The sequence below is a fragment of the Leguminivora glycinivorella genome, chromosome 9, assembly GCF_023078275.1.
Source record: "Leguminivora glycinivorella isolate SPB_JAAS2020 chromosome 9, LegGlyc_1.1, whole genome shotgun sequence".
Lineage (NCBI taxonomy): Eukaryota > Metazoa > Arthropoda > Insecta > Lepidoptera > Tortricidae > Leguminivora > Leguminivora glycinivorella.
In genome coordinates, this window is record NC_062979.1 from 15,421,187 (window position 1) to 15,493,275 (window position 72,089).

At 38.9% G+C, this 72,089-nt stretch overlaps 3 protein-coding genes across 3 annotated transcripts; all 3 read right to left on the bottom strand.

Moving 5' to 3' along the window:
• Window positions 1–6,798: 6,798 nt before the first annotated feature.
• On the bottom strand, window positions 6,799–14,468 carry LOC125229703 (procathepsin L-like). Its single transcript, XM_048134607.1, has 6 exons — window positions 14,406–14,468; window positions 12,680–12,882; window positions 11,887–12,028; window positions 8,097–8,305; window positions 7,576–7,771; window positions 6,799–7,063 (listed from the first exon to the last, which is right to left on the bottom strand). Exons 2-6 carry the CDS (start codon window positions 12,832–12,834, stop codon window positions 6,902–6,904), a joined length of 864 nt encoding a protein of 287 aa, XP_047990564.1. The 5' UTR covers window positions 12,835–12,882; window positions 14,406–14,468; the 3' UTR covers window positions 6,799–6,901.
• Window positions 14,469–19,758: 5,290 nt separating this feature from the next.
• On the bottom strand, window positions 19,759–48,486 carry LOC125229702 (procathepsin L-like). The gene is made up of 6 exons (XM_048134606.1): window positions 48,324–48,486; window positions 29,479–29,681; window positions 28,338–28,485; window positions 22,536–22,741; window positions 21,620–21,812; window positions 19,759–20,281 (listed from the first exon to the last, which is right to left on the bottom strand). The coding sequence occupies exons 1-6, from the start codon at window positions 48,411–48,413 to the stop codon at window positions 20,120–20,122; spliced, it is 1,002 nt and encodes a 333-aa protein (XP_047990563.1). The 5' UTR covers window positions 48,414–48,486; the 3' UTR covers window positions 19,759–20,119.
• Window positions 48,487–49,944: 1,458 nt separating this feature from the next.
• LOC125229701 (procathepsin L-like) lies at window positions 49,945–60,029 on the bottom strand. The gene is made up of 7 exons (XM_048134605.1): window positions 59,907–60,029; window positions 59,487–59,586; window positions 58,924–59,126; window positions 52,848–52,986; window positions 51,937–52,142; window positions 51,153–51,345; window positions 49,945–50,496 (listed from the first exon to the last, which is right to left on the bottom strand). The coding sequence occupies exons 2-7, from the start codon at window positions 59,580–59,582 to the stop codon at window positions 50,332–50,334; spliced, it is 1,002 nt and encodes a 333-aa protein (XP_047990562.1). The 5' UTR covers window positions 59,583–59,586; window positions 59,907–60,029; the 3' UTR covers window positions 49,945–50,331.
• Window positions 60,030–72,089: the final 12,060 nt, after the last annotated feature.

The following is a 72,089-nucleotide window of genomic DNA, read 5'->3' on the forward strand; positions in this document are numbered from 1 at the left end:
TCATGCTAAGTGATTTTTTATTGAATAGTACATTAGTCACTGTGACAGTGTGTAAACTTATCATCATCTAGCTCATATATACATCTGGGGCCCGTTTCTCGAAAGGTACAAGCCTTGTATCTGGGGCCCGTTTCTCGAAAGGTACAAGCCTTGTATTACAAGTGCGCGAACTGTCAAATCGTATGGGTTGTCATGGAAACACACTTGTAATACAAGGCTTGTACCTTTCGAGAAACGGGCCACTGGTCCCACGTTGGGCGCCACTTTTGTGTTAAGATATCGTGACTGATCTATATGGTTTTGTAAGACCAGGTCACGTAGTTACTAAAACTAACCATTCATAATACGGTTAGCCTCGTAGCTAATGATCCGCTGTGGATCTTGGCATCCGATTTTCTGTTTAGTCGACAGCGCTGAGTTCGCTAAGATACTTTGGACTTAGTCTCTCTAATAATATATTATAATGACACACTTTTCCCAAGTCAATACAGTAAATATACCCTGTGCAAAATTCGCAACATGCATTTTTTGTAAAAAAAAAGACACAAATTTAAAACAAAGCTTGCCCTGTTTTAATTTGAGCATTGTCTGTAAGGTCCCAGGGGCACAATAGAAGCATACGTCCCGCTTGAACATGATACGAATATATGATAGCCGCGGGCGCGAGTTCGGTACACTTAGTGATGTGTGGTAATATTTCCCTGATATAGGGCATGTTTATCGAGTAACAGAACAGTGAGCATTTACTCCATGGTCCTAGAGGTACAATAGAAGCATGCATCGCTTGAACACAAGACCAGCGTGCCCGAGTGGTTATTAACTTTGTAAATAATTGCATTTTCCAGGATATACTTATCAACATTCTCTGACGGCAGATCTACCCTAGTGTCGCCTTCCATATGAAGCTGACGGTTCAGCGGGCATAGCACACTAGTCTGATAAACCCTAACGCGTCGGTTCGTCCCAATCGCACATAAAATAGTGCGAAAATGACGGACTGACGTGATACGATTTATCACGCGATCATGTTTGCCCGCCTTATCTCAAATTTACTTGTATGATGAGTACAATGAGGTAGTTGTTGTATACATGTTGTATACTTAATAAACAGCTCAAGTTGTCTGCAAAAGACGTATACCTAATAGAAGAATATCTGTGAAATACACATAGTATCATAAGAGCCGAGGGTACAGTGGACACATTTGTTCTGTCTTGTCGAATATTAGTTTAGCCTGTGGGTAATTAAATAAGTACCAACATTAAAGCCATGTAAAACCAAGAACATATTTCTTAAGATCGGAATAAGGAAATTGCCATAAATGATCATCACTTTTAAAACAAATACCAAACAAATAATAATTTCAAACTTATAGAAAACCTTGGAGACATACCTAAACGTATAGAAACTATTATGGGGACAGCACAGCACTAGTGAAACTTCGTATATTTGGCGGACAAAGGCATATCAGGCTAGAATGGTCATAGTTAGTTAGGCTATTGTCCTACCAAGTTACTGCATGTTGTTTTGTCTGGACAGTGTGCTTCATTACACAAGCATGAATGTTGTTCTTATCTCTCATCCGGCCACAGTTTCAGTGAAACCAGCGTTGAGTGTAACTTCTGGACAATGATTTTTATCGGGAATTCTTACCTTCTACTTATTTAAACAGCACAGGCCCCGTAGCCGAATGGCATTTCTCCGACGCCAAACGAAAGCGATACGCCGCTGGCTCTGTCGCGCCAATACGCAAGCGCGATAGAGATATATATCTACTAGCGCTTCGTTTCGTGAGCGTTTCGTGAGCGATTGTGCCATTCGGCTAGCCACCCTGGTATGACTCTCCGATTTCTCAGTTTGACATGCATTAATTATACCGTGCTTAATCTTATAAAAGTAGACGGACTACCTACAACCGGTAAGATCATGAGACTGTCTTTTTAGGGTTCCGTAGTCAACTAGGAACCCTTATAGTTTCGCCATGTCTGTCTGTCCGTCCGTCCGTCCGTCCGTCCGTCCGTCCGTCCGTCCGTCCGTCCGTCCGTCCGTCCGTCCGTCCGCGGATAATCTCAGTAACCGTAAGCACTAGAAAGCTGAAATTTGGTACCAATATTTATATCAATCACGCCAACAAAGTGCAAAAATAAAAAATGGAAAAAAACGTTTTATTAGGGTACCCCCCCTACATGTAAAGTGGGGGCTAATATTTTTTTTCATTCCAACCCCAACGTGTGATATATTGTTGGATAGGTATTTAAAAATGAATAAGGGTTTATTCAAATCGTTTTTTGATAATATTAATATTTTCGGAAATAATCGCTCCTAAAGGAAAAAAAAGTGCGTCCCCCCCCTCTAACTTTTGAATCATATGTTTAAAAAATATGAAAAAAATCACAAAAGTAGAACTTTATAAAGACTTTCTAGGAAAATTGTTTTGAACTTTATAGGTTCAGTAGTTTTTGAGAAAAATACAAAAAACTACGGAACCCAACACTGAGCGTGGCCCGACACGCTCTTGGCCGGTTTTTTCGGTTAGGAAAACATTCTGAGGAAGTGTCCTCACAGGGACTAGTTCCAATTCTTTAAAACTGATTTGGAAGGTGAGAAAGGTATTTTCTTTCGTAAGAAGCTGCATGGAGCCGTAACAACGCAAGTAAGATGACAACTATTCATCTATTGTAGATTGCATAGTAAGTACCTACGCTGTTTATTTTGTGGATTTAAAATATCAGGTTAAGACAAATTGTTTTGATCTATGTCTTTAAAATCAGCTGTTAAAATCGTCCCACGATAAGTCTGCATATTTTTAAGTACTTAAACGTCATAATTTCATCGAAGTTTGACGTTTAAAATAACATCTGCTCTGGCGAGGCTGTGAAAATCGTTGCAAACTTATCGTGGATTAAGCTATATTAGTAAAATTAATGATGATTTATATTAAAACGTAAGGTTTATATGATTAGAGTTACAACTGCATGGTGTAGAGTAAACTCGCCTCATTCGGTGACACGCCTAAGGACTGTATCGTTAAGTATAAGGACAAAACAAACCTCGTCTAAATGTTGACATGTGCATAATTTTGTATTATTATGTTCCGAGAGTATGATCTGAAGGTATTGGTAAGCACTATTTAATATAAGAAGGTCTGATATTTTTTTTATTTTAGGGACTTTATGGTACTTTCATTAAGGTCTAGCAAATAAATTTCGGACAACCCCTATCTGGCTTAATTTGAGAATATATTATTTCAATGACTCTTTGTACGATTTCAACAAACAAAGGTTAATATGCTGCTAAAATATATTCTTTAAGAGTCCTCTTCGTGGTTTTTCAATTGGGTACTTGCAGAATGAATGCGGTGAATTTATATAATTTAAAAAAACGCATTTTTGAGCAACGTTCCGGATTGCCGTAAATTTTTGATGAGAGCAGGATAAGAGAAACAGATAAATAAATTAGCCATAGGCCAAAGTCTAATTGATATTCGTGGTGTTTGAACAGTGCCTAAACCAGATCGATATAAACAGTGTATGATAGTCAAATTCGACATCAAAGTCGGAGTTAGAGTAAGCACCATGCCACATTCTCTAAATGACCGCCATACACCGATCCTGAACTTTATATTTTTAAAATAACAGTGGCTAGACTATGTCCAGATATTCTGCTTTGTGGATCATGTGTCGTTGAGGTTCGCACCGTACAATTTTTTTTCACAATCGTATCGTCTTTTACGCACTTTGTGAATTTTCTAGTAGCATTTGTCCGGAATCGTAATTGGTACTCGGGAGGATTAAGTCAATACTGTCTAAACCGGTTGTCTATTGTTTGCCCGACAGTCATTTAACATAATATTCATATGCCCGAATTTAACTTGCCTGAATTTCATTTGCCCGAATGAATGATGACAATATTTTCTAATCGAGTCAAACAAAATCCCACTAGCTGAGAGCTTCAAAACAATGTATGGCGAAAGTATGTCTCTCTAATGTCTTCAAAAAGTCCGCGATGGCACATGTCTATATTGGGTTGTCTATTGTTTGCCCGACAGTCATTTAACATAATATTCATATGCCCGAATTTAACTTGCCTGAATTTCATTTGCCCGAATGATTTGTTTACCATAAAAATTGTATGACATACTGGTTGTTTATCCGAACATTACCTTCCATAATCATACAATGCCATACTATTTGTTAGCCATATTATTAAGTGCAATAATATGGTTTAATATAATATTCAAACGCCATAAGCAATTATTGCCATATTAATTATTGCCCATATTATTACCTAACCTACTTTCTGATAGCAGTTTCATTTTCCAGGGGGTCACAGTTCTAACCTAACCTAACCTACTTTTCAAGCAGTTTCATTTTCCAGGGGGTCACAGTTCTAACCTAACCTAACCTACTTTCTGATAGCAGTTTTATTTTTCAGGTGGTCACAGTTCTAACCTAACCTAACCTACTCTCTGATAGCAGATTCATTCTTATCCCATTCTTTTTAGTACTTCTAGTAGTGTCGTCTCTGTGATAATTACGCATTTCGATGATTCTGCCAAATCACATTATGGAAATTGACTTTTCGGGTCGCTAATTTGGATGACAAATGATGGTATGGAATGTGGTAATTACTGATTTCGATGATTCTGACAAATGACATTATGGAAACTGACTTCATGGGAAACAAAGTTTCTGGCACTTGATTAATATAGTAAACAATGATTATGGCATAAGATGTTATGAGAAACAATATTATGATTGTTGAATAGGGTGGCAAATAAAATTATGGCAAATGAAATTCTGGCAAATGGGGGTATCCCGTCTAAACCATATGCTTTACGTCGAGTTTCTAGGACAAAATGTGTACCTTATTATGTGCCTTATTAAGCCCATGTCTTGTTATAAGAAAAAAAAAATAATAGCAAATAAATACGGCTACTCAAAGTTGTCTTCATACTTAACGATACAGTCTTTAATTCGGTGATAGCTTTGAAGCACTATTCCGAAAGACTATTTTCGGTTGTTTCACTGAATTATGCGTGTCACCGAATAAGGCGAGTTTACCCTATATACAAACTACAAAACATTTTTAGACACTTAGCTCAAGTACCTATTTTGCTGACTTGACTTTCCATACCGCTTCATCTTAATGCTTTATTATGGATATTTGAGTTATTATATTCATTCATCCATTAATTATAATGCTGTGGATTTGGGACACTAAGTCCAATATAGAAGAAATATAGAAACAGAAACATCACTCACTCAACTGAAAATTCAAACCGACCGCGATCGCGCGACTCTCGGGAATATCCGACCAGATTGCAACCGTTCCAAATGTGATTATTACGCTTATTTGCTGTGATTGTTTACGTATTTCGAACTTTGTTTACAACAGTGAATACGAAATGAAATTAAGAGAGAGAATACAAATATTGTGTTGCATAACTTAACACCGGAAATTGTTATTCGTATCTGAGAATTGTAGTCCTGTAAAATTGGTCGTAAATTGAAAATATTTTGTTTTTATTGACGGGTTGAACTAAACTTTTATATTTACTAGATTTAACTGTTTCGGACTAATAATAAAACATATTATTAAACACACAGCGTTTATTATTTATTTTTCTTTTAACACAAGTAGCCTTACCACAATTTGACTTTTTTTTTTTTTCATTTATTTAGGAAACAAACAGTCACATACAAAAGTGTTTAAGTTCTTAGATTACAGAAAGACCAAGACATTATAAAAATAAGACTTTGTAAGACCTTTTCACGCCTTTTTATATTGAGCCATTGCCTTAACCTCGTTCCACGTTACAGTCTGACTAAAAAGAGAAGAAATTAAACAGTGGCAACATCGTAATGTCGTCGCGTTTTCTCACACATATTGATTTGAAAGGGATGACACTAAAATGTTGCTACTTTGTAATTTCTACTCGTTTTGGTCAGACTGTAGTCCAAAGTCGCGCAGTCAGAAAATAAGTAGAGGCTTACCAAGATAAGTTGGCGCTTGTGCACGGGTTAAGTAAACGTCATAATTTCATCAAGGTTTGACGTTTAAAATAACATTTGTACCGTCGTGGCTGTCAAAAATTGTCAAAATGGCTGCTAACTCACCTTGGTAAGACCTCAGTACAAGACGAATAATTTAACTCCTTATGTCAGTGGATGGTAATGATTCATTCTCGTTCATTCTCATCCTCCGCTTATGTGTTCGTGACGCATGCATATATTTACATATCTACCGCGTGTGGATTGGATTCCATACGGGCGAATAATGTATCCAGTTATAGTATCTGATCAAACGAATCATATAGGATTATTATTTTGTTAAAAAGTGTTATTAATTAAGAGTATTTTTTTTTAATCTGACCAAGCGCCAATGTACGCCGTCAAACTTAATTTTACATGACATAAACGTCATATCGTAATGACAATTAGGTAGGTACGCTAATTGATGTGGACGTAATACATTGCGTGCTGAATTATTATGTATGAAAAAAAAATCTCGTCTATTCAAAAAGAAAACATATAGTTAAGCTCCTTGGGTCCGATACTAATCGTCATTAAGATATTCGCCCGTATGGAATACACACGCTGTATACATAACAGCGTACGTTTGTTAAAATAGTTATTAATAGTTTTATGCTATGGTAAGACTTTAAGATTTTTTTAATTATTATTAATAAATACTTAGAAATATTACTTAGCATTTAATTAATATAATTTACATATCAGTGTATTCTAGGGTTGCGCGGGGTATCGGCCCTAGGATGCCGCGTTTCCCCGCTGTACGGCTAGGCTCAGGCGTTGTGCAAGGAAATTAGCTGAGCACAGGTCACCAGACACCCAGCCAAGTTTAGTGGAAGCCTCCTTCGCAAAACTCGAAGTAGTCTAAGTGTTAAACCGTGGGATAAGAAGCAGTGGTGGCGATGCCGCAGTGGTTGTACCGGTTCCGCGCCATCTTGACGTAGCCATTGATGCCCCACGTCTTGCCCCACGAGTTCTTGGCTAGCCAGTAGTCTCCTCCGTAGGGATCAGTGCCGTAGCCCACCACAAGCACCTGAAAACGATATTTATTTTAGTACTGACGGATCAGCATTAGTAGTAGGTACCGATAGAAGCAATGTTCCGTAAGTATTTGCTCGTTGACAGTTATTGCCCAAAACTATTCGATACAGATAAATTGTGTTGCTTCCATGCAAAAATACCTCACCTTGTCACTTGCCACAAGCGCTCTTTGACCGTTGATTCCTATATACCTACAAGCTTCAAAATGTCATCTTTAAGTAAGTATAGTAGGTATCTATTAACCCCTCGTATGCTTAGATACGGATCCCTGCGTGGGAATTTTAATCTATCCTATTGTTTTAAATGTCCAGGCCACTATTTCAATGATCAAAATTGACAGGCCGCATACGAGGGGTTAAGCGTCAAAGTCGGATCTTGACCAGATGCCACTGACATAATTTATTTGAAAATAGAAACACGTTTCTCATCATATAATAGAAATAATGTATCGACATAAATATCAGATTTGTACCAATTTTCACACGCTGGCCCAAAAATACTTACCGCATGGTTAAGACTATTAGTCGTACAAGCTGGCTCGTAATACACTCCGTCAGCGTATTGCTGAAAAGTACTGGGCGCATTGATAGCGACGGCTACTGGGCCTATAGAGGCGACTGCATCCATCAACTTCCCTTCGTCTCCTTGCGGTATGGACACGTAGCCCGTGCAGGTCGCGGCCGCGCTTCCGGAGTAGTACCTGATGACAAATAGATGAAAAGAACACATATTATCATATAAATATTAATTATGACGATCTTTTGAATTACTTAAAGTTGCGAACCAACGAAATTTTCAGTAAGTAGTTTAAGTCTATATGTACTTAATTGTCTATGCCAAGTTTTGAGTTTGAAGTGACTGAACGTGAAAGTGATAGAACGCCGTCATACTTATGACGATGCATTTTTCATTGACTCACAGTAAAGTCTATCATACAGTAAATGCTTGTACCTGCGCTTTATTACCAACTTTATAGTGCTCCCATATTCGCTCCCACAGTGTGGGAGCACCATTAAATATCTGACCTGCACTGATATTGACCCGCCTGGTACGGGTATGAAGCTTCAGCATCGATCCCTCCATTGTCCTTGATGTATTGGAAGGCGCTGTTCATCCAACCGCCATTGCAGCCGTTATTGCCATAGTTACTGGTGCAACAGTCGATCAAGTTCTGCTCTGATAAGGACACCAGTCGTTGGGTCTTGATGGCCATTTGACTTTCGAGAGCGCCGATCTGTAAAGAAAACAAGTGTGTCTGCTTAATTTCCTAGTTAGCAAAAACAATATGTGTTTGTGTTTGTAATGTAGTTAACTGCTGATTATTTTGGTCTTACAACATTACTTTCATAGTATATGGTCAAAATAATGAGTTACTTTAGCTCGTTTTTAGTCAAAGTTTGTACTAAATATAAAACGTTCAAATGTTTTAAGAACTCTGATTCGAAACTTGTTTCCATCTAATATTTTTGCGAAATATCTCGTTCAAATGTGTTACAGTAGGTATAAACATATACAATGCTTTCTGCTGGCATTCAAATCAAGCAGCAGTTTTTTTCAAATCCTGGCTAGTTTCCTTTTTGTAGTGTGTGTACCACACCTTACCCACACATGTGCATAGCTTAGTATATATTGGCATGTACTTGTTATTTAAGACACATTAAACGTATACTCCATACGAAGTAGTTATCATTTACGCTCCACATCACATGGCGATCCTGCCAGTGCGGCCTCGAGCTGCACTGGCGGCGCGCTGCGCCAGCCAGTATTACTGACCGTGAACTTTCGTAAATAAATATTTGGAACTCTAAGTGAATGAAAAGGACTATTATATATTTATAGTGACAGTGAAAAGTTTCAAGAGAATAAATAGAACTTACGGATTGGTGTTACGGGACTAATATATCAAATATATGAGTATCATATAGTGAAAGTGAAAAGATTACAGAGACTAAATCGAAAGTTACGGATTGGTGCTTATTGCAAATAAAAAAGAATATGTGCAGTGTGGACTAAGTTACATTTCTAATATCTACTAAATAGACTCATGTATCAGGAGATTTTGAAAATAAATCTTTTTTTTTTTCGAATAAACGAAATTGGCAAGTTGTAAGTTGGACGTTGCAGCTGGGAGATTGTTCGCGTCACGGACCCCGGGCGTGGCCTTGCCGACGTTGGACGCGACGACGAGGAGACTGGACACGAAGTCCTGGTCCCGCCACACAACGGTCATGGAATGGTCGTAATCTAAACTAGGTAGTTATATGGTTTTAGTTAATAAGTATAAGCAGTTGATTGAAAGTTTCTTCTTATGTTTAAAATAAATATGAAGCGCGTTATATGTATTATTTTCATTAGATAACTATTTTAAATTTCGGTTTTTGAGTAGGTAATAAAAATTAAGTTTCAAAATTGTGTCTGTTTACGTAATATTAGCAATTGCTATTATTTACGGAAATTAAGTTTAATAATATTGCGATGTAGGAATACAATGCATATGCAAATTAAATATTATGTGGAATCTAATTAAATGCTGCTTGATGACGAAATAGTAATATGGTTAAAAGTACGGCACGTTTTAATATTACATCATTCGATCTCTACTTTGCATTCAGTAATTCAAATTGGTAAACTTAACAAATGATTTCGTGCACTTGGATACAACATTCGTCATAGCGTACAGGTGGGCCGCGTCATCCGCGACACGTGTTCACATATAAGGGATCGGTATGTAGCTTCTGTTATTACGTCTCGAATTTCAGTTTCAACATAATGCATTATTAATGTATTGTGCAATAATTTAGATTACTTCAAATTTATCGTATTTAACTTGGCAATTGCATATAATTATAATCTTACCAACTTTTGACCATATTAAACTGAACATTAGTATTTAGAACTAGATTGTTAAGAAATAATAATGTACTTGAATGTTTCAGATTTTTTTTCTCAGAATTGACTATAATATGTTTTACGGATTTAACAATGTGTGGAAAATGTGTAACAATGTGTGAGATCTAATAAGAGATAAAAAGTTGGATTATTTTTAAATTGGTGTAAAATGGATATGGAATTTGTTGGTATATGAAATGTTTTTGTTATTTAGGTATAGGAGTGTTCAAGTTTTGTTTTATTTTGCGACGGAGTTATGGCTAGAGGTTTTATTAATGTAAAGGGTGGAATAGAAAAGAATGGTTTGTTTTTTTAAATTAGGTATGTGTGCGAGATTTTGGAAGTCGAGTAAATTGAAGCAGGTAAGTTTTTCAAAGAGCGACTGGTCTGATCAACCAAGGGTTGTTGAAATTCTTATTTGTTGAAGTTTTATGGTGTTGGTTTAATTGTGGTTGGTATTTGAAAGTTTTTTAATGAATGTAACTGAATAGAAATAATTATATGCCTATTGTCTCTTCGGCTGCCCAAGAGGGGCCTTGAGCGATAGGTATAGCAAGGGTATGCCAGGATACAAGGCAGGCTAGGGAATCCTTGGAGATCTGATCATGATTCGGTCGAGTACCAATCGTGAAGACTCCTTGGACACATGGAAGGTTATTATGAAAGGACGTGTTAAAAGAACTGCCTGTGTGAGTAAATATATTGTATGTGTGCGCGCTTAAAAATAAATATCCTTGTATCCTGAGCAAATAAATAAATAAATATATAGTAAGGTCGGCCGGCCAGGTAAGTAAATGCGTTGTGTACCCTTGCCATAAAAAAGAGAAGCACGCTTTAGATGCACAACTATATACAATGTTATTATTATAATAAACAAAATGAAGACGTCTATTAATTAAAAATAATACTTGCAAGTCAGTAAATTATGAAATAAGAAATATGATTGTTCCCAGGTACCCAGGGTTGGAATTATATACTCTTAACGTACGTTGAATTTGGATTTAAAATGTATCGACGGATACTTATTTGTCTGTGGAAATGAAATATATACCTACTTAGTGATGGTTTTAAGGTTTTTTTTAAGTCTATGATGTTATTCGTAGTCTTTTCTGCTTAGTTTTATATAAATAGGTATATTGTTTAATACACGTTTCGTCATCAACGCCGTCATAAAAGTAATAACTGTATAACCTATAAGTTGTATAACCTTTATAAAAATACATGGGTACCCACCCATGGTAATAACTATTGTATGGTGCCTAGCGTATAATGGAAATTTGTGTTTATTTTAGACAAATTTTGTATAACTTGTAATTTTCATTTATTGAAAAATGTATGAGTAACTCTTTAAATTGAATTTATTATTCAGCAAATATTCTTTCTTTCAACTTCAAAGTGTTTTTACTGTACCTACCTAATACTTGTATAAAAAAAAAAAAGATTTAATTTTGTATAATACATACGCTAAGAGCTTTTGCTTACATTAGATAGTCTTCCTTACTTTTTACTTTGTGTAATTCTTTTTTTTTAATTTAGAAAAAAAAATATTCCTCATAGTATAGAACAATTTTTTTTTTCTCTGAGGGGGAAGGTGTAGTGTGTGTACCACACCTTACCCACACATGTGCATAGCTTAGTATATATTGGCATGTACTTGTTATTTAAGACACATTAAACGTATACTCCATACGAAGTAGTTATCATTTACGCTCCACATCATCATACTGTGTTTGGCAGAGGAGAGGAAAGGACTCCTCCTTTCCCTCCGGCCCTTAGCCCTCCGGCTAAAGGTAAGTTCAGGAACTTACAGCACTGAAGACCCAGGAGACTCCACACTGCTTCTGGTCCTTAACATCGGTAACCTGAATTGACTGAGATTTGCAGAGGACAGGAAAGGAGAAGACCAAGGTAAGTTCAGTAACTTACGGCACTGAATGCCCAGCAAGCTCCACACTGCTTCTGATCCTTCACATCAGTGACCACGCCTCGCTGCCGCCAGTCCATGGTTGATGGATAGTCCGCCAACATAGGGGTCACGAAGGGCTTAGTGTGATTTTCAGCTCTGGGACTGGGGGCACCAAACAGTTGGATATTATTTTAATGGATAAACAATTTATGAAGGGCAAGTAAGTTATCTTTTCCTTCCATGGGTGACCGATGGGCTAGCAGCTTATCAATGTAGTGGGTATCACATTTCGCTTTATTTCAACCCCTATGCTAAGAATGGCACTGAAAATTGAGTAATTTCATGTGCTCTGCCACTCTTTTGGAAATAAAGGTGTGTTTATGTTTGCATGTAATTTTATTGAAATTTTACGTTAAAATGAGCGTGACGGATGCCTGTAAAACCACTCGGCCGGATCACGAAATTTCGACCCTTGATTTAATGATCCGATGGCCGAGTGGTTTTACAGGAATCCGTCCGGTTAACGGAGTACGCTGGTCGGAACACTTGGAGGCTTTGGTCACTTTTTCTTTGTGTATGACATTTATTTAATGTTTATAGTATACTACTTAAAAAATACAAATTAAAATATTTTCAATGAAAATAATTTGATTTGATCTAAGATTGACAAGTGTACCTTGCTCACTTGGGCAAGACTGGAATAGATAATTGTAGAAGAATAAAATCAACTAACTTACTCCACCTAGCCTTAACCTTGAACCCTACTTGAAATCGTAACATTTTCAAAGTAACTTATATATCTAAATAACTTACCCTGCTCGGTAATGGAAGCCTTTCATTTTTCTGTTAAATTCATGATCCATCATATCAGAATACTTGTTCACTTTCAGTTTAAAGGAGCATTTCCCCTTTTCGAACATTTCGTTGTGCTTGGCTATCTTGTATTTGTTCACGGCGTAGATGCCCATGTGGTGGCGGTCGTCTGCCGTGGACCTGTAGTGCTTGTTGTACTGCAACTACAATCGGAAAAACACAGATTATGACTGACTGACTGACCGCTGGTTTAAAATAAAATAAAATAAAAATACATTTATTACCATGACACAAAAAAGAGTAGAGCAATGGAAAAAAAAAAAGTAATATGTTAATTCACTTAAGCTAATAAGTACATTTTTTTTCGTGCTTGGTAAAAGGATTCAGGTCTCAACATGTGCTAGGTTATAAATACCCAGCGTTGATTTTCAGACTGATCCTTATTCCTTTTGCCAGGGTTCTAGAGATTCCAAATTTGGCACACCGTAGGTATCCTTTTAAGGTGTAGAGGAGCATTAAGATAGAATTTTTCAAAATTCACACCCTAAGGTGGTGAAATGTGGGTCCAAAAATCAACGTTTGAATAAGATTTCGCGGGTCCGGGTTCGAACCCCGGTAAGGGCATTTATTTGTGTGATGAGCACAGATATTTGTTCCTGAGTCATGGATGTTTTCTATGTATGTATAAGACAAGTATTTGTATATTATATATCGTTGTCTGAGTACCTGCAACACGAGCCTTCTTAGCTTACCGTGGGTCTCAGTCAATATGTGTAAGAATGTCCTGTAATATTTATTTATTTAATTTATTTTTTAATTTTAATACGCAGGCGAAGCCGCGGGAAAAAGGTAGTCACATTATAAAATTATGGGTTTTACGAACCGCTTCTAAGTAGCAAACACCTTATTTTCCTTGTGAGTTTGAAGAAAACAGACAAATTTGAAGAAAGTACTAGTACATTAAATTAATCCAATATATCAATCACATTTATCATTACAAAGATATTACTTGCATGCACGCTTGATTGATATATATTCATCAATTGAAGAAACGTGAGCACAAGCTATAATTTTTGACTAAGAAATTCTCAGTTAAATAAATAATAATGTCATAATAATGTACCTTGAAATCTTTCTGCGCGAAAGCGCTGGTGGCCTAGCGGTGAGAGCGTGCGACTTTAAAATTTAAATCCGGAGGTCGCGGGTTCGAACCTCGGCTCGTACCAATAAGTATTTCGGAACTTACGTGCGAAATATCATTTCATATTTGCCACTTGCTTTTCGGTGAAGGAAAACATCGTGAGGAAACCGGACTAATTCCAATAAGCCTACACTGAGAGAAATTTGCATTGTGAATTTAACAAGTTCGACTTCTTGCGGTTTATCCGTTTGAATCAGCCAAACGTATGTTTAAAACAATATGTGTCAGGTTGTTTTTATAAAATCGACTTGTTGATTCAAATATATTGCCGATTCAAATGACAAGTAGCTTGTTGTTTGAACCAAAGAGCACGTAGGCGCTATTTTAAACAAAAACCTTGTTGAACGAACATGAAAACTGGTTTTATTTTTTTCAGTGTAGTTACTCTTTGGGTTGGAAGGTCAGATGGCAGTCGCTTTCGTAAAACTAGTGCCTACGCCAAATCTTGGGATTAGTTGTCACAGCGGACCCCAGGCTTCCATGAGCCGCGGCAAATGCCGGGATAACGCAAGGAGGATGATGTACCTTGAAATCTTTCCACTCCTCATGGATCACTTGTTCGAAGGTAAAGTCGTGGTTGCGACGGTGACGAGCCGCAGCCGTCAGCACGCAGAGAAGTAGGATCAATGACTTCATCTTGATATCTTTGAGAAATCAAAATCTTAGTCAATTACAGTGCCAAATGATTATCCTGACAGAAATGACTTACAGTGAATCTTACCTTCAATGATTTAGATTTAGATTTAGATTTAGATTTAGATTTCTTTATTTCATGATAAAAATTACTCTATAAATTTGTTACATGCCAAAGTTATGTTTATTTTCTAATCATGATCGTCGAAAATTACATTATAAATTGAAAATAATCATCTTAGTTCTTATCTTATTTACATTTACAATACAAGTAATTATGAAATACTTTTCATACAATTTGCATACCATCGTCCTGCCCGTCCACTTTGTTTTTTTTTTTATTTGTATGTTTAGAGTTTAGGTAGTGTAATAATTTATAAAATTATATATTAATTTATTATTAGTATCTACTAAGGAAAATATACTTATTTGTCTAAAGTAGGCACCAATCATAATTATTCATAATGTACATAATTATTTATTTATTTATTTAAACTTTATTGCACAAATAAAACAAAAATGTACAAATGGCGGACTTAATGCCTAATGGCATTCTCTACCAGTCAACCATCGCACATAGGGGTATTTGACTATAAAATCTGGCCAAAATTATTTATATACATTTTTATAAGAAGTTCCATTGTGTGAATCCAAATATACTATTTTAATTTATTTTTATTTTTTCTTATTTGTATCGAGTAATGGCCAGCTTTTTTAGTGAAATACCCCTGTGTGCATCGGGCCAAACAGAGACATGTAAAAATGGAGCAAGGAGAAGGAAAAATGACCATGGTAGAATTATCGAAAACAACTGATTAACTTCATAAAATACTTATATAATACATAAATATAAATATATACAAACAAAAATAAATGTAATTATGTAAATGTTGTGTATGTAATGTAATGTAATTATGTACGTCATCATAATATTAGTAAGATAATCCATACTAATATTATAAATGGGAAAATGTGTGTCTCTGTTTGTTTGTCCGTCTTTCACGGCAAAACAGAGCTACGGATTGACGTGATTTTTTAAGTGAAGATAGTTGAAGAGACGGAGAGTGACATATGCTACTTTTTGTCTCTTTTTAACCCCCCACTACCCTAAAATGAGTGGTGGAAGTTTGTACAGAGCATTCCGCAATTTTCGAATTAAACGCGTGCGAAGCCGTGGGCAAAAGCTAGTCACTTATATTTGATAGTATCTATATGTCTACGCATAAGTTAAGCCAAATGTAAATTTTTGTATATGTGTTGCACACTCAGTTTAAATAAATAAGTTTAGAAACATTCTATTTTTAACCCCCGACGCAAACACGACGGGGTGTCTGTCTGTCTGTCTGTTTGTCTGTCTGTCTGTGTGTGTGTGTCTGTCTGTGGTATCGTAGCTGCCGAACGGATGAACCGATTTCGATTTAGTTTTTTTTTGTTTGAAAGCTGAGTTAGTCGGGAGTGTTCTTAGCCATGTTTCATGAAAATCGGTTCAATATGTCGCGGTAGGGGGTTTTTTCAAAATTTTAATTTTGTGGTTAGGTTATATCAAGATATTTTATATCTACTTACTTGAATTTTAACAGTCAATATTGTTACTCAGCTTCGCTAAACAGTTTCTACTAAGAAACAAAATAAGAGACTGCCAAGTACGGAAGTCTCTTTATTTTTGTCAAACTGGCAGTTTTAGAGGCTTTTATATTGGCTTAACCCTTAAAGAACTGAAATAAAAACAAAGATGGTATAACATGTGAAAGGATGGGGATATCCATATCGGAGTTTTGTTTATTTGAGATGTGTTATCGACTTTAGGGTAAATGTGCCAAGTATTTATCTTTTTTTTTATAAGATATTCTTACACAGATTGACTGAGTCCCACGGTAAGCTCAAGATGGCTTGTGTTGCAGGTACTCAGACAACGATATATAATATACCCATACTTATATGTATACATAGAAAAAATCCATGACCCAGGAATAAATATCTGTGCTCATCACACAAATAAATGCCCTTACCGGAATTCGAACCTGGGACCGCGGCGTAGCAGGCAGGGTCACTTCGCGGTAAGCCAGGTCGGCTAGGCTAGACAGGCCGGTGGTTATTTGGCTTAGAAATAAGTGCGCTTCGCAAAAGTTGTTTAAGAGTAATAATAACGCCTCACGAATTTTGCCTATGATTAACGCAACAGGAATCTGCGTGGAATTAGTAATTAGGTAAGGTAATGGCGCCTATTAACGTGGTACTTAGGCAGATTTCAAAAGATACCAAAAAATTAAGGGTATCAAAGCTCATTAACGACCACAAATATTTTTTTTATGGAAGAGTATTTATTGAACTATTAGTTTTGAAGAGTTTTAGGATCATTTTAGTTTATTATATGTCATAAAATGATTATTGAAGCCAACATACCTAAATTTTCTATTACCGTGGTAATGAACAGGTTGCAGTTCTATTAACGCGAATTGAGATTTCATTACCGAGGGTATGAATGACAGTGTTTTTCTGCCATCGGTAAATAGAAACCCATCTCAAAATTCGGAGCTTAATACCGACGGTTGAATATACAAATTATGACAAATACATATACCTATACTATCCTCCTTTATGAATACCCACAGAAGACTCAGTTTCTCCTAAGAAATCTGTACTTACGGTACACTAAATGTCATATTTTGATACAAGACTAATATGTCGCTCGGTAATAGATACTTCTATAGGAACCCATTACCGACCCAAACAAATATTGCATGGATCGGTAATAGATTCTTATATATTCTATTACCGAGGGTTATCTGATCGTACCATCGTTAATAGGCATAAATTGGAGTATTATAAAATCTAATTCCGACCCATAAAAACAAAGTCATACAGATGTATTTTCATTACAAATCAAAATAAAATATTGCAACCTTATATTAAAACCAAGTTTACATAACTGGTAAGTAAGCATCAGACTTTATGTCAATGTTTAAAAAAATTGACAAATTAACGGTTTTCATAGAAACTACGAAATCAGTCATGAAGTTTTTGCTAAAAATTAAGGTTTTGTTGAATAATTTTCATACCGCGTAAATAGTTCTTTGATAGCGTGAATAGATCAAGATTGAAACAACTGTAAGACATTATATAACTGATCACATATACTTAAAATAAAGCAAAAAGAACTAATATCACTACTTTAACTATTACCGTGGTATACCACAGTAATAGAATCTACTCACGAAATGGCGCCTTTCACCGCTGTCTTTTAATTTCCACTTTAAACACATTTCCAGGCTAAACAATACGTAAAAAGTACTCAGAAGTCATGTAGAAAACTATAAACAATAATTTGAAATGCATAACTTTCACCTGTTTGCCATAATTATTACGTAAACTACTAAATGAGATTGGAGTTCACTTATGTTTAGCGTCACACGTAAGTATGACACAACCTCTTCTCGCGGCCCCGTGGCAAAAACTGTCAAATAGCGAGCGTCTTCTTTCATTCACACTCTCTATCGCCTATATGTGCGTTAGTCAACTAAACAGGCTTCCTTTGTGTGAGTAACTTTTTTTAAGAAATTGGTCGGTTTGCCTATAAAATGCGTATTTGCAAATGCGGCGGTAATGGACGTCGATTTCGATACCCGCGTTGATAGCCGCCGTTACCTTAGCGCTTGATAAAAAATATCGCAAATAAAATCATTGAACAAAATGCAATACGACATGAAATTAAAAGGTGAAGCCTCAATCATCTCGATTTCCGGGTTGAAGTGAGAGAATTTTTAGTCTTTTACTAGTAGTACTCTAGTAGTTAGTAAGTAATTTAGTTAGAGAAGAAGAAAAGTATAAAAACTATATCCGTTGTCCTTCCCCAAGAAGATCCCCCGTCGTCCTTCAGTTCAGCGGTGTAAGAAAGAAGGCACGTAGATAAAGAGACATAATATTTTTCACACTTTCGCACTGATAATTGGTAAGTATTACAGGTATGTTATGTGGATGATGGAGCATTTCTCCCAGATAAAATTGTTCGCGAGTGTCGTAAAATTGCATTAAAATAAAATCTGCCATTTTTGTGCAAATTCTTGTCACATATACATGTAGTTCTTTGCCATTTTCATCACTCTGATATTTACATTATTCTTTGTTAAGAAATTTCAAATAGAAAAGCCCAGGACCCTGTCGGTAACACGCACCTTTACCAGAGACAATCACATTTGGGTGCACAATTGAGATAACAGCCGCGACCAGGCCCTTGTTCCACAATTAAATGAGCCAACCACAATACATCTCGAAGAATGGGGCGCCCGCGCCTGCGCATGCTTGAGCATCTTGCTTTCGTAGAGGGGAGACTGGGGTTGGATGGTTCTAAACAACGGATATTTAAAACATTTTTTGAAACATACTGTTCTCATTTGAAACTAATTTATATAAACCTCTCGCGCCGATTGACATAATTTCATTTTATAGCCTCATGACGACAAGCTTCATGCTGACGTTACTGTACTGTAATTGTCACGTAAAATTCGTATGGATTTTTAAAACTAGAAAAATGTATACGAGTAAATAATGAAAACATATTCTTTCAACCTTTTTTTAAGGGAAGCTCAGTTGTTAAACTTCCTTTTTTATTTACATGCCCCGTTTTCCTCAAGGAACATTGACATTAAATCTTTTAAAAGTGATACAATTGATAATAAGATTAGGTTATTATCAATTGTATTTAGCGGCTTAGAGGCAGGGGTTGGGATCTTCGTTCCGGATCGTACCTGGTCCAACAAATTTCCCTGGCTATTCAACGGGGCAACTCGGCCAGTGTTATGGGAACTTTTGGGCCAGCTGCGGTCCGGGGTGGCAGCATACCCTAGGTTATTCAGTGTTTAAGTTTGACAAAGCCTGTTGCGGATTATTTCGTTTGTACATAGTCGACAAAGCCTGTAGCTGATTTGTTTTATGTCCACTTGACGAAGCCTGCGCTGCTGATCACGATCTATTTTGTTTTTATTGGATGGGTTTTGGGTTTAGTTTTAATTTAGTTTTTTTTACTGTATTTATTTTGAAATTTGAAATGACCAAATAAAGGATTATTGTGAAGATTGTATTTATAATTTAAATATTTGAAAAATGAATGAGGTTACGACTTTTTGTTTTGTTACAAGTTTTTGTACAGAACACAATCATTATTCGAGTTTAACAAAATGCTTCAGTGTTATTTTTATATTTATTTTTACGGGTTTGAATGATGATGGTTTAAATGAAACAACGTACCTATATTGAAAAATAGTATGAGTATTTAATTCACCCAATTATTCTTTATTTCAATTCAATAACTTATAAACTTTCGGATTGCCGAAAAACTAAATATCAGAGAAACATCTAAAAGTACTCTTTGAACGTCTAAAATATGTAGCTAGCTGTGATTTCAATCGTTGATAGGAAACTATTACACCAAAGGGACGTTACGTAAGATCTTGCATCCGACACATTTGTGGGTTCCTTTTTCACCAGGTTTAAATTCACATGGGTAGACCTGGTATGTTGGGGTAGGAGACTACACTGTTATCCTTCCGTTTGGAATTTGCTGACTTGGCTAGGCGCTTGCATTTGTACGTCGGCTGACGTTCTTGGTATCAGACTAGTGGATACGAAGCCTTGCTGGCTATACCGCAGTTGTTGTCTCGGTTCCGAGCCATCTTGACGTAGCCATGGCGACCCCAGCTCTTGCCCCAAGAGTTCTTCACTATCCAATAGTCACCTCCGTATTCGTCGGTGCCGTATCCCACAACTAGTACCTGTGGACATGAGCACAAAGTGAGGAAGTATTTTGATGATTGACTCACAATATATATCGCGATTGGCATCATGTCAGTCATAATATGGAGACCCATCATCAGGCACTCAAGGGTAGGTGGGTATCTATATTAACTATACGTATATATGTCGCAGGGAAATGGCCGAAACAGAGATTTGGTCAAATCTCTAAGGGATTTGATCAAATCTCGCAGGATGTCAAAATGGCGAATCCATTTCATAATTTCTCTAGGAAATTTCAGTCATTTGACTAAATCCCTGACTCTGTTTAGTGAGTAGTATCACAAAATCGGCCAATAGACACGCCACGTTTTGTCATTTCACTAGATTTGTTTAGGGATTTGATAAAATCCCTGAACCACGACAGTGAGTTGACGAAACGAGCTTATAAAGAACGAACTTAAGAGTCAATTTGTTTTAACATTTCGCTAAATGAATTAAGGGAAATGATAAAGTCTTAACTGAAATATGATATAATAAATATGGTGATTTGATAAAATTTCTCGACAGGTTTCATCGCGAAATGATAAAACAAGTTGACTTTATAACCTCATTTCGTCAACTTACTGTGGTGGTTCAGGGATTTTATCAAATCGCTAAACAAATCTAGTGAAATGGCAAAACGTGCCATGTCTATTGGCCGATTTTGTGATTTCACTAAACAGAGTCAGGGATTTAGTCAAACGACTGAAATTTTCTAGAGAAATGATGAAATGGATTCGCCATTTTGACATCCTGCGTGATTTGATCATATCCCTTAGAGGTTTCATCAAATCTCTGTTTTGGCCATTTCCGTGCGACATATACACAGATCCAGTGTGCAACGACAATATATCGGGCCAATTTTGGAGGCCCTTCTTCAGACATATAGGAGTTCACGTGGCGGCTAAACTTTGTAAGATATAATAACGTGAGTACAACATTTCATTAAATATTTGATATTATGTCTCACGTAAGTTTAACGTCAATGACAATATGTCTGTTGTATAGACCGTTTTGACGTGGAACTTTTTTGGACTTCAATAATTGACGACAAGGACAAACAATAATTGTTGCTTATCGTCACTACTTTTAAAAAATCTCGTATCTCATGCTTCTCCTCAAAGTTAAAACGCAGTAAGTCTATATGCATTCCATACCCTACTTACTACAATTTTCTTTTCATTGACAGACGAAGATAAAAGTTTTGTTTAAAGTAGTGACGTTATTCTGAAAGGTACATGAGGCCATCTTACTTTCCATAAGTCCTGGTTCTCGACTGGCAACGTCCATAATAAAGTTTTTAGCAAATACGATATTGTAGATTAATCTATACTAACCGCGTGGTCATGTTTGTCAGGGCTGCAATCCTCGTCATAGTACACCCCATCTTCGTAATGACGGATAGACGGCAAGGAGTTAATGGTCACCGATATAGGGCCTATAGTTGCCACTGCTTCTTTCAACTTGTCTTCATCCCTCGGGAGTTTTACGTAGCCTTTGTTGGTTGTACCTACGTTATTGGGGTTGTATCTGCAAAAATAAAATATGAGATATAAAATTCCATAAAGAAAAATTTCGATAACATTTTTACGTCAATAACGTTAATATATACCACTTTTTAAAAGCACAACGGAGTCATTAAGAGAGTACGGAATACGTAATTCTGAAGGTCGAGTTTTTGGAAATAATTTTAGATGAAGGAAAACAAAATCTCAATAGGGCTTTTTACTCTCCACGTTTTAAAGTCAGCAGTGGTTTTGTAAAACTTTATATGAAATTTCCTGGGCCTAGTTGTCAAGCAGATTCCAGGCTCCCGTGAGCCATAGTATAAAACAGGGATAATTCGACAGCCGGGATATGGAATATGCAGCTTGGCAAGAGTGAAAATTGTTGACGACCAGTTTGGCCTAGTGCGTAGTGACCTGCCTGCTACGCCGCGGTCCCGGGTTCGGATCCCGGTAAGGTCATTTATTTGTGTGATGAGCACAGATATTTGTTCCTGAGTCATGGATGTTTTCTATGTACCTATATAAGTATTTGTATATTATATATATCGTTGTCTGAGTACCTGCAACACGAGCCTTTTTGAGCTTACCGTAGGACTCAGTCGATCTGTGTAAGAGTGTCCTATAATATTTATTTATTTATTTTATTGTAGGCATGAGAAAACGGGACGCCATCGCCATTACGATCTTGCCATTTTTTAATTTCTACACTTTGCCAAGTGTGATGTCGATGATGGAAGGTTTTTACCTGCACTGACCATTCCTCCCTTCATACGGATATGAAGCTTCAGTATCAATCCCGCCATTATCCTTGATATACTGGAAGGCGTTATTCGTCCACCCACTTCTGCAGCCGTGACATTTGTAGTTGCCCGTGCAATCGATCAGGTTTTGCTCTGATAGTGATATCAAGCGGTTTGTCTTGATGAAAACTTGGCCTTCAAGAGCACCTGTCTGTTGAAAGAAAGGTTTTGTTATAAAGATGTTATCAATATCGAGTACCATATTCTGAACAATCTGACTCGTAGTAGCCGTACTGTTGGAACACAGACATTTTCCTCCTACGATAACTTAACCGTTACGAAATCTTGTTAACGAAATGAAACGGCAAGTATCTGTGTTTGACGGTTTTAATTTTTGTGTACGTTTGTTTACGGCACATTTTTGCCGCTTTTCAGCATCTTTCTGCGCGCGTGAGTAGCAATGTCACACATGAACTTACTTCACTCACCGACTGGAAGCGGCCCCAGCGTTGAGCGTAGTTGGCCCGTCGTAGAACTACCAAATGAAGATCACTACTCTGAGTCTGAGAGGGCGAGAATAACCTTCCGTAACAAACGCAAACAGGGAAATGATGATGATGACATGCGATCGGATATACTTGAAATGCGAAGTGAGATTTCAAATTTAATGACATATCTTAAGTCGGTCAATGCGCAACAGTCGGAAAACTTAAACAAGTTATGTTCGGATGTAGCAGCGATTAAAGAGCAAGTAAAAGACATTAAGCAAACAGTTGAACAACTGACAACAGAACAGAACAAGATAAAATCAGATTTAGCAAATATCGCTGATAGTAATCTAGCAAACACAAACAGAATTGATGTTTTAGAGGAAAACATGCAGCAATTAAAATCAAGCACTATATCACTGGAAACACAGGTGCAACCTATATGTGAAAATCTGATGAGTGAAATAAATGAGCGTAGCCAGCGATCTAAAAACATTATCCTTTTGGGGATGGATGAACCAGCGGCTGAAACCCAAATTGAACGAAATGAGCTAGATAGAACAGAAGCTGTCAGAATTATAAAAAATATATCAGACGATTGTCCCGAACCGGAGAAAACACTACGATTGGGTAAATATGCACAGGATAAAATACGTCCACTCAGAATCACTTTTGCATCGCAATCGACGGTGCTATCAATATTGAAGAACAAAAAAAGCACTAGACCAAGACTCAATTAAGATTGTATCCGACCAAACACCGTGTCAACAAGCCTACCTGAAAAAAGTTAAAGAAGAGCTTGCAAACCGCGTCTCAAACGGTGAAGAAAACCTTACCATAAAATATGTGAAAGGCGTGCCCAAAGTAGTACAACACCCTCCAAAAAACGACAATTCGAAACAATCAGAAATGGAAATAGACAAACGCTCACAAGCCAAATCACACACCAAGTAACGAATAATTACCAGGACATAATAACTACTAAGGGAGCACTTACATGTCTATACACCAATGCTCGAAGCATCGTTAAAAAAGGGAAGTTTGAAGAATTACGCTGTGTTATTCAATCGATCAAGAATATCCACATACTTGTTATCACAGAAACATGGATTAAGTCTGACGAAGAGGCCCAATTGTACCAGCTGCCGGGCTACATCCACTACTACAACTATAGAACCAACAGCAGAGGAGGTGGTGTATCTATCTTTGCACATAAGAACCTGCAACATCATATCATTGAAGAACAATCGTCAAATAACAACCATTATTTATGGATTCATTTAGAAAAATACGCTATCAGTATTGGCGCTATTTATAGAACAAACCACTCTAACATACAAGACTTTTTAAACACCTTCTCTCACCAACTACAGAAAAATAAAAGGGCTAAACACTGATTTAAACTTTCACGATTATTACACATCATTATTTTTAAAATCGGGACTTAATCGCGTATAACTACATATTAAACTGACCTCCAACGTTTCAAGGACGGCGTTGTCCCCGTGGTCTCGGAGAAGACTGGCTTGAAATGACATCAACACCTTCTGACAGCCGCGCGAGTTTTTCGAACTACCCGCACTTGGTTTTGATTATCAACTTGAACTGTTTGCGCACTAGGGATGTTACTCTGTCGACATACAACACTGACGATATTTGATTTAACGACTGTCGATATTATTTTCGGCTTACACTTATTAATGACAGGATTCCATGTGGATGAGATCCTAAACCCTTCGTCCCGATTGAAATATGTAGTTATACGCGATTAAGTCCCGATTTTAAAAATAATGATGAATAAAAGGGCTGTTGTTTTCGGCGACTTCAACATTAACCTACTTAGCAATGAGAAACAAACTACAGACTACAAGGAAGTAATTGCAGAAAATGGTTTTGAATTATTAAACAAAATACAAGAGGACCACTGCACCCGAGAAACTACGACAACAAAGACTATACTAGACCATATTTCTACAAACTTACAAAATCACAATATTAATCTAACAGTCATAGAATCTGCTCTGTCTGACCACAAACAGATATACTTAGAAATCGAGAATCAACACCCTGTTCTAAGGAAATCATGCCAATACGAAGCCATAGACTACGAGAAACTATATAAGAAAATTGAAAATCATAAATGTACGATTGAGAACAATTTTGAGGCTCTTCAGTCCAGACTACTGTCAAGCATCAAAGATTCCAAAATTAACAAAACTAAAATCCTGAACCCGCCCAGACAAGACTGGATAAGAAAAGATATAATAACGGCCATAAATCAAAGAAATATGCTATGGCAACAACTGAAACACAATCCTAACAATGAACAGCTAAAAGAAGAGTATCGGAAGAAGAGAAATAGTGTCACAGCGGAAATTAACAAAACGAAAAACCAATATTACTACAAAAAATTTATGGCTTGCAGTACAAAACCTAAAAAAATGTGGTCTCTAATAAATAGTTTATCAGTCAATAAAGTTAACGAAGTATCACTACCGGACAAACTGCAGACCAGTACAAAATATGTTATTACCGATAAACTCGAGATCTGTGAATACTTTAATGACTTTTTTGCAAATGTCGGTCTTAATCTAGCGAATGAAATTCCAGAACAATATCGTGACTATAAACATTTTATGGATTTAGAAAAAGGGAAGGAACAAAAACTACAAAAACTATTGCCGACAAATTGTGATGAAGTAATGAAGATTATTAACGACCTAAAACCCAATACTAGCTGTAGTCTCGATGGAATTACTGTAAAATCGATCTTATGTATTAAAGATCTCATAATAAAAGACTTAACTAACTGTATCAATGATTGTTTCGAGAGAGGAATGTTTCCTGATAGCCTAAAAATCGCAAAAGTTACACCTATACACAAAACTGGACCCAAATCAGACCCCGGAAACTACAGGCCTATCTCAGTATTGCCAGTTATCTCCAAAATTTTTGAAAAACTTATTTACATTCGATTAGAAAAATATTTAGACTCAATTAAATTCCTCTTTGATAAACAATATGGATTTAGACCTAAATCGAACACACTTTCTGCAACAATAGATTTGGTAACCAAAATTAAAATTAATATCAATAACAAACAGATTGCTCTTGGTGTATTCATAGACTTAAAAAAAGCTTTCGATACTATCAGTCACGACATACTTTTAAATAAATTAAACAATATTGGAATCGAGGGAACAGCACTTAATATACTAAAATCGTACCTGTTAAACCGACGTCAAGTGGTCAAGGTGGGTGAGTATCAGAGTGACCCTAAATCCGTACTTTGCGGTGTGCCCCAGGGATCGATTTTGGGGCCGCTGTTGTTTTTAATCTACATTAATGACTTGAGCAACTTGGGTCTTAAGGGAGACATAACTCTCTACGCCGATGATACAAGTCTCTTTTATTTCGGAAATCTACTTAATGAATGGTTTCAGAAAAACCTTTTGACAATAAACATAAATAAAACAAACTATATACTTTTCGTCGCTAAAAATAAAAAAGTTTCCGGTCATGAACCTTTAAAAATAAACAATGAAGTCATCAAAAAGGTCGACAAAGAAAAATATCTTGGCCTTGTATTGGACAAAAATCTAAATTGGAAGAGTCACATCGAAAAAATTAAGTCGAAAATAACATCATTAACAGGAGCACTCCGAAAGAATGCCCAATGTTATCCAAAACAAGTAAAATATACAATCTATAACAGTCTGATACAACCCCACATTAACTATCTCATTGAAATTTGGGGATCGGCCGCAAAGTGTCACCTCAATTTGGTACAAATAGCCCAAAATAAGTTAATAAAAGCACTATTTCAATACGATTACCGCACACCAACAAAAAAAGTCTATGCAGAAACAGGCATAATGAATATTCGCCAAACGTATATATACAACACATGCATTTTAATCAGAAAAGTCATTAATAATAATATACACGTGCAAATTGGTTTCACAAAAAAACAACATCACCAAAAGATTAAATTAAGAAATGCCAATGACCTTGTATTGCGTACGCCAAGGACTAACTACGGGAGAAAATGCATTCTCTACGATGGCGCAAAGTTATATAACGACCTACCAGCAAAGCTAAAGGAATCAAAAACTTTAAACATATTTAAAAATGACTTAAAAAAGCACATCAAAGTAAAAATAAATTAACAAATATAAAAAACTTAAAACAATATCAATTTAAGTTACTGTATAATATGTATAATGGTTGTATGTAAAAAATAAAAATAAAAACTATTAATCGTCCAATCCACTATGTAAATATATATACACATTGACATAACATAATAGCAATTCTTGATAGAAAACTAAAATTTCTAATAAAATTAAAATGAAAATTATTTATCAATTCTAATATGTCCATTAATTCTTCTAAATCTATTAAATTTTAATTATTGGCCTACTAATAATCATTATACTCATATAATAATTGTTTTTTAACGTAGGTATTCAATTAATAATTAATTGTAATGAAAACATTGTTTATATCAAATATATAAATAATAGATCGCTCATAAAATCCATACTGAACACCAGCTAATAATAAATAAATCAATGAATATAGTCTAGTCAATTATACATTACAATAAAAAGCTTATAATTAATTTATTCATATAATTACAAAAAAAAAAAACACTCTCTTAAGTGTTTATACTACACCCAATGAACGCAATTTACAGCGAGGCCACATCTAGTTGTTTCTGTTCAACGTTTTCCTTAGCGCCGGTCCGATCAACATGCGAGTGCCGCGCCGCGCGCCCTGTTGTCCACTTACCCTCAACCACAAATAATGATTCTATGTATCTACCTATGTGTGAATGTGAATTTTAAACTTGTCATTTTTATTTTTGTATGTAGCTCTTGTCGTGTATTTTGTTAGCATTAATAATATTTATATTCTCATTTTAAGTGAATTGTACAAATTCTTATGGGAATAAAGAATCTTTAAACCTATTTTTGCCGCTTTTCAGCATCTTTCTTACAAAAACCTAAATGCCAAAAAAGGAAAACGTACAGATACAAGTAATGGTAGTCATTACATCATATAAAACCTAAATTTAGGGTGAACGCCCAAAAGGAATATTGCGTGAACGCTTTTATGGATAGATTACCACAAATGTTTCCGATAAAAAAAGCTACATTTTTTTTTATTATGAATGGGCTTATTTCTTGACCACAGACTAGCCAAAGGCCAAGACGTGGCCTACGATGGAGTGAGCTCGCCCAGAAGATGCCTGTTCACCCTTGATTTGAAGTTACAAACAAAACTGACATTTGAAGGTGACATTTTGGTACTTACGGCACTGAAGGCCCAGCATGACCCGCACTCTCCCTGCGTCTTGACCTCAGTCACTGCCCCCCTTTCCCGCCAGTCCACGTAATCGGGCAGGTCCGTAAATGCTGACATATGGAGGTTGAAGTCAGGATCATATAGTGAAAAATCGTCACTATAAAGACAGTAAAATTCCTGTTTTGTGAAAAGTATATAACATCTAAGTTCGATCAAAAACTGTACGTATTCAAAATCCTCCCCATCGAAGATTGGGATATAAAATTAAAATTGCAAGATTTGATAAAGTAGAGCCATATAGACGGCGGGATAAATGAAACTATTAAAATAAAAGCTTGTAATTAATAAAGTATAATCATTTTGAAGTCAAGAAGGGTACTAGATAACATCGCTGTTTCCATTTTGTTGGGCTACCTACTCCTTCTTCAAAAGTTAGAAAGGATGTCTCACGCTAGAGTAGAATGGAACTTCTATACCAAAGAGGAGACCAGAGACCAGAGGAGAACAGAAACTTTGTACAGAAATTGACACATCAGCTTGTCGTCACCGTCGTTGCCATACTAGCCCCGATGCATATGTTTTCGTCTAGTCAGACCATTTTTTGAGGTTCTCCTTTTTGTACAAAAATAATGTCTTAGTTCAAAAATCATTCATGTTTAATACTAATACTAATCTAGTTTATTTTTTATGGCAGTATTGTACAATAACTAAATCTAAATACAAGAAATATCATTGATACTGAAAGAAAGGAAGAAAATGACGATTTTTATTTTATCTTTTATCGATAGGTATTATAATGCATGACTGATGTAAGGCGGCCCAAGGAAAGTAACTAAGTTCTGCTAATTAATAAACTAAAAACAAATCTTAAAGCCTATGCACGCAGCACTGCTATAGGAGAGGAGAACGTGATTAAAACAAAAAAAAAATAAAGTTGTTTTTTTTTAACAATATATGTCACATGCAACTTTATTTTACAATCAAAATAAACTATATTAGAGTACTTTTACAATTCTCACTACTGGGTCGTGATATACCTACATGTGTAAACGTTATTAGAATAAACAAAATATTTCGTATTACTAGACGAACTCTTCTGCATCGGGGCTAGTATATTTTATGTGAGTCATCCTTATTGGTCCCAACTTACTCGATATCGGGGAGAGCACCAAACATGTTTCGCTGAAACTCTTCATCATCCAAATCAGAGTACTGGTTCAGTTTGAGCTTGTAGGAAACCTGGCCTTGCTCGAACCGATGGTTGTGTTCCATTATCTTCATCTGGTTGTGGACGTAGTTTTGCAAGCGATGCATCTCTTCTACCGCTGACTTGTAGCGTTTATTGTGCTCTTGCTAAAACAAAAAACCGGCCAAGAGCGTGTCGGGCCACGCTCAGTGTAGGGTTCCGTAGTTTTCCGTATTTTTCTCAGAAACTACTGAACCTATCAAGTTCAAAACAATTTTCCTAGAAAGTCTTTATAAAGTTCTACTTTTGTGATTTTTTTCATATTTTTTAAACTTATGGTTCAAAAGTTAGAGGGGGGGGACGCACTTTTTTTTCCTTTAGGAACGATTATTTCCGAAAATATTAATATTATCAAAAAACGATCTTAGCAAAACCTTATTTATTTTTAAATACCTATCCAACAATATATCACACGTTGGGGTTGGAATGAAAAAAAAAATCAGCCCCCACTTTACATGTAGGGGGGGTACCCTAATAAAACATTTTTTTCCATTTTTTATTTTTGCACTTTGTTGGCGTGATTGATATACATATTGGTACCAAATTTCAGCTTTCTAGTGCTAACGGTTACTGAGATTATCCGCGGACGGACGGACGGACGGACGGACGGACGGACGGACGGACGGACGGACGGACGGACGGACGGACAGACAGACAGACATGGCGAAACTATAAGGGTTCCTAGTTGACTACGGAACCCTAAAAAGGACTTCAAGAAATCCAACATTATATTCTACTAGCTTTTACCCGCGGCTTCGCCCGCGTAATAAAAGTATTCTTATTGAAACGTTTACAAAAAATAAGATTTTCATTTGGATCCGTAGGTTTCTTTGTAGTTACATCTGTCCGCGATTATTTCGATTAAGGTAAAGCGGGGCAATTCTCGACTGGAGGGCCATTGTAACTGATCTATTTGCTGTACGGTCCGGTTTTGGCTGACTGTACCTTACACCTATTGTTTTTAAAGAAATTCTTGCAATGATTGTAGAATTGTTACACAGCGACCACAGCGTAGGTAGTAGGTACGAATATGTATGTATTTTACCTTTATAAATATTTATACTGGGGAAACTTCATACAACCCACATAGCCAGTATCTCGACGCTATGGTCGGTAGGGTAAAAAGTACATTTTGCTTATACAAACATAACGTAAACATATAAAAGGCAAGCAAACAACGATCTTCTTACAGCACATTGAATGTAATAGTTATTACGGATGCAGGATACTCGCCGATGCCTACTTACTAATACCTTCCCACTGAGCCACCTGCATTTTACACTGCCTAGATATCGATTGCCGACCGATTATTCCGACCCCAATCCCTATTCTTATCCCCGTCCCTATCTCTATCTTTGTCCTCGTCCCTATCTATCTTTGTCCCCGTCCCCGTTCCCGTCCCGTCTCTGTCCCCGTCCCTCCCCTATCCCTATCCCCGTCCCCGTCCCCTATTTTTATCCATATTTCTATCCCTATCCCTATCCCTATTTCTATCCCTATCCCTATCCCTATCCCTATCCCGATCCCGATCCCTATCCCTATCCCTATCCCCACCCCCACCCCCACCCCCACCCCTACCCCTACCCCTATCCCTATCCCTATCCCTATCCCTATCCATATCCCTATCCCTATCCCGATCCCGATCTCGATCCCGATCCCGATCCCGATCCCGATCCAGATCCCTATCCCTATCCCCACCCTTACCCCCACCCCCACCCCTACCCCTACCACTACCCCTACCCCTATCCCTATCCATATCCCAATCCCAATCCCAATCCCTACCCCTACCCCTATCCCTATCCCTAACCCTATCCCGTTCCCGTCCCCGTCCCCGTCCCCGTCCCCGTCCCCGTCCCCGTCCCCGTCCCCGTCCCCGTCCCCGTCCCCGTCCATGTCCCCGTCCCTGTCCCCGTCCCCGTCCCCGTCCCTGTCCCCGTCCCCGTCCCCGTCCCTGTCCCTGTCCCCGTCCCCGTCCCTGTCCCTGTCCCTGTCCCTGTTTCTTAGTGCTCCTCTAAGGAACTTCCGTGTCAATTTGAAATCTCTTGAACCAGAAGTAAAGATAAAAACTAAAGCTATACTTATGGCTATTTTGGATATTTTAACCCCATTGCACAACAACAGGGGAGAAAATTTCTTTTCCACCTCATTAGATTTTAAAATCGTTGTATTTATGGTGATCAGCGACCCGATAAACCATAAAAACGATACCCATATTGTGTTTTTGACTTTACCCCCTTTGCACCCCTTTAGGGGTCAAATTTTCAAAAAACCTGAAACATGTATTTAGTCATAATATGTCTTTAGGAATCCTCCTGTGAAGTTTCGAATAAAATAGTCAAACTAATCTTGTTTCCCCATACAAACTTTGAACCCCCATTTCACCCTTTTAAGAGGAGAATTTTGAAAAATCCTTTCTTAGTGCTCCTCTACGCCATATAAGGAACCTATGTGCCAAATTTGAAATCTCTAGGACCAGCGGTTTCGGCTGTGTGTTGATATATCAATCAGTCAGTCAATATCTTCTTTTATATATTTAAATCCCATTGCACCACAACGTCCACAACAGGGGAGAAGGTATTTCACTTCCGCCTCGTTAGATTTTAAAAACGTTGTATTTATCGTGATCAGCGACCCGATAAACCATAAAAACGATACCCATATTGTGTTTTTGACTTTATCACCCCCTTTTCACCCTTTTAGGGGTTAAATTTTCAAAAAACCTGAAACACGTATTCAGTCATATGTCTTAAGGAATCTTCCTGTGAAGTTTCGAATAAAATAGTCAAACTAATCTTGTTTCCCCATACAAACTTTGAACCCCCATTTGACCCCCTTAGGAGGTGAATTGTGGAAAATCCTTTCTTAGTGCTCCTCTACACCATATAAGGAACCTACGTGCCAAATTTGAAATCTCTAGGACCAGCGGTTTCGGCTGTGTGTTGATATATCAGTCAGTCAGTCAATATCTTCTTTTATATATTTTTTTGATATTTAAACCCCATTGCACCACAACAGGGGAGAAGGTATTTCACTTCCGCCTCGTTAGATTTTAAAAACGTTGTATTTATCGTGATCAGCGACCCGATAAACCATAAAAACTATACCCATATTGATTTTTTGACTTTACCACCCCTTTTCACCATTTTAGGGGTTAAATTTTCAAAAAACCTGAAACACGTATTCAGTCATATGTCTTAAGGAATCTTCCTGTGAAGTTTCGAATAAAATAGTCAAACTAATCTTGTTTCCCCATACAAACTTTGAACCCCCATTTGACCCCCTTAGGAGGTGAATTTTGAAAAATCCTTTCTTAGTGCTCCTCTACACTATATAAGGAACCTACGTGCCAAATTTGAAATCTCTAGGACCAGCGGTTTCGGCTGTGCGTTGATATGTCAGTCAGTCAGTCAGTCAGTCAGTCAGTCAGCTTCTTCTTTTATATATTTAGATTTATGCAATTCTAACTTAAATTTCCAAGAAAAAAGGTTTTATTATTTTGTAAAGCCATTGAACAATAGTATTTTATACAATCGCGATATAATACAAAGCTTTTCAGTCGAGTACCATGTTTAGGCCACGAAGCTTTGCTGAGTGGCCTAATAGTACGGTACGAGAGTGAAAAGCTTAATTATATCACTATTGTATACAATACTTTTTCTACGAGCCATCATCTTCATCATCAATGGACGGAAATATCATCATTCATGCAAGTTAAAATTAATGTTAATAGCGTCGTTCACCGTTATATTAACATTGAATTACCTAGCATTCAATTGTTTGTAATAACCGTCTCTGATTGGCCGATAACGCGACAGATAAAAAGAAATGTGTTTCAGATGCCGACAAATTTGCCAGGTATCGCAAATTAGTATAGAAATTGTATGAAGTTCTATATTTGAAATTATTACAGTTAACTAAAGTCAACTATAATGAGATTATTATAGTTGAGTCGGAACTGCCATAGAGTATCCAACACTGAAAAGTTAGCACTTATGGTTTAGACTGTGGTGTCCTAATTGACAGATTACAGTCGACGAGTAGAAAAAAGCATCTTTGTTTGAGGAATACAATAATTCCTTTTTATTATGTTCATGTTATGGGAATAACTCGGTATAGGGAGACGTAATAGGTAATTGTAATTCATGTTTGTTCGCGCCTCTTTTTAACCCCCGACTCAAAAACGAAGGGTTGTTATAAGTTTGACGTGTCTGTTTGTCTGTTTGTCTGTCTAGCTGTCTGTCTGTCAGTCTGTTTGTCTGTCTGTCTGTGTGTGTCTGTCTGTGGCATCGTAGCTCCCGAACGGATAAACCGATTTAGATTTAGTTTTTTTTGTCTAAAAGCTGAGTTAGTCGGGAGTGTTCTTAGCCATTTTTCATGAAAATCGGTCTAATATGTCGCAGTCGGGGGTTTTTTCAAAATTTTAATTTTGTGGTTAGGTTATAATGCATTATCTCATTCATTCATCTCGTTCGCTCTTTGAGGTAGGTATTCGACCGCATTTTTAAATTATTCTCATGTCACCCTCATTAAGAACCTGTCATATAATCAATGTCAATGAGAAAATGAAACATCACGTTTTCTCTACGAAAGTAACAAAATAAATAATTTTATTAGAAACAACATTAAAAGTCCGCCCTAGTCCCCCCAGATAAACAGATAAACCGGAGTTACATTCAGGTAAAGTCGGAAAAACTAATTAATTATCATATTGCAGCGTTTTTAACCCCCGACGCAATAAAGACGGGTGTTATAAGCATATCTGGGCACCGTTAATCAAATAGTTAACTTCGTTAATCGCTAATCCGTTACTAAAAAAGTTAACTTCGTTAATCGTTAAAGCGATACATTTCGACAAATTTAACGTAAGTTAAAGTTAATCGTTATTTAATCCGTTAACACGTGAAAAATAAATTAATAGTTTAAAAAACACTATAAAACACGCTTTTATAAATGCACGTAAAAGCCAAAAATAAATTATGGATCGTTCAAGTTGTCTCTATTTGTGAGCTGAAGTTTAAAAACTATGTGCTTTTAATTATAATATTTGATTGTAAAAGCGTGGGGCGCTGGAACAGGAAAGACTTTTTGTATAACTTGCTGATAAATCTTATCTTTGGTTCTTTTTGGTAACCCTTAGGCGGCATATGTAAACGTTATGTTCTTATGCAACTTCATTCGCCAGGAAGTTCGGATTAGTATTTGTTTACAAGAAAGTCTTTCCTGTTCCAGCGCCCCACGCTTTTACAATCAAATATTATAATTAAAAGCACATAGTTTTTAAACTTCAGCTCACAAATAGAGACAACTTGAACGATCCATAATTTATTTTTGGCTTTTACGTGCATTTATAAAAGCGTGTTTTATAGTGTTTTTTAAACTATTAATTTATTTTATACTTTTTAGTCATTAATAATGAAATACTTTTAACATTTATACATAAATTTATTTCAAGTAGGCGGATTTTACATGCCATTTGTGGCTTAACGTGTAATTATTGCTAATTGCTACTTAATAATAACCAGCGGCTACCTTCTTATTACGGTATTATCATAAAAATGTTTATACCTATTAAGTTATCCGTAAAAGATAGACCCCCTTTATTTGCTCTTAAGGGTCACAGGAAAACCATTACCCAACTTATTTTAAATACAACGTTGATCTTTCTTTTATGCGGGGGGCTCCGCCCCCCGAGCCCCCCTTTGTTTGCTCTGAAAGGTCACAAGAAAACGCTATCCCAACTTATTTTAAATACTACGTAAATCTTTCTTTTATGCGGGGGACTTCGCCCCCCGAGCCCCCCTTTGTTTGCTCTTAAAGGTCACAAGAAAACGCTAAACCAATTTATTCTAAATACTACGTTGATCTTTCTTTCATGCCCCCCGAGCCCCCCTTTGTTTGCTCTTAAAGGTCACAAGAAAACGCTAACCCAACTGATCTTAAATACTCTACGTTGATCTTTCTTTCATGCGGGGGGCTTCGCCCCCCGAGCCCCCCTTTGTTTGCTCTTAAAGGTCACAAGAAAACGCTAACCCAACTTATCTTAAATACTACGTTAATCTTTCTTTTATGCGGGGGGCTTCGCCCTCCGAGCCCCCCTTTGTTTGCTCTTAAAGGTCACAAGAAAACGCTAACCCAACTTATTTTGAATACTATGTTAATCTTTCTTTTATGCGGGGGCTTCGCCCCCCGAGCCCCCCTTTGTTTGCTCTTAAAGGTCACAAGAAAACGCTAACCCAACTGATCTTAAATACTACGTTGATCTTTCTTTCATGCGGGGGGCTTCGCCCCCCGAGCCCCCCTTTGTTTGCTCTTAAAGCTCACAAGAAAACGCTAACCCAACTGATCTTAAATACTACGTTGATCTTTCATTCATGCGGGGGGCTTCGCCCCCCGAGCCCCCCTTTGTTTGCTCTTAAAGCTCACAAGAAAACGCTAACCCAACTGATCTTAAATACTACGTTGATCTTTCTTTCATGCGGGGGGCTTCGCCCCCGAGCCCCCCTTGTTTGCTCTTAAAGGTCACAAGAAAACGCTAACCCAACTCATTTTAAATACAACGTTGATCTTTCTTTTATGCGGGGGCTTCGCCCCCGAGCCCCCTTTGTTTACTCTGAAAGGTCACAAGAAAACGCTTACCCAACTTATTTTAAATACTACGTTAATCTTTCTTTTATGCGGGGGGCCTCGCCCCCCGAGCCCCCCTTTGTTTGCTCTGAAAGGTCACAAGAAAACGCTATCCCAACTTATTTTAAATACTACGTTAATCTTTCTTTTATGCGGGGGGCTTCGCCCCCCGAGCCCCCCTTTGTTTGCTCTTAAAGGTCACAAGAAAACGCTATCCCAACTTATTTTAAATACTACGTTAATCTTTCTTTTATGCGGGGGGCCTCGCCCCCCGAGCCCCCCTTTGTTTGCTCTGAAAGGTCACAAGAAAACGCTAACCCAACTTATTTTAAATACTACGTTAATCTTTCTTTTATGCGGGGGCTTCGCCCCCCGAGCCCCCCTTTGTTTGCTCTTAAAGGTCACAAGAAAACGCTAACCCAACTGATCTTAAATACTACGTTGATCTTTCTTTCATGCGGGGGGCTTCGCCCCCCGAGCCCCCCTTTGTTTGCTCTTAAAGCTCACAAGAAAACGCTAACCCAACTGAACTTAAATACTACGTTGATCTTTCTTTCATGCGGGGGGCTTCGCCCCCGAGCCCCCTTTGTTTGCTCTTAAAGGTCACAAGAAAACGCTAACCCAACTTATTCTAAATACTACGTTGATCTTTCTTTCATGCGGGGGCTTCGCCCCCGAGCCCCCTTTGTTTGCTCTTAAAGCTCACAAGAAAACGCTAAACCAATTTATTCTAAATACTACGTTGATCTTTCTTTCATGCGGGGGGCTTCGCCCTCCGAGCCCCCCTTCGTTTACTCTAAAAGGTCACAAGAAAACGCTAACCCAACTTATTTTAAATACTACGTTAATCTTTCTTTTATGCGGAGGGCTTCGCCCCCCGAGCCCCCTTTGTTTGCTCTTAAAGCTCACAAGAAAACGCTAACCCAACTGATCTTAAATACTACGTTGATCTTTCTTTCATGCGGGGGCTTCGCCCCCCGAGCCCCCCTTTGTTTGCTCTTAAAGCTCACAAGAAAACGCTAACCCAACTGATCTTAAATACTACGTTGATCTTTCTTTCATGCGGGGGGCTTCGCCCCCCGAGCCCCCCTTTGTTTGCTCTTAAAGGTCACAAGAAAACGCTAACCCAACTCATTTTAAATACAACGTTGATCTTTCTTTTATGCGGGGGGCTTCGCCCCCCGAGCCCCCCTTTGTTTACTCTGAAAGGTCACAAGAAAACGCTTACCCAACTTATTTTAAATACTACGTTAATCTTTCTTTTATGCGGGGGGCCTCGCCCCCCGAGCCCCCCTTTGTTTGCTCTGAAAGGTCACAAGAAAACATTATCCCAACTTATTTTAAATACTACGTTAATCTTTCTTTTATGCGGGGGCTTCGCCCCCGAGCCCCCTTTGTTTGCTCTTAAAGGTCACAAGAAAACGCTATCCCAACTTATTTTAAATACTACGTTAATCTTTCTTTTATGCGGGGGGCCTCGCCCCCCGAGCCCCCCTTTGTTTGCTCTGAAAGGTCACAAGAAAACGCTTACCCAACTTATTTTAAATACTACGTTAATCTTTCTTTTATGCGGGGGGCTTCGCCCCACCAGCCCCCCTTTGTTTGCTCTTAAAGGTCACAAGAAAACGCTAACCCAACTTATCTTAAATACTACGTTGATCTTTCTTTCATGCGGTGGGCTTCGCCCCCCGAGCCCCCTTTGTTTGCTCTTAAAGCTCACAAGAAAACGCTAACCCAACTGATCTTAAATACTACGTTGATCTTTCATTCATGCGGGGGGCTTCGCCCCCCGAGCCCCCCTTTGTTTGCTCTTAAAGCTCACAAGAAAACGCTAACCCAACTGATCTTAAATACTACGTTGATCTTTCTTTCATGCGGGGGCTTCGCCCCCGAGCCCCCTTTGTTTGCTCTTAAAGGTCACAAGAAAACGCTAACCCAACTTATTTTAAATACAACGTTGATCTTTCTTTTATGCGGGGGGCTTCGCCCCCCGATCCCCCCTTTGTTTACTCTGAAAGGTCACAAGAAAACGCTTACCCAACTTATTTTAAATACTACGTTAATCTTTCTTTTATGCGGGGGGCCTCGCCCCCCGAGCCCCCCTTTGTTTGCTCTGAAAGGTCACAAGAAAACGCTATCCCAACTCATTTTAAATACTACGTTAATCTTTCTTTTATGCGGGGGGCTTCGCCCCCCGAGCCCCCCTTTGTTTGCTCTTAAAGGTCACAAGAAAACGCTAACCCAACTTATTTTAAATACTACGTTAATCTTTCTTTTATGCGGGGGGCCTCGCCCCCGAGCCCCCTTTGTTTGCTCTGAAAGGTCACAAGAAAACGCTATCCCAACTCATTTTAAATACTACGTTAATCTTTCTTTTATGCGGGGGCTTCGCCCCCGAGCCCCCTTTGTTTGCTCTTAAAGGTCACAAGAAAACGCTAACCCAACTGATCTTAAATACTACGTTGATCTTTCTTTCATGCGGGGGCTTCGCCCCCGAGCCCCCCCCTTGTTTGCTCTTAAAGCTCACAAGAAAACGCTAACCCAACTGAACTTAAATACTACGTTGATCTTTCTTTCATGCGGGGGGCTTCGCCCCCCGAGCCCCCCTTTGTTTGCTCTTAAAGCTCACAAGAAAACGCTAAACCAATTTATTCTAAATACTACGTTGATCTTTCTTTCATGCGGGGGGCTTCGCCCCCCGAGCCCCCCTTCGTTTACTCTAAAAGGTCACAAGAAAACGCTTACCCAACTTATTTTAAATACTACGTTAATCTTTCTTTTATGCGGGGGGCCTCGCCCCCCGAGCCCCCCTTTGTTTGCTCTGAAAGGTCACAAGAAAACGCTATCCCAACTTATTTTAAATACTACGTTAATCTTTCTTTTATGCGGGGGGCTTCGCCCCACCAGCCCCCCTTTGTTTGCTCTTAAAGGTCACAAGAAAACGCTAACCCAACTTATCTTAAATACTACGTTGATCTTTCTTTCATGCGGTGGGCTTCGCCCCCCGAGCCCCCTTTGTTTGCTCTGAAAGGTCACAAGAAAACGCTATCCCAACTTATTTTAAATACTACGTTGATCTTTCTTTCATGCGGTGGGCTTCGCCCCCCGAGCCCCCCTTTGTTTGCTCTTAAAGCTCACAAGAAAACGCTAACCCAACTGATCTTAAATACTACGTTGATCTTTCATTCATGCGGGGGGCTTCGCCCCCCGAGCCCCCCTTTGTTTGCTCTTAAAGCTCACAAGAAAACGCTAACCCAACTGATCTTAAATACTACGTTAAACTTTCTTTCATGCGGGGGGCTTCGCCCCCCGAGCCCCCCTTCGTTTACTCTAAAAGGTCACAAGAAAACGCTTACCCAACTTATTTTAAATACTACGTTAATCTTTCTTTTATGCGGGGGGCCTCGCCCCCCGAGCCCCCCTTTGTTTGCTCTGAAAGGTCACAAGAAAACGCTATCCCAACTTATTTTAAATACTACGTTAATCTTTCTTTTATGCGGGGGGCTTCGCCCCACCAGCCCCCCTTTGTTTGCTCTTAAAGGTCACAAGAAAACGCTAACCCAACTTATCTTAAATACTACGTTGATCTTTCTTTCATGCGGTGGGCTTCGCCCCCCGAGCCCCCTTTGTTTGCTCTGAAAGGTCACAAGAAAACGCTATCCCAACTTATTTTAAATACTACGTTGATCTTTCTTTCATGCGGTGGGCTTCGCCCCCCGAGCCCCCCTTTGTTTGCTCTGAGAGGTCACAAGAAAACGCTAACCCAACTTTTTTTAAATACTACGTTGATCTTTCTTTCATGCTTCCCCCCTCGAACCCCCCCCCCCCTTTTTCTGTTCTTATCTTCCGGCACCATCATCAGGCCTTGAAACCTAATCGTAGTCATAGTTCATTACAAGACTTTTCTAAGAAGCCCAAAAACAGCTATGATACGATGTTCCATCATGTAGTTCCAGTTCATATCTTCCGGCTCCATCATCAGACGTTGAAACCTAATCGTAGTCAAAGTTCATTACAAGACTTTTCTAAGAAGCCCAAAAACATCTATGACACGATGTTCCATCATGTAGTTCCAGCTCATATCTTCCGGCTCCATCATCAGACCTTGAAACCTAATTGTAGTCAAAGTTCATTACAAGACTTTCCTAAGAAGCCCAAAAACAGCTATGATACGATGTTCCATCATGTAGTTCCAGTTCATATCTTCCGGCTCCATCATCAGACCTTGAAACCTAATCGTAGTCAAAGTTCATTACAAGACTTTTCTAAGAAACCCAAAAACAGCTATGATACGATGTTCCATCATGTAGTTCCAGTTCATATCTTTCGGCTTCATCATCAGACCTTGAAACCTAATTGTTGTCAAAGTTCATTACAAGACTTTTCTAAGAAACCCAAAAACGGCTATGATACGATGTTCCATCATGTAGTTCCAGTTCATATCTTCCGACTCCATCATCAGATCAGCTCAACAGTACCATATTATTGTATTGTCATCGGAACTACATATAGCTGCCAATTTTCATTACGCTACGATCCTTGGAAGATGGTTAAATTAGCCTCCGCAGATTCCATTACATAGTTAGTTACATACACGACGACCTAATAAAAGCGTGTTAAAAATAAATTAATAGTTTAAAAAACACTATAAAACACGCTTTTATAAATGCACGTAAAAGCCAAAAATAAATTATGGATCGTTCAAGTTGTCTCTATTTGTGAGCTGAAGTTTAAAAACTATGTGCTTTTAATTATAATATTTGATTGTAAAAGCGTGGGGCGCTGGAACAGGAAAGACTTTTTGTATAACTTGCTGATAAATCAAATTATGCTATGCTACGGGAAGAAGGTTACACAGATTGACGCGCTAACTGGAGTTGTAGCATGACTAGTAGGTTCTACATTAAACAGTCAAATCAATTAAAAGTCAGTGTTCAAAGTAGGTACCAGTTTGTCGAACTCAGACAAAATATGCGCTAGTAGCGAGGAGAGTCGACAGTCACCGACACTTAGAACGCCGCTTTTTTCCGGTAATCAAAGTACAAAAGGGGAAAGTGTCTACAGTGACAGGATGCAGAGTTCTTGTTCGTGGACGAGATATCTTTTGTTCTTTTTGGTAACCCTTAGGCGGCATATGTAAACGTTATGTATGCAACTTCATTCGCCAGGAAGTTCGGATTAGTATTTGTTTACAAGAAAGTCTTTCCTGTTCCAGCGCCCCACGCTTTTACAATCAAATATTATAATTAAAAGCACATAGTTTTTAAACTTCAGCTCACAAATAGAGACAACTTGAACGATCCATAATTTATTTTTGGCTTTTACGTGCATTTATAAAAGCGTGTTTTATAGTGTTTTTTAAACTATTAATTTATTTTATACTTTTTAGTCATTAATAATGAAATACTTTTAACATTTATACATAAATTTATTTCAAGTAGGCGGATTTTACATGCCATTTGTGGACGTGTACTTATTGCTAATTGCTACTTAATAATCACCAGCGGCTACCTTCTTATTACGGTATTATCATAAAAATGTTTATACCTAGTAAGTTATCCGTAAAAGATAGACCCCCTTTATTTGCTCTTAAGGGTCACAGGAAAACCATTACCCAACTTATTTTAAACACAACGTTGATCTTTCTTTTATGCCCGGCTTCGCCCCCCGAGTCCCCCTTTGTTTGCTCTGAAAGGTAACAAGAAAACGCTAACCCAACTTATTTTAAATACTACGTTAATCTTTCTTTTATGCGGGGGGCTTCGCCCCCCGAGCCCCCCTTTGTTTGCTCTTAAGGATCACAAGAAAACTTTTTTTTTTGTTTTTTTTTCGTGGGGAATGCGTTTACGCATACCGCCGGGTCTGAGGTGGTGGGCGACCCGGTCGGTTATGTGGGGCTCGAGGCTGTAAAGAGTCCCCCCTACCCACTAAACCACACGGTGTCCATCCGCGGCCCCGCAGCGGCCATCCTGGATCAGAATCCCTCGCAGGTCGGGCCATGAGCCGACCGGTCCTCACTGTGGGAGCGCTTCCTGGACACAAGGGTCGCACTCTCCAACTCGAGAGCCAGCGTATTGGGCAGGGGCGCTCTCATGCATCCCTCGCCCGCTGGCTGTCTTTAGGGTGGCAGGTTCCGCTCGTGAGCGGCACGTCTGCGACCTATGCATCACAAGAAAACCTTAACCCAACTTATTATAAATACAACGTTGATCTTTCTTTTATGCGGGGGGCTTCGCCCCCCGAGCCCCCCTTTGTTTGGTCTTAAAGGTCACAAGAAAACGCTAACCCAACTTATCTTAAATACTACGTTGATCTTTCTTTCATGCGGGGGGCTTCACCCCCCGAGCCCACCTTTGTTTGCTCTTAAAGGTCACAAGAAAACGCTAAACCAATTTATTCTAAATACTACGTTGATCTTTCTTTCATGCGGGGGGCTTCGCCCCCCGAGCCCCTTTGTTTTCTCTTAAAGGTCACAAGAAAACGCTAACCCAAGTTATTTTAAATACAACGTTGATCTTTCTTTCATGCGGGGGGCTTCGCCCCCCGAGCCCCCCTTTGTTTGCTCTTAAAGGTCACAAGAAAACATTAACCCAACTTATTTTAAATACAACGTTGATCTTTCTTTTATGCGGGGGCTTCGCCCCCCGAGCCCCCTTTGTTTGCTCTGAAATGTCACAAGAAAACGCTAACCCAACTTATTTTAAATACTACGTTAATCTTTCTTTTATGCGGGGGCTTCGCCCCCCGAGCCCCCCTTTGTTTGCTCTTAAAGGTCACAAGAAAACACTAACCCAACTGATCTAAAATACTACATTGATCTTTCTTTCATGCGGGGGCTTCGCCCCCCGAGCCCCCTTTGTTTGCTCTTAAAGCTCACAAGAAAACGCTAACCCAACTGATCTTAAATACTACGTTGATCTTTCTTTCATGCGGGGGCTTCGCCCCCGAGCCCCCCTTTGTTTGCTCTTAAAGGTCACAAGAAAACGCTAACCCAACTTATTCTAAATACTACGTTGATCTTTCTTTCATGCGGGGGCTTCGCCCCCCGAACCCCCCTTTGTTTGCTCTGAAAGGTCACAAGAAAACGCTATCCCAACTTATTTTAAATACTACGTTAATCTTTCTTTTATGGGGGGGGCTTCGCCCCCCGAGCCCCCCTTTGTTTGCTCTTAAAGGTCACAAGAAAACGCTAACCCAACTTATCTTAAATACTACGTTGATCTTTCTTTCATGCGGGGGGCTTCGCCCCCCGAGCCCACCTTTGTTTGCTCTTAAAGGTCACAAGAAAACGCTAAACCAATTTATTCTAAATACTACGTTGATCTTTCTTTCATGCGGGGGGCTTCGCCCCCCGAGCCCCCCTTTGTTTGCTCTTAAAGGTCACAAGAAAACGCTAACCCAACTTATTTTAAATACAACGTTGATCTTTCTTTCATGCGGGGGGCTTTGCCCCCCGAGCCCCCTTTGTTTGCTCTTAAACGTCACAAGAAAACATTAACCCAACTTATTTTAAATACAACGTTGATCTTTCTTTTATGCGGGGGCTTCGCCCCCGAGCCCCCTTTTTTGCTCTGAAATGTCACAAGAAAACGCTAACCCAACTTATTTTAAATACTACGTTAATCTTTCTTTTATGCGGGGGCTTCGCCCCCGAGCCCCCTTTGTTTGCTCTTAAAGGTCACAAGAAAACACTAACCCAACTGATCTAAACTACTACATTGATCTTTCTTTCATGCGGGGGCTTCGCCCCCGAGCCCCCTTTGTTTGCTCTTAAAGCTCACAAGAAAACGCTAACCCAACTGATATTAAATACTACGTTGATCTTTCTTTCATGCGGGGGGCTTTGCCCCCCGAGCCCCCCTTTGTTTGCTCTTAAAGGTCACAAGAAAACGCTAACCCAACTTATTCTAAATACTACGTTGATCTTTCTTTCATGCGGGGGGCTTCGCCCCCCGAGCCCCCCTTTGTTTGCTCTGAAAGGTCACAAGAAAGCGCTATCCCAACTTATTTTAAATACTACGTTCATCTTTCTTTTATGCGGGGGGCTTCGCCACCCGAGCCCCCCTTTGTTTACTCTTAAAGGTCACAAGAAAACGCTAACCCAACTTATCTTAAATACTACGTTGATCTTTCTTTCATGCGGGGGGCTTCGCCCCCCGAGCCCACCTTTGTTTGCTCTTAAAGGTCACAAGAAAACGCTAACCCAACTTATTTTAAATACTACGTTAATCTTTCTTTTATGCGGGGGGCTTCGCCCCCCGAGCCCCCCTTTGTTTGCTCTTAAAAGTCACAAGAAAACGCTAACCCAACTTATCTTAAATACTACGTTGATTTTTCTTTCATGCGGGGGGCTTCGCCCCCCGAGCCCCCCTTTGTTTGCTCTTAAAGGTCACAAGAAAACACTAACCCAACTGATCTAAAATACTACATTGATCTTTCTTTCATGCGGGGGCTTCGCCCCCCGAGCCCCCCTTTGTTTGCTCTTAAAGCTCACAAGAAAACGCTAACCCAACTGATCTTAAATACTACGTTGATCTTTCTTTCATGCGGGGGGCTTTGCCCCCCGAGCCCCCCTTTGTTTGCTCTTAAAGGTCACAAGAAAACGCTAACCCAACTTATTCTAAATACTACGTTGATCTTTCTTTCATGCGGGGGGCTTCGCCCCCCGAGCCCCCCTTTGTTTGCTCTGAAAGGTCACAAGAAAACGCTATCCCAACTTATTTTAAATACTACGTTAATCTTTCTTTTATGCGGGGGGCTTTGCCCCCCGAGCCCCCCTTTGTTTGCTCTTAAAGGTGACAAGAAAACGCTAACCCAACTTATCTTAAATACTACGTTGATCTTTCTTTCATGCGGGGGGCTTCGCCCCCCGAGCCCACCTTTGTTTGCTCTTAAAGGTCACAAGAAAACGCTAAACCAATTTATTCTAAATACTACGTTGATCTTTCTTTCATGCGGGGGGCTTCACCCCCCGAGCCCCCCTTTGTTTGCTCCTAAAGGTCACAAGAAAACGCTAACCCAACTGATCTAAAATACTACATTGATCTTTCTTTCATGCGGGGGGCTTCGCCCCCCGAGCCCCCCTTTGTTTGCTCTTAAAGCTCACAAGAAAACGCTAACCCAACTGATCTTAAATACTACGTTGATCTTTCTTTCATGCGGGGGCTTTGCCCCCGAGCCCCCTTTGTTTGCTCTTGAAGGTCACAAGAAAACGCTAACCCAACTTATTCTAAATACTACGTTGATCTTTCTTTCATGCGGGGGCTTCGCCCCCGAGCCCCCTTTGTTTGCTCTGAAAGGTCACAAGAAAACGCTATCCCAACTTATTTTAAATACTACGTTAATCTTTCTTTTATGCGGGGGGCTTCGCCCCCCGAGCCCCTCTTTGTTTGCTCTTAAAGGTCACAAGAAAACGCTAACCCAACTAATCTTAAATACTACGTTGATCTTTCTTTCATGCGGTGGGCTTCGCCCCCCGAGCCCCCCTTTGTTTGCTCTGAAAGGTCACAAGAAAACGCTATCCCAACTTATTTTAAATACTACGTTAATCTTTCTTTTATGCGGGGGGCTTCGCCCCCCGAGCCTCCCTTTGTTTGCTCTTAAAGGTCACAAGAAAACGTTAACCCAACTTATCTTAAATACTACGTTAATCTTTCTTTCATGCGGGGGCTTCGCCCCCCGAGCCCCCCTTTGTTTGATCTGAAAGGTCACAAGAAAACGCTATCCCAACTTATTTTAAATACTACGTTAATCTTTCTTTTATGCGGGGGCTTCGCCCCCGAGCCCCCTTTGTTTGCTCTTAAAGGTCACAAGAAAACGCTAACCCAACTTATCTTAAATACTACGTTGATCTTTCTGTCATGCGGGGGCTTCGCCCCCCGAGCCCCCCTTTGTTTGCTCTAAAAAGGTCACAAGAAAACGCTATCCCTACTAATTATAAATACTACGTTGATCTTTCTTTCATGCGGGGGGCTTCGCCCATCGAGCCCCCCTTTTCTTTGCTCTTAAGGATCACAAGAAAACCTTAACCCAACTTATTTTAAATACAACGTTTATCTTTCTTTCTTGCGGGGGGCTTCGCCCCCCGAGTCCCCCTTTGTTTGCTCTGAAAGGTCACAAGAAAACGCTAACCCAACTTATTTAAATACTACGTTGATCTTTCTTTCATGCTTCCCCCCTCGAGCTCCCCCCCCCCTTTTTCTGTTCTTATCTTCCGGCACCATCATCAGGCCTTGAAACCTAATCGTAGTCATAGTTCATTACAAGACTTTTCTAAGAAGCCCAAAAACAGCTATGATACGATGTTCCATCATGTAGTTCCAGTTCATATCTTCCGGCTCCATCATCAGACCTTGAAACCTAATCGTAGTCAAAGTTCATTACAAGACTTTTCTAAGAAGCCCAAAAACAGCTATGATACGATCTTCCATCATGTAGTTCCAGTTCATATCTTCCGGCTCCATCATCAGACCTTGAAACCTAATCGTAGTCAAAGTTCATTACAAGACTTTTCTAAGAAGCCCAAAAACACCTATGACACGATGTTCCATCATGTAGTTCCAGCTCATATCTTCCGGCTCCATCATCAGACCTTGAAACCTAATTGTAGTCAAAGTTCATTACAAGACTTTCCTAAGAAGCCCAAAAACAGCTATGATACGATGTTCCATCATGTAGTTCCAGTTCATATCTTTCGGCTTCATCATCAGACCTTGAAACCTAATTGTAGTCAAAGTTCATTACAAGACTTTTCTAAGAAACCCAAAAACGGCTATGATACGATGTTCCGTCATGTAGTTCCAGTTCATATCTTCCGACTCCATCATCAGATCAGCTCAACAGTACCATATTATTGTATTGTCATCGGAACTACATATAGCTGCCAATTTTCATTACGCTACGATCCTTGGAAGATGGTTAAATTAGCCTCCGCAGATTCCATTACATAGTTAGTTACATACACGACGACCTAATAAAAGCGTGTTAATGAACTTTTCTTTAAATATTTAGTTGCATCAGTATCCACTATAACGTATTTCTGTAAAAGGCCGAAGTACAGCTAGCCTATTGAACTCTAGGCTGCACGTGGAAGGCAGTGATCGCCTGAGCTACTGCCAAGAGCTGTGTCAGGAGAGATGCTGGCGGTGACGGGACTGTTGTGGCACTTTGGGCGGTAGAGGCTAGGGAAGCGAATGTGGTCGTAAATAGGGCTCGAATTTGCTGCCCTATCACTACAACAGTCGCCATGGTAAAGCTTAGGATTCACCGAATCAAAGTTAGTAAAAGCAAATCCACGTGAAGAATGCTTTTTTAGGTAATATTTCGGACTTTTAGCAATCGTCATCGATAAAACCTAGGATTTACCGGCAAATCATACGATTTGCCGTACTTCGGGCTTTTATAGTACGTAGCGTTCAGAACGTGTTTTTCGCAGCGCAGATGGCGCCTGTGCCCTACTAGATTAACGATTAACGGACTCGGAGAAATTTAACGGAAGTTAACGAGTCCGTTAACATTTTTTCAAGTTAACTTAAAAGTTAATCCGTTAATCGAAATGTTAACTTCGTTAATTAACGATTAACGGATTAACGAGTTAATGCCCAGCTATGGTTATAAGTTTGACGTGTCTGTCTGTCTGTCTGTCTGTGTGTGTGTCTGTCTGTGGCATCGTAGCTCCCGAACGGATGAACCGATTTTGATTTAGTTTTTTTCTGTTTAAAATCTGAATTAATCGGGAGTGTTCTTAACCATGTTTCATGAAAATCGGTCCACTATGTCGCGGTCGGGGGTTTTCTCAAAATTTTAATTTTGTGGTTAGGTTGTAATAGGTTAATTAATGAAAAACACGGTTCTACTCATGTTTATTATATGGCTACGTGCTTTCTGTATGTGCTTTTCAAAACTTAAATGATCTTACGAAAGTTTTAATTCTAGAATTATAGTCCCTTTACTTTTTGGCTGCGCTTCGCGCTGGTCCTTTATAGCATCCCTGATATTATTAATTACTAAACATTTAAGACCACAGGTTAGCAATTCACAATTTTTTTAGTCTTGCCCGTTGAAGGGTTAACAAAAATGCAAAAAATATAAAAAGATAATCTTACAGGGTACTTAGTTAAACTTACCTTAAATTTTTCAAACGATGTCAAGTCGTCATGGAAGTCGTCCGCTATCGCTGTTGTCACCACAAATACGAGTAAAATTGCACACTTCATTGTCTGAAATAATATTGTTTCAAAACTATTGATAGTACAAAGGACTCAATATTATGGAAAAAGTAAAAGGTAACGAACTTATATTTTATACACCGTGTTTATTTTTGTTTTCCGTTAAATTCGACACGAAATTAGGTTCGTCATCAGGAATCCTGTATATCGCATTTTGTTAAATTCAAAAATAAAATCTTTTTTCGTTTCCATACATAATAAATGAATTAATTAGTGTGAGAGGACCTTAATCATAATAATAAAGTCAGTGTCAAGTGTGCCGTCAGGCATATATCAAAACAAATAACACTAGATAAACACTAAGAATTGGTAAGGGATGTCACACACGTGTTCAGTAATTAAATTTATTTTTGTAATAATTCGATAACCGTAAGCGTTATATAATAACGCTAGTTTCTTAGATAAATTTGTTGTCTTTGACCTAAAGAACCTTCCCTTAAAGTTAACGGAATTGAATAAAAACACGGTGTCCAGAGTTACGTACATTTGACTAGTAGCCACTGACAATTAAATAGTGACCACTTCGTATCTCAACCTACTCATATATACATGTTTATCTTATGTTCCTTCTCTATTTGTACACTATTAGATAAAATCAAAGATTTCAATAGTAACGATAAGACACTTCATATAATTTACACCTAACATTCTTGTTTGATGCACCTTGGTGGAACGCGACAACAACGCAATTGGTTGATGAGTTCCCTTCTCTTACATACATATTAGTCGCACATACTACACGCTTTGCTCGCATTAGTGTACAACGGTGTGCTGGCACTGGCACTATTTTTATGCGACCGACCGATGCCACGTCTTTACAAAGTAATATATAAAAGTCAATGTTATCCCCTCTATCTCATTTACCTTTGAAAATTCAGATACCTAATGCATTTGTTTCAAGCGTGTAATATATGTAAAATGAATGACGTGTGAACTACCAGGTTTTACGTATTGACATCGGTTTAGAATAATATTGAATGAAATGTTAGTAGAGAATCATGACTACAAGGAAAATTGTTTGGCATCTCTTTGGCATGTAACGTCTTCGTGGAACTGAATAAAAGCTGAAACTAATCCATTATTTGGCTTGTCTTAGTTGTAACTTGTAACAGAACATTTCAATAGTAATCTGTTTTATATACATTAGCTTTTATTTTTTAAAAGATTAGTGACTTACCATTGTTTTTAGGTTTTTTACCTCAAAAATCGGAAGCCTTATAGCCTTACTTTGCTCTTCGTCCGTCCATCCATTTTTCCTTCCGTCCTTTTGTCTTATGAACCTTCCTTGACAAATCAAAGCAACAACAGGATGAATTCTACTAACGAGCTGTTAAACTTTTGTACCTTTTTGGTACGGTACGGAACCCTAAATCATAAGTTTTTAGTATGCCTAGTATATCGACATATTCATTAATTGCCTACAAAGTTATTCAAAGTCGTACTAGCTCAGAACAACTAATAGTCTGATTAATTATTGTATGCAGCTAGGGTACCTAACAGAAACGAGAATAAAATACAATTTGAATAGTCTGATTTTATTTAATGAATTCCAAATGGGAATAACTAATTATTGATTTTACCACTAATTTCCCAGGGGTCTAAATTTTCCAGCAAAGACGACGCGACGTTTATGATTTAAATTATATTTTGATTGCGATGTTACATTTATGAAAATAAAGGTATTTATTTAAAAAAAGGTCGTCAGGTCAACTGAGGTAAAATTTATGGGTCACTGGGTATAAATGCATCTTTTGAAAATATAGTCAACTACATTCCAAGATCCGTGGTCATATTTTGAGCAAGATGGATTGCTGTAGTTTAAAATGTTCTACTTAGAAGATATCTTTAAAGACGCTTTTACCTCAGTTGACTTATACAAACTTCCCCAACTACATTAGGTTCCACATTAATCCACAGTAGGATAAGAAGCGGCACTAGCGATGCCGCAGTTGTTGTTACGGTTCCTCGCCATCTTGATGTAACCGTCCTTGCCCCACCCCTTGCTCCAGGAATTCTTCACGAGCCAGTAGTCTCCGCCGGTTGCGTCGGTTCCGTAGCCCACAATCAAAACCTGTCAAAGTTACTATATTATAAAATTGTAATAAATAAAAGGATTCATTATATAAACGGGGCTTAAATTAACTTTAAAAGATACTAGGTACTTATCACGTTCGAAGACGCGGACGCACGATGACGTCTGTAGATGTATTTGTCCTTTTCTATTGAAATGAAACTAGCTACAGCAAATGTCAAAAACGTCAGCATTGATATTCGACTTATATATCAAAATGTCATAATTACCTAGTTTCTTGGTTGTTTAAAGGGAAATTGGACGAGGACGAAAAGGCTTATGGTCGTGAAGGTACAGGTGAAATAATAGTTAGTGTACGCAGTGGAAATGAGGATATTGCTTAGATAGATGTTACGAAAAATTTGCAAATATGGCTAAGTTTGTAAGTAGTAACAACGAGAATAAAATTCCAAAGGATGATAATGATGATGAACGAATAGCGAAGTGTAGACCCTAAAAACGATTCGTGGATTGTGTAAAAGAGAAAACGAGAAAAAACTTTGGACTTTGGAAAGGAGTGAGTGCTGACAAAGAAGACTGAAAGAGAAAAGACAAAGAAGACCGAAAGAAAAAAAAAAATACTGCGCCGACTTCACACGTCGTGAGATTAGAACAGAAAGAAGACGAGTTCTTCGATACCATGTCGTTAAGCTTACACCGTGATTGAGTTTAAAAGAAGAGCAATCCTTTTCATAATACACTCCATCAGAGTAGTGCTGGAATGCGTGTCCTGCGTCTATGGCTACTGCTATAGGCCCAATGTTTGCTACTGCCTCCTTCAGTTTCTCTTCGTCATTGGGAATCGTCTTGTATCCATTGATTGTAGCGCCAGAATTCTGAGCATTATACCTACGGGATTCAAATTTATTAAACGTACATAATTGGTCCAAAATTGCTGGACATGTTTATATTTTACAAAAGGTTTTTTTTTATTACTGGTTAGCAAGTAAGGAATGGAAGTATGTAAAAGTTACGACGACTGTTCAATCTAGCCACACGTGTGAAAGAGTTGAGATCCGCTGGTGTAATCTCTGAGAGCTTCGCCAACATCGGAAAATCCAAAATCATAAGTTTTACTTGTAGATATATTAAGATGCTCAAGTGAAACCTAAGTGGACGTTGATGGTAATTTGACGCTCGAAACAGTTGAATTTATAATTAGTATAGTGGGAGACTGAGTTTAGTGCCACGAGTATAACACTCTTAGGGCCACTTACACCAATGAAAATGGTGGGTTAACCCTCGGGTTAACTTAACCCACCAATTTCGTTGGTGCAAGTGTGTATATTGGACACTTTTATAGTGTATATCGTTGGCAGATAAAAAGAATCCGTGTTTGAATACATGCTTCAGTGCTACCTGCATTGTCAAAGCGGACCCCAGGACTCCCATGAGCCGTGACGAATGCCGGGATAACGCAAGAAGGATATTGAGTTTTACCTGCATTGATCATTCTTCGCCTCATAAGGATACGAAGCCTCAGTGTCAATCCCACCATTGTCCTTAATGAAGGAGAAGGCACCGTTCATCCACCCGACTGTGCAGCCATGGCATCCGTAGTTGCCCGCACAGTCGACCAGGTTCTGCTCCGATAGGGACGTCAAGCGGTTGTGTTTGATGTAGACCTGCCCTTCGAGAGCGCCCGTCTGTTTACAAAGTCAGTTATCGGAGTTAGAACATTTAATACCTAGTTGACAAAGTTTTAAAGGTTCTAAAGTTAGTGGGCTGCTCATCCAATGTTTGGACATTGTCAGTAGAAAAAAAATGTATTAGTTGTTAAATTGTCTTTTGTCGGTACAGATAATCGTGTTTACTGCTGTATACATACGAAAAAGATGCGAGTAAGATGTCATTACGATATGATACCGATCTGTCAGTGTCTTAAAGTCAAAACGGACCCATCCGATCTATGTCTCTATCGAATATCTATCGAATACCTACTCATTTGACATATATTAAAGTTCGACTAGGACATTTACAGCGTTATAAGATATTGGCTTGAATTTATTTTCTCCTAAGAGTGTGTAATGAGTACTAAAAGTAGTTAAGCAGTTTAGTTTTTAGTTAACTGTCATAGACTTTGACATATTATATTCTAGGTGGTGACGGGTTAAGCATTTCACCACCCCCTTTCTTTCCGTGAGTGTCGTAGAAGTCGACTGTGGGATATGGGTTAAATTGTGGCGTAGGCGAGAGGCTGGCAACCTGTCACTATGTATGTCACAATTTGGATTTCTTTCTACCCCTTTTTGCCAAGAGTGGCGCTGAAACTTAGTAGTTCACGTGCTCTGCCAACCCCTTTATGGGATACAGGCGTGATTATATGTATGTATATTCTAGGTTTGACTCACAGCACTGAAAGCCCAACAGGATCCGCAACTTCCCTGGTCCTTCACGTCCGTCACTGCTCCTTTTACTCGCCAATCCACCTGATCAGGAAGGTTCGAGGCTGCTCTAGTAACACGTGAACTGTGACTTGTGGAATTGTCGCTATGGATTGAACATTAGATTAGTAAGTTTACCCAAAAAGTAGCTTTGGTTGAAACTATCTAACACTTTATTGTCTATGTGTATCGGTGGAGAGCGTGAAGGACTCGATAAGTCGAGATATTTTTTTACTGAAATTAGAATTTAGAACATATCAGTCTTGTGGTTCAATTTTGTTCTATCCGTACGACGGATTTATCAAGTTTTTCATGCCTTGCACCGACATATAATTTTAAAAATCTAGATAGTGGAACACAACATATCAACTTCATTTTAACATGTTTCGGTTAGAAATTTCGAGATGGAATAGTACGCTTATTGTAATGTTTAAGGCAAAGCCTAAGCGTGTCACAGGGGCCCTCAGCAGCTCACCATTGCGCTGGACCATATCGATCTGTCAGTTATTCGCCACTGTAAGTGAAGATTTTTACGATAGTCCGGCAAACTGGCCCTCTAGTCAAAAGTCAATCTTGGACGCTCCGTAGCGTATATTGTAGTTATCTTTCTGTCGCTCTTCCGAATTGGTCTGATAGACTCAGTTGCGTATCGTTCGCTACGGAATGTCAACGATTGTGCTTTTGGCTAGAGGGACTGTGTGCGTAGTCGAATGCACAAACGCGAACGAAACGCTCACGTTTATCTCTTTTGTAGCTATCGATCTCTATCGCTCTGGCGTATTGGGGCCATTTTTAACACGCTTTTATTAGGTCGTCGTGTATGTAACTATGTAATGGAATCTGCGGAGGCTAATTTAACCATCTTCCAAGGATCGTAGCGTAATGAAAATTGGCAGCTATATGTAGTTCCGATGACAATACAATAATATGGTACTGTTGAGCTGATCTGATGATGGAGTCGGAAGATATGAACTGGAACTACATGATGGAACATCGTATCATAGCCGTTTTTGGGTATCTTAGAAAAGTCTTGTAATGAACTTTGACTACAATTAGGTTTCAAGGTCTGATGATGAAGCCGAAAGATATGAACTGGAACTACATGATGGAACATCGTATCATAGCTGTTTTTGGGTTTCTTAGAAAAGTCTTGTAATGAACTTTGACTACGATTAGGTTTCAAGGTCTGATGATGGAGCCGGAAGATATGAACTGGAACTACATGATGGAACATCGTATCATAGCTGTTTTTGGGCTTCTTAGGAAAGTCTTATAATGAACTTTGACTACAATTAGGTTTCAAGGTCTGATGATGGAGCCGGAAGATATGAGCTGGAACTACATGATGGAACATCGTGTCATAGCTGTTTTTGGGCTTCTTAGAAAAGTCTTGTAATGAACTTTGACTACGATTAGGTTTCAAGGTCTGATGATGGAGCCGGAAGATATGAACTGGAACTACATGATGGAACATCGTATCATAGCTGTTTTTGGGCTTCTTAGAAAAGTCTTGTAATGAACTTTGACTACGATTAGGTTTCAAGGTCTGATGATGGAGCCGGAAGATATGAACTGGAACTACATGGTGGAACATCGTATCATAGCTGTTTTTGGGCTTCTTAGAAAAGTCTTGTAATGAACTATGACTACGATTAGGTTTCAAGGCCTGATGATGGTGCCGGAAGATAAGAACAGAAAAAGGGGGGGGGCTCGAGGGGGGAAGCATGAAAGAAAGATCAACGTAGTATTTAAAAAAAGTTGGGTTAGCGTTTTCTTGTGACCTTTCAGAGCAAACAAAGGGGGGCTCGGGGGGCGAAGCCCCCCGCAAGAAAGAAAGATAAACGTTGTATTTAAAATAAGTTGGGTTAAGGTTTTCTTGTGATCCTTAAGAGCAAAGAAAAGGGGGCTCGGGGGCGAAGCCCCCGCATGAAAGAAAATTCAACGTAGTATTTAGAATTAGTAGGGATAGCGTTTTCTTGTGACCTTTCAGAGCAAGCAAAGGGGGGCTCGGGGGCGAAGCCCCCGCATGAAAGAAAGATCAACGTAGTATTTAAGATAAGTTGGGTTAGCGTTTTCTTGTGACCTTTAAGAGCAAACAAAGGGGGGCTCGGGGGGCGAAGCCCCCCGCATAAAAGAAAGATTAACGTAGTATTTAAAATAAGTTGGGATAGCGTTTTATTGTGACCTTTCAGAGCAAACAAAGGGGGGCTCGGGGGGCGAAGCCCACCGCATGAAAGAAAGATCAACGTAGTATTTAAGATAAGTTCGGTTAGCGTTTTCTTGTGACCTTTAAGAGCAAACAAAGGGGGGCTCGGGGGGCGAAGCCCCCGCATAAAAGAAAGATTAACGTAGTATTTAAAATAAGTTGGGATAGCGTTTTCTTGTGACCTTTCAGAGCAAACAAAGGGGGGCTCGGGGGGCGAGGCCCCCCGCATAAAAGAAAGATCAACGTTGTATTTAAAATAAGTTGGGTTAAGTTTTCTTGTGATCCTTAAGAGTAAAGAAAAGGGGGCCTCGGGGGCGAAGCCCTCGCATGAAAGAAAGATCAACGAAGTATTTAGAATAAGTTGGGTTAGCGTTTTCTTGTGAACTTTAAGAGCAAACAAAGGGGGCTCGGGGGGCAAAGCCCCCCGCATGAAAGAAAGATCAACGTAGTATTTAAGATCAGTTGGGTTAGCGTTTTCTTGTGACCTTTAAGAGCAAACAAAGGGGGCTTGGGGGCGAAGCCCCCCGCATAAAATAAAGATTAACGTAGTATTTAAAATAAGTTGGGTTAGCGTTTTCTTGTGACCTTTATGAGCAAACAAAGGGGGGCTCGGAGGGCGAAGCCCCCCGCATAAAAAAAAGACTAACGTAGTATTTAAAATAAGTTGGGTAAGCGTTTTCTTGTGACCTTTCAGAGTAAACAAAGGGGGGCTCGGGGGGCGAAGCCCCCCGCATAAAAGAAAGATCAACGTAGTATTTAGAATAAATTGGTTTAGCGTTTTCTTGTGACCTTTAAGAGCAAACAAAGTGGGGCTCGGGGGGCGAAGCCCCCCGCATGAAAGAAAGATTAACGTAGTATTTAAGATAAGTTGGGTTAGCGTTTTCTTGTGACCTTTAAGAGCAAACAAAGGGGGCTCTGGGGCGAAGCCCCCCGCATAAAAGAAAGATTAACGTAGTATTTAAAATAAGTTGGGTTAGCGTTTTCTTGTGACCTTTAAGAGCAAACAAAGGGGGGCTCGGGGGCGAAGCCCCCCGCATAAAATAAAGATTAACGTAGTATTTAAAATAAGTTGGGTTAGCGTTTTCTTGTGACCTTTAAGAGCAAACAAAGGGGGGCTCGGAGGGCGAAGCCCCCCGCATAAAAGAAAGATTAACGTAGTATTTAAAATAAGTTGGGTAAGCGTTTTCTTGTGACCTTTCAGAGTAAACAAAGGGGGGCTCGGGGGGCGAAGCCCCTCGCATAAAAGAAAGATCAACGTTGTATTTAAAATAAGTTGGGTTAGCGTTTTCTTGTGACCTTTAAGAGCAAACAAAGGGGGGCTCGGGGGGCGAAGCCCCCGCATGAAAGAAAGATCAACGTAGTATTTAGAATAAATTGGTTTAGCGTTTTCTTGTGACCTTTAAGAGCAAACAAAGGTGGGCTCGGGGGGCGAAGCCCCCCGCATGAAAGAAAGATCAACGTAGTATTTAAGATAAGTTGGGTTAGCGTTTTCTTGTGACCTTTAAGAGCAAACAAAGGGGGGCTCGGGGGCCGAAGCCCCCCGCATAAAAGAAAGATTAACGTAGTATTTAAAATAAGTTGGGATAGCGTTTTCTTGTGACCTTTCAGAGCAAACAAAGGGGGGCTCGGGGGGCGAAGCCCCCCGCATAAAAGAAAGATCAACGTTGTATTTAAAATAAGTTGGGTTAAGGTTTTCTTGTGATGCATAGGTCGCAGACATGCCGCTCACGAGCGGAACCTGCCACCCTAAAGACAGCCAGTGGGCGAGGGATTCATGAGAGCGCCCCCGCCCAATACGCTGGCTCTCGAGTTGGAGAGTGCGACCCTTGTGTCCAGGAAGCGCTCCCACAGTGAGGACCGGTCGGCTCATGGCCCGACCTGCGAGGGATTCTGATCCAGGATGGCCGCTGCGGGGCCGCGGATGGACACCGTGGGGTTTAGTGGGTAGGGGGGACTCTTTACAGCCTCGAGCCCCACATAACCGACCGGGTCGCCCACCACCTCAGACCCGGCGGTATGCGTAAACGCATTCCCCACGAAAAAAAAAACAAAAAAAAAGTTTTCTTGTGATCCTTAAGAGTAAAGAAAAGGGGGCCTCGGGGGGCGAAGCCCCCCGCATGAAAGAAAGATCAACGTAGTATTTAGAATAAGTTGGGTTAGCGTTTTCTTGTGACCTTTAAGAGCAAACAAAGGGGGCTCGGGGGCGAAGCCCCCGCATAAAAAAAGATTAACGTAGTATTTAAAATAAGTTGGGTTAGCGTTTTCTTGTTACCTTTCAGAGCAAACAAAGGGGGACTCGGGGGGCGAAGCCCCCCGCATAAAAGAAAGATCAACGTTGTATTTAAAATAAGTTGGGTAATGGTTTTCCTGTGACCCTTAAGAGCAAATAAAGGGGGTCTATCTTTTACGGATAACTTGGTATAAACATTTTTATGATAATACCGTAATAAGAAGGTAGCCGCTGGTGATTATTAAGTAGCAATTAGCAATAAGTACACGTTAAGCCACAAATGGCATGTAAAATCCGCCTACCTACTTGAAATAAATTTATGTATAAATGTTAAAAGTATTTCATTATTAATGACTAAAAAGTATAAAATAAATTACTAGTTTAAAAAACACTATAAAACACGCTTTTATAAATGCACGTAAAAGCCAAAAATAAATTATGGATCGTTCAAGTTGTCTCTATTTGTGAGCTGAAGTTTAAAAACTATGTGCTTTTAATTATAATATTTGATTGTAAAAGCGTGGGGCGCTGGAACAGGAAAGACTTTCTTGTAAACAAATACTAATCCGAACTTCCTGGCGAATGAAGTTGCATAAGAACATAACGTTTACATATGCCGCCTAAGGGTTACCAAAAAGAACCAAAGATATCTCGTCCACGAACAAGAACTTTGCATCCTGTCACTGTAGACACTTTCCCCTTTTGTACTTTGATTACCGGAAAAAAGCGGCGTTCTAAGTGTCGGTGACTGTCGACTCTCCTCGCTACTAGCGCATATTTTGTCTGAGTTCGACAAACTGGTACCTACTTTGAACACTGACTTTTAATTGATTTGACTGTTTAATGTAGAACCTACTAGTCATGCTGCAACTCCAGTTAGTGCGTCAATCTGTGTAACCTCCTTCCCGTAGCATAGCATAATTTGATTTATCAGCAAGTTATACAAAAAGTCTTTCCTGTTCCAGCGCCCCACGCTTTTACAATCAAATATTATAATTAAAAGCACATAGTTTTTAAACTTCAGCTCACAAATAGAGACAACTTGAACGATCCATAATTTATTTTTGGCTTTTACGTGCATTTATAAAAGCGTGTTTTATAGTGTTTTTTAAACTAGTAATTTATTTTTCAAAGTTGTCCACCCCACTTTTTTTTGAATTTGGAATTTTTTATGTGGTTTTCACTCAGAATCGCGAGCTCTTCCAATTCTAATAGGAGAAAAAAAGTGTACCATTTTTTCATATACATTTTGTATGGCGGTAACGGAATGGAAGGTTCGAAAAAATCTATGGAAATCTTGGGACATTTTTTTTCTCCTATCAGGATCGAAAGAGCTCGCGATTCTGAGTATTAATCGCGTAAAAAATACCCATGTTACAAAAAAAGTGGGGTGGACAACTTTGAAAAAAAAATGACCCATTGGCGTGACAGAGCCAGACTACCTTTTTTGCAGCGTTTCGGTGGCGTTTCGCGGCGTAGAAATACCATTCGGCTACGGAGCCTGGTAATCTGTCAGCCGTTTTATGGCGCTCCCACACTGGCTGTTATGTGTGACAGGGACAGCGCAATAGAGCGGTGGCGCGCACCATTACGCGAACTTTACTCACTCAGCATGGTAGATGAGTCCATTCATAATTTGGCTAAACTCTTCATGCTCCATATCGGAGTACTTGTTCACTTTGAGCTTATAGGAGACCAGTCCTAGATCGAACAGCTCGTTGTGTTGGATTATCTTGTATTTGTTCAGAGCGTATATTTCTAGGCGACGCATTTCTTCTACCGCTGACTTGTAAGTCTTGTTGTGCATTTTCTAAAGCAAAACGGCAAGAAGGTGAATAAATTTAAATTAAGTACACTCCATTTCAAATACGAAGGTCCGGTAGCAAATTGAAATGAACACAAGGGCTTGTTTTGTTTGCCTTTTATTATGTCATTAGGAACACTTCAACCTCGCACGCGTTGGTGCAAACTGCATACACAAATAAGGCGTGTAAAAAAAATGCCTTACCAAAAAACAGTGTGGCCAGATATCTACTGTTTTCACGAAGCCTGTTGTTAACGCCTAATGACCGGCTCAGGTGCTGGCCTTCGTATTTGAAATGTAGGTGGCATGCGCAAAAAAAATCGACTGCAAAATTTACCAAAAGCACAAAAACCATACAAAACTTACCTTGAAACCTTCAAACTCCTTTCGGAATAAATCTACCAGAGACATCATGGCTGATGATGACGCGATCACAAAAAGCAGCACGAAGCCACACTTCATTTTGCTTTTGAAAAAAAACAAACTTAGTTTATTAGAAATCAAATTAGAAATTACTTATTAAGTATATTTATGTAAAGAAGTAAAAAAATAACAAGATTATTAATCTTGGTTGTATGCTTGATGCCGTATGATGCCTAAGAGAAAATACCGATCCAGTTGTAAGTAACAGCAAGAGGCAAAAAGTCTGATTAAGATAAATAAAAATTACATTAGTCTAAGCGACGGAATCTAATGATTTTACTAATTGGCTAAACGATTAAAGATTTTCCTCATTTTATAAAGAAATCAAAATTATTAGCAGGTTTAGAATTATAATTTACAGACCTAGAGATTTGTATGGTATTACGGTTCTAAATATAAATTAATCCGTTCGTGGACGCTTCACCAAGACGCTGCAGAAAGTCTAAAAACGTCTAGTGTCCGCGAACGTGTTAATTTGACAACAAGAGTGGTCACTCAGAATCACAACCACCTTATATAGGTACTCGTATGTTTATGTTTCCCTATTTACCTATACAGACAATAGTGCTCTCAAACACATTATGCCTTAGATAAAGCCTTAGTTTGTAATAAAAGGTATGTCGTGTGAACTCATAGGATTCACGTATCTGTATTTATAACATTATAATAATAAATAATGTACGACTACAAAAATCAATTGACATTTTGCATTTGATATTTGCCAGTCGTACATTATCGCTTGTCATGATTTTCGGTGAAGGAAAGCATCGTGCGAAAACCGGACTAATCCCAATAAGGCCTGGTTACCCTTCGGGTAGGAAGGTCTGATGGGAGTCGCTTTCGTAAAACTAGCGCCTTCGCCAAACCTTGGGATTAGTTATGAAAGCGGACCCCAGATTCCCTGCCGTGGCAAACGCCGGGATAACGCAAAGAGGATGATGAAGTGCATCGCCGGCCTTTGACGGTTCGTTCCGTACCCGAAAATGTTATACTAAGCAAAAACTTGGGACCAACGATAAATGGATGCTTAATTGCTTATGCAACTTATGCCAAGAAAGTTGTTTACCACTTTTCCACTCTATGAAATGAAAGGAAATGAAATGAAATGAAATGAAATGATTTATTCACGCATGAATATTTTAAACTCATAAGGTCGAAAAGTGTTAAACCACTTTTTTGGCTGACTGTACCTATCTGAAAAATATTACCTGTGGTGGAAAGTGGAAATAAGAAATATGTTTAGTTGGTTTTTCAGTTTGATAACACTCCCTAAAAAAATCCATAACTTCGATAGTTTCCAGTAGATGAGCGTGCGACATGTGGATGGATAAAGGAGCCATTGGCAATTCGTGGAACTGTCTGTCAGTTCTACGCCACTGTTGCCTTTGCTATTAACGGACAGCCTGATATCATTCGATGAACTGCTGGCTTAGCCGAAGTGACAATCGTTGACGTCCAAAACGATACGCGGCGGTCAAAGAGGATCGAGTATTATAGAGAGTTACTGTCGAAGTAAAATGTGTAATCATAGTGCATAGACTGCCATCTCTTGACACAGGCTTAATACGTTTTTTTCTTAGACTTTTATCTGTCTAGATGGACTTATATATGTCTTTGGTGGCGATTGAAACGCAGTGTGGTTCTCGTGATATTACAGAAGAGCGATATCCTCATACTACGATATGCTCACAAAAGTAAGCGATTGTGGCGTACGCTAGGTACCCTGGTCGCCTGTGGGCCACTTTGAACTGAATTTAATAGGCTGTGCGCAGAGTGCGCAAATAAGGAGGACATTGAATATTGTGGCAAAAAATGGAAGATTATTAGATTCACAGATTCCGTAGGTACTTGGTCATTTGTTGCATGATTAGGCTTCAAACCACATCGGATGCCTCATTTAGCAGGACAACAATTGATCACAAAGGATGCACTTACAAAAGGAGTCTATGTAACAGTGAGACTGCATCCACGTGTATGAGTTCACGATTTCACAAACATCTTTGTACTCTCAGCTAAATAAGTGAATGAGGAATAGATTAATCATATAGATATCGTATATCATCAGTCAGTAATTTTAGAATATTACGGTACTTCAATAATGTCATTTGATATTTCCCAGTCGCTTTTCGGTGAAGGAAAACATCGTGAGATCAGCTTATGGCTAACTATCACACTCTAGCTCCTCGGGAATTCTATCATCCGAAAAGAGAGAGAATCTATGTATACTTTTAAAGAAAAGAAAGAAAGAAAGAAAGAAAAAGCATTTCAGATTCAGATTCAGATTCAGATTCAGATTCAATAATTTATTCAATGGTAAACACAATTAATATACATAAGTATTATATATAATTCTAATAAGTGATGAGATAAAAAAAAAATGGTTTACCACGAAATGGTCCCGCCTCAGCATAAATGCTGACCCGGGGGTCAGCGCTGATCTTCCGGCGAGACCATGTTAGTGGGCCACGAACGCAGCTGAACGACCTGCCCTTCTAAAACATCTGAACGCGGCCACAATTGCGAGGCGGTGTTCAGCGCCATCTAGAGTGCGGGTAGGTGTAGGTACATTTTAACATAATTAATAATAAAATAGCCGGTCAGGTCATACAGCGTGCTAATGACTTATACAACAATGTGGAACATTTCACTCGTATATGTACAACATTATGTATGACAATATCTTAAATAAGAAATATTAAGGTGCAAAGTACATAATTACTAGTAGATGTGTGTTACAAATATAGGCATGAAAGAGCCCATAGAAATGTGTTCAAGTAAGTTTTTAAAACTAACCATGAAACAGGCCTGGATTTGCGTTGTACACAAAAGAGAAAGAAAGAAAATCAGCTGCGAGTACTTAAAAAATATAACAATTAAACAATTAAACTTGGCGAGGTGGGTGCCACAACATGGAAAAAAAAGGAGGAGAAATACAATAAAACTTAAAAGTGCAATACAGTAAATAAACATTTAGTGATAAAGAAGAGAGGATAGTATAACAGGTAACTATATTAATATTAAGTACTTGCTTATTTATAAGACAATTAACAAAAACTTGTATCATGGGTTAAAGCTTCCTGTTGCCGCTGGTGTTGAAGTGTGAGTGATTTGAGTTTAATTTTGAAACTTAATAAATTTTGCAGGTTCCTGAGAGGTGGTGGAATATTGTTCCAGCACTTGGTTGCCATGTACCGGAAGCTCCCACGAAAGGCTGCTGAAGAATGTCGAGGTGTCACCAACTGTACACTACAATTACGTGCCCCAAGTGAGCTGCGGGTGGACTTCCACGACAACTTCTCGAATAGATAGGATGGCGATTTGTGCTTTATAACACCAAAAAGAAGACATGCAAGATGTAGTTTGCGTCGATGAAGCATTTTAAGAACACTGTGCTGATTCAGAAATGGTGTAACATGGCCTCTAGGTGGGATGTTAAAGCAGAAGCGAGCACATGCATTCTGTACTCGCTGAATAAGACGCCTTGTTTTTGCTAGGAGTCGTGGACCATACACTATATCCATATAATTTAATTTTGACAAAACAAGTGTTTCAATTAACTGAATACGCAAGGTTTCATTAAGAAAAGGTCGTATGTTATATAGTACCCTGAGCCTATAAAAACAGTTACTAACACATTCAGCAACATGTTTCTCAAACCTAAGTTTGCTGTCCATGATTAAGCCTAGATTACGAGCTTCAAATACTCTTTCTATTGGTTCATCAGATAGCATTATATCTCTAACGCGCCCGAGGCTTTTCAACTGATTTTCTGTGCCGAAGATAAGATATTTTGATTTGGATGGGTTTAGTATTAAACTGTTGTCACAAGCCCAGGACGCTATGTTTGCTAAGTCAATGTTAAGTTTTTCAATTGCATCGTCAATTTGAGTAGGTTTACAAGAGATGTATATTTGAATGTCATCCGCATAAATATGATATTTGCAGTGTGTGATGCGGGTTCCGATGTCTGCTGTATACAATATGAATAAGATTGGACCAAGTATTGATCCCTGTGGAACACCTCTCTGGAGGGCCGCTTTACCTGAGACCTTTATCGTTCCATCACTGGAACACAGCTTTACATATTGGTACCGCTCATTTAGATAGCTGTGAAACCAACGCAGTGCACTGTTGTCGAACCCGTAGTAACTCAACTTTGAAAGTAGAAGATCTATATCAATGCAATCAAATGCTCGCGAAAAATCAAGCAATACAAGCAGTGTGCACATACCCTTGTCTTGTGAGTCCAGTATGTTATCCGTCACGTCAAGCAGGGCAGTTACTGTACTGCGGCCCTTCCTGAAGCCCGATTGTACATCTGGTAAGATAGCGGTTTTCTCAATATAAGCATTTAACTGTGTACAAACTATCTTCTCCATTATTTTGGATATGCAAGGTAATATGCTGATGGGCCTCAGGTCCTTTAATTCAGATGGGTTAGTGTTTTTTGGCAGCGGTCTCACAATAGCTACTTTCCAGATGTCAGGAAAAGTAGAGGTTAAAATGGAGGTGTTAATAATATTAGTCAGTAAATCCAAAGTACCAGGAAATGTCATTAAAAGCATTTTTAAATTAATTAGATCATGGCCTTCTGCATTAGACTTCAGTGTTGAGACAGTTTTTAGTAAAATATCAGGCGTAATTGGTTCAATGTGAAATACAGACTGGTTGTAACTATGGAATTCAAAATATGTCAGCTGTGAAATCGTCACCTGTGAAATAACAGGTAAATCTAAGAAGTGTCTGTTTATAATATCAGGATCACTGAAAGTAGATGGCAAGTCCTTACAATCTTTGGGCAAAATGATAGATTTAAGATTTTTCCAAAGTGCTTTTGGTTCCTTTATTTTATTATTAATGTTATGGTTAAAGAAAGCAGACTTCTCGTTGTATATGGCCTTATTTACTAGTGATTTTAAATCCTTATAATAAAACCTTTTACTCTCATGACCTGTCTTGTGAAACTCTGAGGCAGCTTGATCACGCATACGCATCATCAGTTTCACTGTGTCAGTGATCCATGGATATGAAGGGCCCCTTATTATAGATGTTTTTATGGGCGCATGCAAGTCAAATAAAAATACTATATGCTTAGTCAATACTTCCACCTGATCATTAACATTCGGTAAAACAGACATCAGATCCCAACTCACATTACGCAGATCATTGTCAAAAAACGAACTATTTATGTCATTAAGCGGCCTATGCAGTATAGTATGGGGCTTAGGTTTGTTCCGCTTAATAGTGAATTCGCACATAACCATACAGTGCCCAAATAATGACCCTACATGCTCCGTAATTATTTTTTTGGCATTCAAATCGGTGCAAACCACGTCAATCAATGTCTGACTGGTATTTGTGAAATGTGTTGGCTCTGTTACTAATTGTGTCAAATTAAAAGTAGTCAAAAAATGGTTAAACTTAGTTGTTTTAATGTCATTACTACGTAAATTAATATTAAAATCCCCTAGCAAAATGATGTGGTCATAACAAGTCAAAGAGCTAATAGTGTCGGATATGGCGTCTAAAAATAGGTCAACATCCAACCATGGTGGGCGATATGCTGTCCCTATCACTATTTTTTTCCCTTGAATCGACATATGTACCCACATTTGTTCAACCGTTTTGTGTTTGGGATCTATGGGATGTGGCAAATTGCGGGCAGTCACATTACGTTTTATGTAAAAGCCGACCCCCGCCACCCCGTGAGCGAGAACCCTGTGGTCGCGGAGTGTGTCGCAGCCTACACCCCGGTAGTACCGGTGCACGACATTCATCCCCCCCTCTTAACCAAGTCTCGTTAATGGCTAACATATCCATATCTAATCGAGTGCAAGTTGCTATAAAGTTATCGTGGTTCGTGCCTAATGAGCCCGCGTTGTACAAACCTACTCTTAGATGATTTTTATTCACTTTTATAATTTGTAAATATAAGCGAGCAGTTACTAAGATGGAACCGGTTTTGCATCGCTAGTACTGCAACCAGGCGCGGGGAACGTAAGCATGGATTTGAGGTTATTTGTGCAAAAGTGTATGTCGGTGAATGATTATATAATATAGTGTCGCGCACAGAATAAGATGAGATATAGTACAAGTGAATTAATATGTAGCATACAAACTGTAACCAAGAGTTCATGTTAAAATAGAAAGTGTAATATGTGTACGTTTTGTGTTTGTGTAGTGCACGTGTTTTAAATGTTTGATTAACCAGCGGCGACAGTGGCAATGACATATGCGTGCGAATAATGGTCATTAGAAATGATAGGGAATTGAAATGGCGTACAAACTGATTATCGTCCAAAAACACGGTCTAGATCCGTTTCCGTCCGTATGCGGTATCGAGGCGAAGCCGTCCCCGCCTGCTGCCGCGCGAAGATTTTACCGTCGCGGGTCCAGACATACCGCCAGGAGTATTGCTGCTTCAGCTCCCGGGCCTTGTACAGCAGACGTCGGTTGGAACTGTCGCCTTCGGGCCCGACCGGGCTCATGAAGCCAAGTGTCCGCGAGCCCCTACACATATTAATATTTGCCTGGCCCGCCGGATCATGGCCGCGTACGGGCGTGTTTGTGTTGTTTGACTTGGGCTCCGCGCTTCTACACTCCACACACTTCCAGGAATATCTCTGGTCGGGGCCCATGCAATCGAAATAGTCCTCAGTCACATTTGCACACATGAAATCGTACATTTTTTGGCAGTTGCGACATTTCAAACATCTTCCGTCCGTTATTTTACTGAAGCAACCACCGCAGCTTGCCATGGTAATTCCAAACTTCGCGCACTAGAAATAGGGATTACTTTCCAGTGCGTATCACTCGCACAACGATAAGGCACACGCACAGCTGATTGGCTGTCACCGGTCAGCTGACCGCGCAGATGATTTTTATTTGTCACTGATATTTCACTGTTCCTAAACTGTGTTATTATTTGCACAACAAACAATTGTTTACTTTAAGTACGTACACTGATGTTAGGGCTAATGTATATTGCGAGCGGAGTTGTTAAAACACACGTATTACTTGTGTTTAAAATTAAAATCACGGAGCGAACGTAAAGTGCGTATGACAGTTGTGACGTACGTCACGTGACCCTCCACATTTATTAGCACAAAATACATATCAACAACTATCTTAAACGAGATATGAAATTTATTCAATAAATAAAAAGTTACTAGTATGTACAATCTTAAACAAATAAAATATAAAAATTAACTGAAGTACCTTGAAAAATTTAAATAAAACTAAATTAAAATGTATAAACTAATCAAAAAGACCTCCGCGAGCTGTACCGGGTGCAAAGGTGCCCATCAAACTTACCGCATTGCCACGTTGGATGGCAATGGACAACCTTTGCACCAGGTACGAGCCCACACGAGCATCGGAGGTCCTCTCTCTCAGCTTATGTCCCAACTCCCGTATAAACGCTATGGCCTCTGACCCCCAACACCCCGTTGTCTCGAAGGCGAGGGTTACTATCTCAAACTAAAACTAGTTACAAACAAAAAAAAACCGGTCAAGTGCGAGTCGGACTCGCTCACCGAGGGTTCCGTACAAACTTTCAATAGTTGAATCATCAAAATGTTATTCATAGAACTCTACAGATTTTACTAAATCCCTCAAGACTCAATTTCCCACATGACAAGTAATATTTTAATATACAATTTTATTGGTAGACAACGTCCAAATAAAATCAAGACCATTCGGCTTCAATAGTTTACGACTTACGACATGTCGCATCGACGCTCCTGAACCGACCTCATTATATCAGGAAAAACGCGATGTAGGAAATGAGCGTTCAACGTACAGCGACATCTATCGGCAAATTGAGTAAACTAATGCGCGCCAGCTAGTATGGAAGATGATTTTTATGGAATAATTGTTTATTGCGTGAACCGATTTTAACCATTTTGCCTCTATTTGAAAGCAGGTAATTTCATTGTTATTTTGTTAAAAAATACAGGTACAATAAACACCCGCAAGAGTGTTGAAATTGAAAATGTAAATCTGAAAGGTATTTTATAAATAAATAAAAAAGTTTTCAAGATACGTATACGATTTTATTTTTCCTGTAATATTCATTATAATACCCATGTTTGGTGAAAATTTCATACATTTATGTTGGTAAACTTCGGAGATAAGGGGGGGAACGGTATTTTTTTTTTCATTTTCCTTCAAAAAACATTTTTTTCCACAACCAAAAAATTATAAAAAATAGTTTTGATATGTACAATTTGAGCTCTTTCTAACGATACCCCACTTGACCTAGTTACTTGAAATTTTCAGTTTGCCTCCCTTTCATTTTGTCCATTTTCTATCATTTATATTAATTAATTAAAAAAAAATACTTTCAACTTGTAGAGGTTCACAATGTTTATAACTATTCCAAATTTCATATCGATAGCATAAGTAGTTCTCGAGATATTTAACAATGTGACAGACGGACAGACAGACGGACAGAGTCGCACCAATTATTTTTGGTACGGAACCCTAATTATAAGTTGTGCGCTAAATGGTCCTTACTCGGCTAATAGGTGTCACGGTATGGGCCACATGGCACACTCCGCAACGCTGGTTTTCTATAAGGCTGGCTTTTGTAGTATATAAACAGTTCACACAAAATATATTCTAGATTCAGATTATTACCATATAAAATCAGATGTCCGTGTAATGTTTATCTCTCTGTACAATTCCAGTTATAAGGGAAAGAGAAAAGGGTTCGAAGGCAAATCCCCGCATTAGTAATAACGCTACGCTGGTGCACCTGCTACGAACTCAGCTGTTACATTTATTTTTTCCTATATGAAGAGGTCGATCCTTTAATAAAATTTGTATTGGAAATAGATAAGACATTAACACATTCTTTCAAAAAATGTGACACATATGTAGTTAAAGGTTCCCCTAATACCAAGTTCGTCTCAATAGTGCACGGCATGCGCGCGGCCTGTTGCTGGAACTCGTCCTGCGCACTGCCGTGCGCTTAGATCAGCTTTTCGTCATAATACCACCACCTATTTAGAGGATGTACTCAAAACCGCGGGCGATGAGTTGTGCGTCGCCCGGCACGATCAAAATGTGTAGTGTAGAATTAATGGACCAGTAGGCCTAGCACATGATGGCCGCGGGAGTATGTCGCCGCGAGATAGATGATACGTCTTCTTCTAACTTTATTAATGACATAAGGATGGGTCTATCTCGCGGCGATCATGTGCTAACCCTGCAGGGTGCGTAGCCGAATGGCACAAACGATCACGAAACGAAACGCTAGTAGATATCTATCTCCATCGCTCTTGCGTATTGGCGCTTCCTTTCGCGGCGTTTCGTTTTCGTATCGCGTCGCAGAAATGCCATTCGGCCACGGCACAGTTCTGACGGCCGCGAAATTGCTTGTCGCGCTGCTTGCCGCCGCTCCACTCACCTCGCCACCGCGTGCCTCCATAAACCAGATAATAAAGAACAGAACAAGTAGAAAACATAATTATGGCGTTCCATGGCTAAAAGATATGCGGCATCTGAAGAAGGGCGAATTGCTGTTGACATTTCATGGAGACTTTGTCTGATGAAATTTCGTACATACTTATACATACATATAATCACGCCTGTATCCCATAAAGGGGTAGGCCTCTGAGCAAAAAGGGGTTGAAAGAAATCCAAATTGTGACATGAAATAAATGAAATACTCGTAAATATTATTAAAGGACATTCTTACACAGATTGACTAAGCCCCACGGTACCTATGCTCAAGAAGAGAAGGCTTGTATTGTGGGTACTCAGACAACGATATATATAATATACAAATAAATACTATTATACATAGAAAACGTCCATGACTCAGGAACAAATATCTGTGCTCATCACACAAATAAATGCCTTTACCAGGATTCGAACCCAGGGCCGCGGCTCAGCAGCCAGGGTCACTACCGACTTAGCGAGACCGGTCGTGAAAATCTGTAATGTAATGAATGAATGAATGAAATCGTTTATTCACAATGAACATATGGTAACACAAAAGACCTTGGATTACAATAGTGTGTCCCTTAATAGGCTATGTACTTGACCCTTTTTTAAAGTCTATCTTATATTATTAATTACAGTCCAATTAACCGAGAAAAAATATTACCATAATTATTTTATCACGACTTGAAAACCACAAAAAACATTTTTAAAACATACTTTCACTTTATCAGGCAAAAACAACATTAACCATGTTAATCTATAGATTGTCTGCATGACGTCAATCGAATTAATAACAATTCTTTCTGACTGAAAATACTACAAATAACAAAAATTTCTTCTGAGAAATTCTATATGAGTCTGGTAGACTATCTATTTATTCTAGGTAGACGTCTGAAAACAGGATGTCAGTGATATTATGATCACTCTATCATTTTTTTTAAATATACAATTAACATTAATTAAAAATTAAATTGCACCTATTTCATTATGTCTAATTAGATTTACAAAATGTATATTTGACAATTAAAGCATTTGTTAAGGAACCTTTTGTGACAGAAAGCTACATAATTTATTTATTGTTCCACCACACGTTCCACGAATTCAGTAATTCTACTGAAAAGCAACTTAATTAAAAAGCTCGGAATATATAAAACAGTGTTCTTAATTAATCTTTTTATATCCGACGGTTTCTGAACTACTTACTACTACCTACCTACTTACCATTTTCCCAGAAATCTGTGCTCAGCGAGAGGGCCATTACTTAATAAGATTATTGCAGTATTTCCCTACCCTGGGGCATAATAATGTTGATTCATAATGATGAATGTGCCCCAAAATTATACGCTTCCGAGGAAGACATGTTAAGAGAAATAGGTGGTATTTTTATTACTCACCTTCATTAATATTTTGTTTTCTCTTTACTGAAGGATATTATAATGTCGGTATGTGAATGAATGTATTAATTTTTTCTGTTTAACACCCACATACTGTAATAGTGTTATAAAGTCATGTCTTAATATACTTTTTTATAAATATAATATCAATCATAAGTGCCGCTTAGCAAGCAAAGGATACATCTTTATGATACCTCATGACCTTTACCTTTTGACGACCGGTCTGGCTCAGTTGGTAGTGACCCTGCCTGCTAAGCCGCGCATTTATTTGTGTGATGAGCACTGATATTTTGTTCCTGAGTCATGGATGTTTTCTATGTATATAAGTATGTATTTATCTATTTAAGTATGTAGATCGTCGCTTAGCACCCATAGTACAAGCTTTGCTTAGTTTGGGGCTAGGTTGATCTGTGTAAAGTGTCCCCAATATTTATTTATTTATTCATCCTACATTATGCACTGCAGCAAAAATAAATTCTTCATTTAGTTACTTTCTTTTTTATTTACTAGTAGGTATACGTCTAAGAGGAATTTTATAAAATTCATATTTAAGCAATATTTTATTAAAAAAAAAAACATTTTCAGGATTGTGACATACTTTCTTAAGGTTTGCCTGTGAGTATAGTGACAATTGAAGATAAATATATATTACCATTATTTTACCTTTTGAAATGTCGGAAAAAAGGTAAAATGATGTTAATTAATCACGTTCGGCTTGTGAATGACTTTAAATATGTGTACAAAGCGCGAGAAATAGTGTTAATATAGCAATAACACTTAATGATTAAACAAAAGATGATTGCTGGGTACAATGTTTTGCTATACGAGTATCATATAAAACTCATCTGTCAGTTAATACGTAATAAGCTTGTGAAATATGTAAACGTTAGCGTGTTATCTTCACTAATGAAGGGTCTGGAGTGGCTGTTATAAATCAATGTGCCCTGCGGGACACATGCCCAATATCAACGTCGCAAGTTAGTGCAAAAATAAACTTGTTTTGTTCTCCGTAAAGTTCAGTTTTCAGAGGTGGGAGTGAAATGTTAGAGCCTAGTACTTGTGACTTGTAGTGATGGTACACTGAAATGTTTTTGATTCTAGAATGTATACTAAAAACGACTACTAGCTGGACTATACCACATTCCGGTTGGCCACCTGTGTCAGAATGGACGCATCAACAAATATGCCCCATCGGTATCAGTGCGGAGTTATGGTTGATAGTCTTGGCTACCACGGTCCCTCATGCAGCCGCGAAATTCTGGAAGAATACCTCGACTACAGGGTCCATGTTATTGCCAAAGTGCCGACCGTCCTCAAACTGAACGGGTTGATGGCAAGAGGCCTGACGGAATGACGTTGCTGCCTTGGAGTATGGGTCGGCTGTTTATCTGGGATGTTACCTGTATCGATACCCTGGCATAGACTTAGTGTCGGCTGCACCAAACAGTCTGTCGCCGTCAAAACGTTCGCTAAATTTTAATGCATGAGAAGTTCCATAGACCTCTGCCGCGTGATGATGATGTGTCTGTTAACTGTGTTTGAATCAGAGTAACTGTCAAACGGTAGAGCAAACAAGCCATAGAAACTGCGTCAAAAACTCTCTAGATTTGGGTCTCTTTAGCACATCACTACTGACGTGAGTAGCGTGCGTTGATATATCGTGTGTCAAGGAGCAATGGTCCCACCGTCGTTGCAAATGGCT

Bases quoted from the DNA above. Each gene is read 5' to 3' on its own strand.
- LOC125229703 (XM_048134607.1), bottom strand. From the start codon at position 12,834: ATGGGCATCTACGCCGTGAACAAATACAAGATAGCCAAGCACAACGAA. The intron at 12,029-12,679 runs GTAAGTTATTTA...TGGTGCCCCCAG, and splicing joins GGCTTCCATTACCGAGCAGG to TCCCAGAGCTGAAAATCACA. The intron at 7,064-7,575 runs GTAAGTATTTTT...TATCGTTTTCAG, and splicing joins CTAATAGTCTTAACCATGCG to GTGCTTGTGGTGGGCTACGG.
- LOC125229702 (XM_048134606.1), bottom strand. From the start codon at position 48,413: ATGAAGTGTGCAATTTTACTCGTATTTGTGGTGACAACAGCGATAGCG. The intron at 28,486-29,478 runs GTAAGTTGGGAC...CTGTCTTTATAG, and splicing joins GGTGCTCTCCCCGATATCGA to TGACGATTTTTCACTATATG. The intron at 21,813-22,535 runs GTAAAAACCTTC...TTATTTTTGCAG, and splicing joins GGGAGGAATGGTCAGTGCAG to ATACAACCCCAATAACGTAG.
- LOC125229701 (XM_048134605.1), bottom strand. From the start codon at position 59,582: ATGAAGTGTGGCTTCGTGCTGCTTTTTGTGATCGCGTCATCATCAGCC. The intron at 59,127-59,486 runs GTAAGTTTTGTA...GTTTTGCTTTAG, and splicing joins AGGAGTTTGAAGGTTTCAAG to AAAATGCACAACAAGACTTA. The intron at 51,346-51,936 runs GTAAAACTCAAT...TGAATCCCGTAG, and splicing joins GCGAAGAATGATCAATGCAG to GTATAATGCTCAGAATTCTG.